A 70,687-nucleotide genomic window follows, 5' to 3' on the forward strand; every position below is an offset into this window, starting at 1 on the left:
ATGTTCAGTTCCTAGTGGTAGCCATCGACTACTTCACCAAGTGGATAGAAGCAAAACCTTTAGCCCAAACAACCGCAAAGCATATCAAAAAATTTATTTGGGAATTTATAATTTGTCGTTTTGGACTTCCACAGAATTTGGTGAGCGATAACGGCACCAACTTTGCTGACAAAAAGCTACAACAGTGGCTAAAAGAACTTCAAATCACCCACACCTTTACCTCAGTGGCACACCCCAAGGAAATGGTGAGGTGGAAAGAGCAAATAAAAGCATCGTCGAAGGCATAAAGAAAAGACTCTTGAAACACAGATCCGGCTGGGTGGACGAGCTTCCGCACGTCCTTTGGGCAAACAGAACGTTGAAGAAGGCCAGTACGGGAGAAACCCCGTTCAGCCTCACTTATGGCACTGAAGCCATGGTCCCGGTTGAAATTGGTCTACCCTCACCAAGGGTCTTGAGTCAGCCAGAAGACAATGATGCGGAAAGACGGTTGGATCTTATGCTAACCGAGGAACGCAGAGACTTAGCCGCAGTGCGTTAAGAGAACTACAAACGACAAATGCAAAAGTACTACAACACGCGGGTAAAACTCTGCAACTTCAAGGAAGGAGACTACATACTGCGTAACAACGAGGCTTCGAACCAAGAACGCCCAGGAAAGTTGGCCCCGATCTGGGAAGGGCCATACGTTATCAAACAGGTTCTGGGAAAGGGCGCATACCGGCTCGAAAGGCTCGATGGCACTCCCATCCCAAGAACATGGAATGGAGCTCAATTACGCAAATGTTATATGTAGATCAATTCCAAAACTTGTAAAGAAAAGGCCAAGAGCCACTTCTAATGGAAATGATTCTCCTTTCATAATGTGTTTACCTTTATCCTTATGAACTCCCCACTGGTGCCGGTATTTACCGCATAAATGAGGAGAAGTAAGTCATTGCGTGTGGAAGGCGGCAAAACCCGCATAAACACAACGTTAAAAATAAGGGAAACCTACACGCAGGTATGATGTAAGTAAAGTTTAGCCATCTTTGTAAGTGCAAGTGACGGTCTTATCCGCACAATCACAAATAAGGAAGCAAAACTTCAAACTATCATCTACCACGTTCAAAGGTTATCCTAAAAAAAAAAAATAAAAAAAAAAAAAATAAAAAAAAAATACTTAGAAATAAGGATAAGGAAAACCTACACGCAGGTCAGGTATGGGTAAAGTTTAGCCATCCTACCAAGTGCAAGTGACGGTTCAACCCGCACAATCACGAAAGAGGAAGCAAAACTTTAACCCACTATCAACCACGTTCAAAGGTTAACTTATCCTAAATACTTAGAAATTTCGAGGAAAAATGAGGAAAACCTACACGCAGGTCAGATGACGGTTAAAATTTAGCCATCCTACCAAGTGCAAGTGACGGTTCTACCCGCACAATCACGAAGGAGGAAGCGAAACTTTAACCCATCATCAACCACGTTCAACAGGTTAACTTATTCTAAAAAACTTGGAAAATTGCTAACTTAAACTAAGTCATGAGCTTATAAAGCAAGGAATCCAAAGAAGGAAATAACAATCTTATCCGCAAAAAGATTTATATTTCAATGATATATTACAAGAATGGCTGGGTTACTACCCGCCTGAAAGAGTAAATCTATACAAGTCTATCTTAGCAATGGAAAGGGATCTTCAGGATCAAGCTTCAGGGCCGCTTCCACTTGGACCCGCTCCGTCAGAAGAACGGGGTGGTTCGAGGAACGCTTTGAGGACAGCTAACCCATCATCAGCAGCAGCTACTTCGTCCACCTTTTCCACCACTGGATGCGGGAAGGCGGCGTATTGGTTCAATGCTTGGTCATAAATGGCTTCGGTATCCACATCGAACAAAGGGAAGTTGGAAGGCGGGACGCCTTTCTCAACAAACCCTAGACCAAGCAGGAAGCCGGCCTTTTCCCCATCCTCATGAGAAGCGTTGAGGGCTGCGGTCATAGCATCATCATAAGAGGTCTCTGAAAAGACCCGACGCACAACCTACAAAGAAAAAATACAAGTATTAAAACCTTTTCTTACAAAAGAAAAGCGAGAAGATAAAGCTAAACATACCTGAGGCAACGCTTCTCGAAGAAGCCATTGGAGGGCAGCTTGAGCTTCGTTATGGGCGCGTTCGGCTTCGCTCTTGTTAAGGTTGGCAAGTAAAACTTCCTTTGCGGCAGCCTCTTCGACGCCCTTAAGCTTCCGCTCGGTGTGGTCAAGCACCCCTCTTTGGTCCAAGATTTCCTGGAGTTTCTTGGCATCTTCCATTGCCAAGGCATCATGAGCGCGTTGGAGAGCCTCTAATTTGGCCTTGAGCTCCTCATTCTCCACACGCAAAGGCTCAGCAATGGCTTCAGCCTTGGCAGCCCTCTCGGTTGCGTTTCGCGCAGTCTCCCTGGCCAGCCGAAGCTGTTCATTCACAGCTTGGGCAGCCTTGGAGCGGGCCTCGAGTCGCGCCTGAACTTCAACCTCGAGGGCCTTGAAGGCCTTCTCCTTGTCGGCGGCAGCTGCCGCCAGCTGTTGGTTCTCCTCCCGGAGAGCACGCGCCTCAGATACGTCCTTGGCGTGAGCTGCTTTCAACTTGTCGTTTTCACGACAAAGCAGCTCGACGCGCGGCTGCATCCGGGCTTGGAGAACCCGAAGCTCATTGGTTAGCCTACCCTCCTGGTAGCTAGCCATGGCTTCCCCCAACGCACCATGAGGAGCAGCGTGGCGAGCCCAGTCCACGCACTCCACAGGGGTACGAAGGGTTGTTCCTCGGCGTATGTTCCATCGCGGAACATACACTTCATTGGAATCCGACACTGCAAAAGAAACAAAGGCAGTAAGGAAAAGATGATAAAAAACATAAGGGAAAAAGAAAGGAACCCTACGCACCTGTAGGGTCAATGACAGGCCGATAGCCGCCAAACCCATCACCTGAACCCAAAGGAAATCCATCCAACAGGTCAGGCAGACGGGAAGGGGGCAAAGATCGGCGGGAAGCCCTGCGCGTACCTGATGGTCCGGCCGTAGGTGCCGGTGGCGCGGGCATGGTGGCAGCCGCCGTGGTCGCCGTTGTGGTCGCCGCCGCGGTCGCCGCCTCCTCAGCAGCAGCAGTAACCGCCGGCTCCGTGAAGGATGCTGTAAAAATCGCACTCACGGCCGGCGGTGACGTCATCTCGGCCGGAACAGTTGGCTCAAAGGAACGAGCAACTGGACCAGCGGATGCAGGCGCGGACGCCTGGGTCGACGCCTCAGGAAGGCTGACCGAGCCTACCATCATTGGCGGGGAGGTACTCCCCTGCGCTTCACCCCGGAATGCGTCAACATCCACGCCTGCACAAAGAAGAAAGTGTTAGATAAATTTAAGAAGTAATAAATCTGCAAAGACATTATGATTGTACTTACGGGTTTTCTTGACCCTGAACGTACGGACGGGCGGGGAGGAACCCGATGGAGCCGGCCTCTTGGTACCGGTCACCGTCGTCTTCGTTGGTTCTCCGGAGGTAACGGTCGTAGCCTCCGGAACAGTGGTCTTCTCACCACCGGGCTTCCCCGCCACCTCTTCACTATCTGACTCCGAGTCAGATAGAACCACCGGACCAGCCGTGGAGGCCTTCTCCTTCCCTTTCCCGCCGGCAGCAGCTTTCTTCTTCCGCACCAATGGAGGAGCATCTGAGGATTCCTCAGAAGAAGACAGGTCAAGAATTCCAACAGCGGGTACAGCATTAAGGGGTTGAGGAAAGAATATCGCCTTACCTGGCCGCCGGTGGCTCAGGATCTCGTGGCCCAGCGGATAGACCTCCACAAACCGATCCGCTGTTTGCTCCAGGATGGGCAACTCGCCCTCGTCCAAAGCACGAGTACCCATCCGCGCGGGACCGTCGGCTTCCCGCGGAAACAGAAGCGACTCCAAATCATTTCCCTCTGAAAGAAAAGAAACAGTTAGAAGACAAACTTGTATCAAAAAAGAAAAACAAGACATACCATAGGGAATAGAGTTCAAACCGTATTCGAGGAGGATGGGAACCAGAGATGCATCTTTCCACACCCGGCTCATCCCTAGCATGACCATCCCGGACTCCGCAAACCGGTAAACCGGAGATTGGATCCGGGATATCTTCGAAAACCATTCCGCCTCCTGGTAGTTGGGGGCGTGAAGGCTCGGTATCGCTTGGCCATTTTTAAACTTCATGGCAAGGGGGATGGCGCGGGCAGAAATGTAGAAGAATTCCTGCTTCCACGCGCGAAGACTGCGCTAGGTGTCGCAAATCTTCAGACCCTTAATACGGGTCGTCAGGGTGTACCACCCTTGGATGCACCTCCAGGTATAGAAGGTCATCAGGCGGTCCACATGGGGCTCGATGCCCAAAATCCGGCACACCCACTCAAAATGGCGAATCTTGGCGATCGCCATGGGGTGCAGCTCGGTCAAATGGACACCGTGCCTCTCAAGGACACGGTAAACAAATTTTGTCAATGGGAATCTAAGATTCCCATAGACAAAAAATGCAGCATAAACCCCGATCTTGCCACTGGGGGCATCGTACACGGTCTGGTGGGATTCAGGAAACTCAGGCTCGAGATGATCGAGCATGAACTTCCTGACAACATACCGGTACTGATCGCCGGGCAGAGCACACTGGCACTCACCAGCAGTACCCCTGTCGTCAGCTATAGCTTCAGCATCACGAGAGGACATTTTTGCAGAAAGAAGAGTGATTTCGGGAAAATGCTTGCCTGAAAAAGGGGAGTATTTGCCGGAAATCACTAAGAAGAAGAAGAAGAGTGAAAAGTGTGAATTGCAAATAACCCTCTCCCCCTTTATATAGTAATCGCAATTAATGCGGTGAATTTAATGCGGAGGAGAGAGAAATCAAAGGTGCAATGAAACTATGACACGTGGCAAAAAGCAAGCTGGCAACAGCTGTTGAAAGGACGTGTGCCAGTAATTTCGCGGCCACGCGCCCGAAAAATCATGCCCACGCGCCTGAAAAAGCGACTGGAATGACCATGTTCTGTCACGTCACCATAACTTCCTGCACGTCCTGACACAGTCAGAAGAAACCGTCACACGACGTTTCAGATGTTTGGACTGTTCTTATCCTCACCAACCTTTCGAATTTCAAAATTCAAAATTCAAAAAGATTCAAAGGTAAGCGGGAAAATACCCCTTACCTTGGCAACCAAGTAACCATAAGACGGATGCGGGTACAGTGTTAAGGCAAAACCTTCCACATACCTAGCACCCGCAGGGAATTGAAGCCAAGAATACCCCGGCAACAAAGTAACTATAAGACGGGTGCGGATACAGTGTTAAGGCAAAACCCTTCACGTACCTAGCACCCGCAGGGAATTAACGCCAGGAGTACCTTGAAAGTAAAGTAACCGTAAGACGAGCGCGGGTACAGTGTTAAGGCAAAACCCTTCACATACCTAGCGCCCGGCAGGGAATTGAAACCAGGAAGGATCTTCTGGGCAATGCTTGTGGAAACGGAAATAACATCCCCGCATAGCGGGAACGTCGAGAAATACATTGTTTGAGGCTCCAGGATGGAATTGGTGGTTTAAACATAATTGATCACTATGTTCAAAACCACTAAAACCTCAAGGAGAATCCACACAAGTGAGACTCAACGCTCCTGACTTGCGAGAAGGTTACATACCTACCCGCATCATACCCAAAGATCAAGCAAAAAAATCGGGAATTTTTGCAAGTGACATTAGGAAACCCGCGGGAAGAATCCCCACGGAGAACCTTAAAACTAGAAACCCTTTTCAAAACCCCTTGCTTAAAGTCCAAAAGTTCACCTCACTTTATTAAACATTCAGGAGAAGAACATTGGACTGGGGGGACTTGAAGAGGTAGGTCCCAGCAGAGACCAGTTGGTCCCGCAAGACTCACCTTGAACAGGGACGTCTGCGCAAAGGCCATCTGCTCCCGCAGGACCCACCATGCTCATAGGATCTTACGCGCAGTACACAAGCTGAACACGCAGGGAAAGCCTCCCAATGGTGAAGTACCCCGCCTGTTCCCGCAGTTGCGGATACAAGCCATCAGGGAAGGCTACCCGCAGACAGCAGGGCTACACGCACAAGACACTAGCTACTTCAGTAGTCACATGAAGGAATGAGCAAGGCGGGAACAATCCCGCCTAAATGAGCCAGTCTGATTCTGAAAGATCTTTTGTACCATACCTACCAAGGTATGGATAGGACAGACGATCTGACCAGAACAGCCCATGAGCCAATCACAGGGTGACAGCTCATCGACAACAGGGCGAGGAGGAGCACCCTCTAGTACTGTTTGTCACTATTAGCCGCTGCCTACTCACCAACCCTTACTGAGGAGCATGCGCGGCCTACAGTTGGTGGAATAGTGTTACTGTTGGCCGTAACCTATTCACCAACCAGCATGGCCTGCGTACAATCCACAGTAAGTGGGACGTGCATAATCTACAGTTGGTGGAATAGTGCAGCCGACTTTGTTACTGTTGGCCGTAACCTACCCACCAACCAGTATGGCCTGTGCATAGTCCACTGTTGGTTGAACAGGAATACTATTCAGCCGGCTGTACCTTCTTGGAAACCTACCTTCGGCTATAAATACTCCAATATCTTGGAATGGTAAGATCATCTGCTATCCAGTTATCTAGCAATCTCTTAATATACACTTATATTCAGAGCAACCTAGTCTGATTCTCACGCCGGAGGGTGGTCACAAGGAGGATCTCCCCCCTTCTCAGTGACGAGCTTACGGTGTTTGTTTTGCAGGTCTCCTGAAGAACAGCCTTCTCAGCTAGACCTCATCCGTGGGAAACATTACTTAACCCCCAGATTATCTATAATCTGTACCGGGTCACTTAGTGTTTCTTCATATATGCATATGTGTATGCATATATATAGGAGGAATTGGCTTATCTATGGATATATATGTGTGTGTGTATTTATGTATGTATTTGTGTGTATATTTATGTATGTATTGTATGGATTTGAATGTATGTAAAGTCACAGTTAACCTTGGAAAGTCAAAATGTGTGTAGTTTGTATTGTATGGATTTGAATGTATATACATCTATGTGTGCACCTTGTGTTTCAATTGGTTAAGGTTTGTAAAGTCAAAGTTTGACTTAGGAAAGTCAAACTATGTAAAATTTTTATTTCATATCAATTTGGTTAATTTTATATAAATAATCAGTTTAGATAGTCAATATTATGATTACTTATATTTAGTAGATTGTAATAAGCAGCTTACATTAAAGGTCAACAGGTCAAAGTTAGTCAACCCTAAAAAGTCAACATTCGGTTGGTTAAAACAGTTGGAGGGAATATATGTTAACAGACAGATGGTCCAAATTGTATTTATTTAAAACCATAGAGTTGCAAATTACAAGGGTAGAACAGTCTTTTCAAAGAAAACCAAACTTTGGGTTCGTGACGTGGTCCCAATTGAAAAAAAGATGCTCACCACAGGGCCTATATCTACAAAAATGGCATCACAGGGTTGAAACCTGTGTTTGGGGTTCCACCACAGTAGAGATGAGCATTTGGTACTTGGTACTGGTACCGAAATCGGTACCGATTTGGTACCGTCGGTACCGAATCGGTACCAAAGTTTTGAGTTTCGGGATCGGTACGGTACGATACCGGTATTTTCCGAATTTTCACCTTCAATACAGGTACCGTCCCGGTACCGGTACCGAACCGAATATTTCGGTACCGGTACCGGTACCAAGATTTGGTGATTTTCAGGATCGGTATTTTCAGTACCGAGCTCATCCCTACACCACAGGGACCATATTTGCAATTAACTCTATCATTTATAATCTTATGGGTACTTGCCCCTAAGCTATGGGGGTTCCAAAGGAGCAACGCCCCTTGGCGGGGTTCCAGAGTAGAGGTGCGCAATTAAACCAGTTAACCGAATCGACCCAAAAACTGAACCGAAACCGAATCGGTTTGAAACCGATTATGTTGAAACCGGTTTGGAACCGATTGAAACCGTAGGTTCGCAACCGGTTTGTAATTTTCTCCACCAAAACTGGTTCCAAACCGGTTGACCGAACCGAAACCAGGCAAAAACCAGTCGAAACCCGAACCGAAACCGAACTGAAACCAATCGTAACATTGTATGAAACCGGTTTCAACCTGAACCGAAACCCATCATAAACCGTTTTTGACTTTTGTTGACCAAACCGAACCGGTTTTAACCCAAACCGGTTTTGAGTTTTAAACCGGTTTGCGCACCTCTATTCCGGAGGCAGCTTCTCTTGTAAGGTTCAAGGGACAAAGCCTGAAATTTTTAATTTTGACATTAATTGCTTTATAGAAGATGCATTGAAATTAAATTTTCGTATACATTTTAATGTCACAAATGAGGAGCGTGTATTGTTGTATTTGAAATTCAAATACTTAAAATTGTTGATAACTGTTATGGCAGTTACAGACCCTAATCCTAATACCATTACTTGATCATACAATTATCATTCTGGTTCAAGATACTATCTCAGACATCATACTCAATTTCTCGCTCTTAATTCTGAGGTTTAACCAATCAATTTATTTGTGAATCACAAATAGTTTTGATCTGAAAGTGTGATTACGACTTTCAAAAATCTAAAATAATCCGTTTTACAGAAAATTCCCCAACATAATTTGCGTTTTACTTGAAGTTATGTTTAGATAATGAGGTATGCATCACGTTATTTGGTTTAAGACATAAATGAGAACAATCCACGTGACCACATATATATCTTTCTCATGTTTATTCTGTTCTCATTGAATATTTATAAATACATTTTCACTATTAAGCAAACGTATGTTTGATATTTCACATACTGCTAGTCACAAAAGTAACCATCGTTATTTTGTTGTGATCTTCTTTTAAGGTTTGATCCCAAACGGGAACCAAGAGATATGGCAATGTAAGAAAGTAAGAAGCAAAGAACATTCGACTTTATGCTCAATTTATTATTTACCATTACTATTACTATTACTATTACTATTTTCAATATTTAATAGATAATTAAAATGAGATACATTTTTTTGAAAAACATATTATATATTTCCTTTGGTTACCATGTGAAGTTGATTAAATCTTGATTATGAAGCATAATGACAATTCACAGTTTGTTGTCATCTATTTACTTCTATTTAATACTTTTTTTTTTCAGATTTGTTTGGATTTTTAAAAGTTACTTTTTTAATTGTTTAGAGGTTATTTTTATTTTTAGAGTTTATATGATAAAATGAAACTTAAGTAAACATAAAGAAAAGCTTAAAAAATATAGAATAATCCTGAACATAAAACTAGAAATTCTAATAAAAGTATAAGTGCATACTCCAATAAATCTCAACAAATCTATAAAAATAAATGCACCATAAAACAATAAATAAATTATTAATTATCATATTAATTATTCAATCTTCTTGATAAATGTCAAAAGATAATTCTATAGATGATTTTACTACTTTTACCCTTTTCATTATATCATAACAGGAACTCTGTTAATGATTTTAATTTCATCAACGAGTATTTTTAGGGTGTTGTTAAACATGCAACCTTTCAAATTATTTTTGCTAAATGTACTTCTTATCTAAACTTATGAACTAATTATCATTTTCCCTCAACATTATAAAAATACATATTAGTCGTCACAACATTTTTTTTAATTATTAATATTTTTATGGTTTATAATAATATCAATATTAGTATTAGTCACAGACAGTATAATATGGCACTGACACTGATAAAAATAATAATAATAATAATAATAATTATTATTATTATAAAGAATTATAAGTGCAAAAAAAAAGAAAAAAAAGAAAAACAAAAATAAATAATGAAAATCAAATTTTATAGCTTTTGATATAATATTTTAAAGCGAGATCATGACAGGTAAGGATCATAGAGGGTGTGTTTAGCCTAACTTGTATTTTATTTAAGAAACATTTTTAGATTTTTTTTTGAACCGCTAATATGTTTTTTTAACTTCATGTATTAAATAAGATTAGAAGTTTAGAACTTAAATCTTTTGGTAGAAAGTTATATATTTTTTGCTAGTGATTGTGTAGATATTTTAGATTCTTGATTGATTGGTAAGATTAAATAAAATATTCCATAATAGGAACATATCTTTTTGAAATTAATATTTTTATTTTGTCCTTACTAAGAAAGTGAAATTTAGATACTTGATTGACGGCATCGACATCCAACTATCATAATGAAATTTAAAAATACTGAATATTAATAATAAAATAAAAATGAAATTAATTAAATTAATAATAATATAAATTTAAATGAAATAAGTTATTGTTAATATTTATTATAATAAAACATACTTAATTACTTTATATTTTACTTTTAGGTTTTAACATTTGTATTCAACATTGACAAAAGTACAAGCCTGGGAGAACATGTGTTTGTGTGTACTTGACCACGCCTATGACATATGTGACCATATTGATCAAATAATAATAATAAAAAAACTAACTAACTAACTCCCTTATGATCACACATATTTATTTTTAAACTCTAATTTTAATTTTTTATACTAATCTTTTTAACCTTTTGCTCAAAATTCAAATTTATTCAGATCTTATATGAATCCAAACTCATTTTAAAATTTTCAAATTTTAATAATTCTAATAAACCGATAAAAACAAATTTTCCTAATTTCTTAATTTCTCCATACTAAAATACATAAGCTATCCTTTTACTTTATGCGATGATAATTTTTACTTTTAAACTTTTGATGTGAAAAATAAAATAGCATTTAAAAAAAGAAAAAAAAAACTAATATGTTATAATTTTAATAATAATATCACATATTCACATACCATATTACTTTTTTTCTATATAGTAATATATTTATATTATATATTGCATGTTGCCGTATATATATATATGTATTCCTTTATCATCCTCTGTTCACTATCTCTCTCTTTGAACTCGGGTTTCAATTAATTTACAGGATCCGTGTTCGTCGTATTGGCTTCATAAACCTGTTCATTAATTCTCGGAGAATCAATTGCATACGTCATCACAGGTGATTCAATTTCAACCCAATTATTCTCAGCTCATCAGTTATTCAATCTTTACCCGAAACCCAAATCTTTTTTCGATACCCAATTGTTTTTTCGTGTTGCAGATCCGATATAGGAGATGGGTTTTTAATTTTATGAAAAAAGATTGGATTTTTATGTAATAATTAGATGAATAGAATTGATGGTTGATCATGTTTTGTTTTGTTTTTAGCTGAATTAGAAGTGGGTTTTGTTTAGAATTATGTTATGTTTTAATCTTTATTGGTAAATTGTTTGATGAGTTGTTGAGAAGAATAAATAAAGAAATTGATTGGGTGCTATGGTGATCAAAGAATATTGGAACTTTACTCTGTTTTATTGTTAAAAAAAGTAAAAAATAAATATGTGACTTGAACCAGTTTCTATTGGGGCCCCTTAAACCAGAATTCATGAAAATTGAACCCAAAAATCAAAATTATGACTATTCATTTGGGCAATTGGAAATTTTGTATTGGAACCAGATTTTGACAAATTATCTTGATTTTTCCACTTATCATGCCACCAAATCTGCACTATTTTTTTTTTCTTTTTTATATTTTTATTTTTGCTTATTTTGACTTTGACTTTTGTTCTTTTGATCATCAAGATCTGTCTTTGAACTGTATTTGTCTCAAAAATCTTTCTTGTTTAGGTAAGTCTTGAAAAAAGTTATGACAATTAATTTGAATCCTTATGTTTAAATTAATATGATTTGCAAAATTTGGTTGTTGGGTACAAAGTGTGCTATGCAATTTTATATTTAAAAAAGAAATAAATTAGTGGGCTAGAGTACATCATTTATGATTATTGTCACGCTAAAACCACCAAAGCCAAGTGTTAAACGCGCCATTTTCTATTTGATACATGTGTTAATCGTGTCGTCTCTAACTTGTCTCTAACCTCTTAAACACGTTAGGACACCAACAGCCAGCCCATTGCATATTTTCTTACATTGCATATTTTCTTACAAGTTTGAACTTTGTGTGACAGGTTGTGTATTAATTTATAAGGGCAAGAAATGAAGTATAAAGATGAAAATAAGTCTGGAAGACAACCTGAAAGAAGTTCAAGGGTGGTGCCCTTAGGAATAATGCTTGTGGTTGTATGCGGGCTCTCATTTTATCTTGGTGGGATCTTTTGTTCTGAAAAGAACAAAATTTCTGCTGACCAGGTTTCTAAGCCAGTTGACCCCATAGATTCTGGCATGATCCAGGTGAAATCGGTTTCTTTTCCCGAATGCAGTGCCGACTTGCAAGATTACACACCCTGCACCGATCCGAAGGTACATACTTTGATGTTGAAATAAATCTTTATCATGTTTTTTTGCTTGATCAAAATAATAATGATTAATTTGATTGTTTGTGTGAATCAGAGATGGATGAAATACGGGCGACACAGGCTTACATTTATGGAACGCCATTGTCCGCCTGTGTTTGATAGGAAGGAGTGTTTGATACCGCCACCCGATGGCTACAAGGAGCCGATCAGATGGCCAAAGAGCAAAGACGAATGTTGGTATAGGTAAAGATTCAATCTTTTGTATCATTTTGTGTTAATCTTGGTTGACCCATTTGATTATTTGACCCGTTTCTCTTCGAGCTAATTTTTTTTTTATTTAACATGTTTTGAGATGAGATGCATCCATATATTGTTTAAAATTACTACTACTAATCAAGTGGTTGTCCTTTTGCCTAATGTTTGTATATTTGACTTTTTAGGAATGTCCCATATGACTGGATCAACAAACAGAAGTCAAACCAGCATTGGCTAAGGAAAGAAGGAGAAAAATTCTACTTTCCGGGTGGCGGTACTATGTTCCCCAATGGCGTAAGCGCGTACGTTGATCTAATGCAAAATCTAATCCCGGGAATGAAAGATGGAACTGTTCGTACTGCCATTGATACCGGTTGTGGTGTAAGTTTACCAAAACTAATCTTAACTAAACTGGTTAAGTTTTAGTATTGTTGGACTCAAATTTTGAAAGATAAAATTTTCCAGGTTGCTAGTTGGGGAGGTGACTTGCTTGATCGTGGCATCCTAACCGTTTCTCTTGCCCCGAGAGATAACCATGAGGCCCAAGTCCAGTTTGCATTAGAACGAGGGATACCCTCAATTCTTGGAATCATATCCACACAACGTCTTCCGTTCCCCTCGAATTCATTCGATATGGCACATTGCTCACGATGCCTAATCCCGTGGGCAGAATTTGGTATTTTTTGTCAAATTTTCACACTAGTGATATTATGTTAGAGATGGCAAAATGGGTAGTTTGGGGGGGGGGGGGGGTAGGATAACGGGTTCAGATCAAAATGCGGTGTTTTAATTACAAAATTAATCTAAGTTTTGTAAAAAGATGATTTTTAAGTTGTATGAGAGACTTCTGGCTCTTGTTTGACTTGTTTGACCCATTTCCCTTTCAGATAACTTTTATGATTTGACACATTTGAGATAAAATAGAGCCCGAATTCACTTGTTTATTATATTCTTGATTGGTTTCTTGAATGATATTTTCAGGTGGAATTTACCTCCTAGAAGTACACAGAATCCTAAGACCTGGAGGCTTTTGGGTCCTCTCGGGCCCACCAATAAACTACGAGAATCGATGGCAAGGTTGGAACACAACAATAGAGGATCAAAAGTCGGACTACGAGAAACTAGAACAACTTTTAACATCAATGTGCTTCAAAATATATAACAAGAAAGGCGATATAGCAGTTTGGCAGAAATCATCAGACAACAACTGTTACAAACAGCTTGATGCACCAGATAACTACCCGACAAAATGTGACGATGGGACTGAGCCTGATTCTGCATGGTACACACCATTGAGACCGTGCGTGGTCGTGCCTAACTTAAACCACAATAAACTGAGCTTGCAAACGGTCCCAAAATGGCCCGAAAGGTTACATGTGGTACCTGACCGAATTGATGATGTTAAAGGTAGCAGTGCTGGGGACTTTAACCGTGATGATAAGAAGTGGAAAAAAAGATCGAATCATTATAAAACGTTGCTGTCGGATATTGGAAGTGACAAGATACGAAATGTGATGGATATGAATACGCGTTATGGAGGCTTTGCCGCTAGTTTGATTGATGATCCACTTTGGGTGATGAATGTTGTTTCGTCTTATGCTCCTAATACGCTTCCTGTGGTGTATGATAGGGGCTTAATCGGAACTTATCACGATTGGTAAGAAATATACGTAGGTTTAATGTTTTATGCATGTTTTCTATACGAATTTAACTCGTTTGATTGTTTATTAGGTGTGAAGCGTTCTCGACTTATCCTCGCACATATGATCTTCTTCACCTAGACGGGCTTTTTACATCGGAAAGCCATAGGTATGTTTTTTTAGCTTGAAAGTAAAAAAAAATGGTATCTTTGAAATCTTGAAACTATAACATATTACATTTGAATTTGATTGTTTATTAGGTGTGAGATGAAGTATGTGTTGCTGGAGATGGACCGGATACTGAGGCCGAACGGGTATGCCTTTATAAGGGAGTCAAGGTATTTTGTGGATGGGATATCAGCAATTGCTAAAGGGTTGAGATGGGACTGTCATGTAGAAGACACTGAAGATGTTAATAATAACAAGGAAAAGATATTGATTTGCCAGAAAAAGCTTTGGTACTCACAGCAAAACTCATAGTAACAACAAAGATAAGAAAAAGGTTATCATTTTTTTAAAGAAACCAGCAGGTAGATAGTTAAACTAAAGAATCATGAAGTTGGTGTTTCATAAAATTATATATATTTATAGGAGTTTTCAAAAAATGGGAGGATTAGTTGGCCATAAATTTAAAAGCAAGCTGGTATAGATATGTTTGTGTTGTAGAAGTATAAGTGGATTTTGATTATTTTGTAACCAGAACCAGGCATGCTATGTTTTTCTTGTCCTATGTTCTTGAAGTTGGTTTTTTGTAAGTCCAAATTCTTATTGTATTTAACTGGATTTGAGCTGATGTTTAATGTTTGTGCTGTTCTTGCAAAACATGTCTTGTTTATCTATGTTTTTTTTTTTCTAACATGGTGTTGGTTAAAGTCGTTTAAATGAGAGTACACAAAGGACCATAAGTCATGATTATATCATGAGTAATTATATTTAGGTGCCTTTGGAGCCTTGTCTTAAGCTCAAAACTTTATTAAACTCCTTTTTTCTTTGTAAGCAAGAGAACCGGTACCCAAAAACTTACAGCAACCTGTCAATACCTTGCTAACCAATATGATCATGTACATTTCAGCTTGCATTGGCCAAATGGCCTTCAAGAAGTTATATAGCCTTCACGAGTTATGATAGGAAGCTAGTGGAAACATGATTTAACCCAAAGGGAATCATATGCTTGTCACTTCGAAACAAGAAAAAAAAAAGAATAAAAAATGCAGTAATGAAGAGGTAGGTCCCAGCAGAGCCCAGTTGGACCCGCAAGACTCACCTTAAACAGGGACGTCTGCGCAGAAACCAACTGGATCCGCAGGACCAACCATGCTCAGAGACGTGATGTCCTTACGCGCAGTACGCAAGCTGGTCCCGCAGGAAATGCCTCCCAATGGTGAAGGACTCCGCCTGTCCCCGCAGCCTCGGATACAAGCCATTAGGGAAGGCCACCCGCGCAGCAAGGCTACACGCACAAGGCACTTAGCTCTCAATCGTTCAGTGTCACCTGAAGGAATGAGCGAAGCCGGGAACAATCCCGCACAAGGGCGGGAGGGGGAATACTCCCGCCCAAATAAGCCAGTCCGTACGATACAGGAAGATCTTCTGTACTGTACCTGACGAGGTATGGGAAAAAGATCTGACTAAAGATACGACAGCTTATAGACAACAGTATGGCGAGCAGCATGCTCCTACACTGTATGTCACTATTAGCCGCTGCCTACTCACCAACTCTTGTCATACCACGTGCGTAGCTGACAGTTGGTGGAAAATGAGTAGTATACAGCAGGCCTGGTCGCTGTCAGCCGCTACCTACCCACCAACTACCAGCAGGGCACGTGCGTAGGCTACTGTTGGTGGAACAGGAACACTGTTGCAGCCGGCCATACCTCCTTGGAAACCTACCTTCGGCTATAAATACCACAAATGGTATGACCATCTCATCTTATCTGGTATTATCATATCTCATATTATATCATCATATTATACCTGATATCTGCTCTAGCAATCTCTTCATATACTTTTATATTTAAAGAGCAATCTAGTCCGATTCTCACGCCGGAGGGTGGTCACAAGGAGGAACCCCCCCCCCCTTCTCAGTGACGAGCTCACGGTCTGTTTTGCAGGTTATCAGAAGAACCATCTTCCAAGGGTCCAACCCCTCGTGGGAAACATCTATCTAACCCCCAGGTTACCAGTAATCTGTCCGGGGTCCGGTTAGTGTTTCTTCAAGTAAGAATAAAAAACGCAGTAAAGCATAGCTATAAAGTAATCTCAATGGTTTGTATATATAACATACAACCAAAAGCTGAAATTAACCTAACTTATTTTTATGTTGAAAGGAAAAATGAACCAAATCAAATTATACGCACCCTCTTAAAAAGTACAAAAGATCTTTGAGCTTGGATGTCAATAGTAAAGAGTTTAGGGTATGTTGGCTAATACCCAAAATAAAATTCTTATATGTTTCTGTAAAATATTGTACAGACAATTAAAATAATCAAAGTATGAGAGAATGTATGTTTTATTTAAAATATCTGATATCTTGATTACTGTTTGGGCTACAAAATAAACTAAAAAACGGCTCATGAAACCTTAATAAATTTAAGGTACATATCTAAAATATATTTAGATCAAAAGGGAACTCTTTTTCCTTCATCATATGTATAATAATTCTGAAAAGTTCGTATTACATGTTATTCATATGCCGTTTCAGAAAAAAAAAATAATAATAATAAAGGAAAGAAACGAAACGAAACCATGTTATTCACATGTGAATGGACTTAATCTCATGATTTTTTTTATCCGTAGACCCAAAAATGTTCTTTTGTGCTCAAGCATTTTATTTTTAATTTTAATATTAAATGAACTTGTTTTTAAGAAATAGAAACCCAAGTATTTTTTGCACCTCTTTATCAACGGGTGGATGCACTTTGCAACCTCACTTTCAAATTTAAGCCTCCTACACCCTTGACTTTTTCAATATGATACAGTTTGAGCATGGCCGTCAATCTGACGCTTAAATTCTGTTTAAATGCATATGAAAATACCATAATTCCACTCCATTTTGCGTCACTATGGTTGATGTTATGAAAAATTTGCACCCATGCCGTTTTTCACTCCAAAATTTAAAGTTAACTAATTTTTTTTTTGACTTCAAAAATATTGTATGATCGAGCCTTGATAGTTAGTTTGACCTCTATGTTGACTTTCATTTTATTACACTTTTTATTTTAAATACCCGTTTGACCTGAGTAACTTTCATCTTGACCCAGAACTGACTTTGATCAATCCAAGAACTATTGACTTCAAGATATATAACTGATTCAATTTGACTTCAACTTATGTTGTTACATAGAACTCTACTTTGACCCGATAACTTAACCAACTTCAAACTTTTGGCTTTAAACTTTTGATATCAGCTTCAAACAAAGGGTTCATATGAGTATATGACAAAAACACCATAACAATCAAGTTCACAATATAATGGTAGGGTTATAACTTAATAACTTATAACATATAACTTGATAACTTTGTGGTGATCTTACCATAGTAAAACTGATTTTGACTTTCACTAAGCTGCATTTGATTGATTAATTCATTCACTAACCAAAACTTGCATTTTGAGTTAACCAACTTGCATTTTGACTATTTAATTGTTTAAACACATTTTATAAAGGAGCTAGTTTTATAAATTGATTAACTAAGTTGTATTTTGACCGATTAACTGATTAACTTACATGTTTAACTTACATTTGATTGATTAACTTATCATTATTTTTTTTCTTTCCTCCACTCACAAACACTTTTAAAATACATCAAAAAATCATAAAGGGTGAACAATATTTCTCGAATAAACAGCAACATTTTCTCGCTCCCCATCTCATAACCACTTGGTAATACTTCATATAGTATAGAGAAACCATTTGGTATCAGTTGCGAATACTCTTAATTAGGGATGAGCTTGGTACCGAAAATACTGATCCCGAAAATCACAAAATCTTGGTACCGGTACCGATGTACCAGTACCGGTATTGAAGGTAAAAATTTAGGAAATACCAGTACCGTACCGCATTGTAAGTACCGGTACTGTAACGATCCCGAAACTCAAAACTTTGGTACCGATTCGGTATCGACTGTACCAAATTGATACCGATTTCGATACCGGTACCGAATTTGCTCATCCCTACTTTTAATTGTTCTATATCACAAACGTTATCAATAAAAGGAAAATTATAAATAAATAATCCCACCTTTTATGGATAGGCCGATAATAATCTCACCTTTAAAAATCACTACCAATGGTCCCACCTTTCAACTATTTTTGTCATAATGGTCCTTTGTTAAAAAATACTTAACGTCGTTAAGTTTTTTTCTAGTTTCAAATCGATGTTTTAGGTCTTTTGATCGGAAGAAGGATACGAGTCGGCCGATGTAAAACTTATCTCGAAACAATGATCCAAACGACGAAACAATGTTTCAATTCGGGTGCTTGAATTTCTAATTAATAAAAATCAAGTCATTTGAATCACCGTTTCAAGATAAGTTTTACATCAGTCGACTCGTATCGTTCTTCCGATCAAAAGCCCTAAAACATCGGTTTGAAACTAGGGAAAAACTTAACGATGTTAAGTATTTTTTAACGGAGAACCACTGAGACAAAAATAATCGAAAGGTGAGAAGTGATTTTTAAAGTTGGGATTATTATCCGCCAATAGACAAAAGATAAGATTATTTATTTCCAATTTTCCAATTATCATTTGAGGGTTTTATAACTTCAAATTTTTCTTCATTTTGTAAGTTGTGAATGGCATCAATATCAATATCATTCCCAGAAACTCAGTGGACACTCCACCACCCAAAACTAAATATTAATCTTCCAGTTGCCAACAAATTACGTAACACTTAATAAAACTTTCAACAACTAATTTTGCTTCATAATTAGTGTCAACTTCATAAGATAACTAAATACAATAATGACCACCGGTCAACTAATATTCATCTTCCTCACCATCACCTCATCTCTTACTTTTACCACCACCTTCTCCCTCCGCCCACTTTCCGGCAACCGTCGGACACTCCCGTCGCAAAAACATCTCCGATCAGACCAATTCACAGTACTGATCAACGGCTACTCGGAATCTCGCATTCCGATCTTACACACAATCACCGGCATCTATTCAAGCTCTCCATCTGTAGCTGCGGTGGTTGTGCTATGGGGAAACACTAAGACACCGGTAAAAACACTAGTGGAGCTTTCACATAACCTCTCGGTTTCGTCTCCCGGAGATGCGCCGATCTCGGTTATCCGACAACCGTCGTCTAGTCTTAACGATCGGTTTCTTCCCCGTCCGTGGATCTCGACACGCGCGGTCATGATCTGCGATGATGATATCGAGATCGATCGGAAATCGATTGAATTCGCGTTTAATATTTGGAGGTATTAAAGAAAATATGATTAGAAAACAGATTCTGTTTTTTAAAGGCCGAGCTCGTTAAAAAACTTGATCGGACTGAGCTTAATTGAACCCGAGCCCGAGCTTCACTTACTGATCTCGAGCCCTCGTGAGCCTAAACGAGGCTGCCATTTATATAATTTTTTAAAATACATATTCAATAATTATTAATTAATATATATAATGCTATGAAAAAATAAATAAAAATAATTAAATAATATATATTATTTTATACATAAAATTATAATAGAAAAAATATATAAAAATAATTATAATTATATAAAAAAATAGTTGATATATAGTAAACGAGGCGAGTCCGAGCTTTGAAAATAGAGCTCGAAACAATCCGAGCTCAAGGTCTGTATAAGTTAAACGAGCCTAGTCGAGCTCGGGCTCGGCTCATTTGCACCCAGTACACACATGTCATTGTGTTATTTTTTTAAAGACGGTTTATTATTAATAAAGCACCCTTAACAAGATGTTAGGCCATGAAATAGAAAAGTTACAAGTACAATAACAGATTCTTATACCACTCGGTCCTAGTAATTAATCTCTTTGAAACGTACACGTACGCATACATGGCTCTGCTATGTACTCGTTTGGGGCATCAGTGCTACATTACGCACATAGTTTATTCCAACTCAGCTTTTTGTCTATGTTGTCTATTGTGCTTGATTAATAATACATTAACAGTGCCTGATTAATAATACATAACACCTCATGGGGTTTTCATTGTTCTACAGGAACAATCCAGAACAACTCGTAGGATTATTCGCTAGATCTCACGAATTTGACCTAACCAATCGCAGATGGATCTACACCGTCCATCCGGATCGTTACTCGATCCTACTTACCAAATTCATGTTAATGAAAACAGAGTATTTGTACCAGTACACCTGCGGAGGTGGTGAATCAATGGCGCAAGCTAGATTGATCGTGGACGAAATGAGGAATTGTGAAGATATATTGATGAATTTTGTAGTGGCGAATACGACGGGTGTGGGGCCGGTTTTGGTCGGAGCTAAACGGGTGAGGGATTGGGGTGACGCGAGGAACGAAGGTGGAAGGGGATTGATGACGACGGAGGAGGTCGCGGTGGGTTTGAGTAGTAGGAAGAAGGATCACAGGAAGAGGAGAGGGGATTGTATAACAGAGTTTCATAGGGTATTAGGAAAGATGCCATTGAGGTATAGTTATGGAAAGATGGTTGACTCCATTGGTGAACAAGGGCTTTGTGAGAAAGGTGGGAAATTGGTGTTTTGTGATCAACAATTTTCAAAATAAAATTAACTATTTTTTTGATATATTTTTGTAAATGTTTTAATTCAATGAATACAACATGTCAACCTATATATAGTTGAGGTCACAATAATAAAGGACATAATGATGGACAATATGTCACTAGGATGCTAAAAAATTGAAATGGTAACAATTGCTCTAACAGTTCTCAAATAGGCTACAACAATTATTATCTACTGAATCAGTTTGTAGACCGAGTTCAATTACAGCACTCGTGTACCATTCTGGGATACTGACGTCTCTTCCAGAAGATGCATGAATCTTTCCATTAGCTGTGTCCTGCAAAATACGAGCTGCGACCTGAAAATATAAAAAAAAGTATCAAACAATAAATGAAGTTGAAACTTTATTTATCCAGAATCCAGAAATGGTAATAAAAGATAATAATGAAGAAATTGAAAATACCTGACCACCATCGACCCCACCATCATAGTTCGGTTTTAAACTAGCTGCTCGTTCAAGGTATGGTCCCCAATGACCCGTGAACAAATCCCTCTTTTTCATCTCAACGCCACCTTGATAATACTAACAAAAAAAGTTCGTTAGAGTCGAGCATGTTGACCCGCTACCCAACCCGCCTGAACTGCCCATCTAATAAAACTTTTACCTCAAGCATATTTCTCAAAAATGGTTCTTCATTGAAATAATCTCTGCGAACAAATACAACGGGTAACTTGTATGCCAAGGCTTCACTAACAGTTCCATATCCATTTTTTCCTAAAATATTATACATTAACTAAAATCTGTCGAATTAAAAAGTATAAAAATTCAATCACTAACCAATCATGCAATCAGATGCTGCCATGACATCAGGGGTATAAGCGTCTTTTTGCAGCTTTATGAAATTAGGAGGAAGCTCCTGTTCAAATGACCCACAAACCTGAAAAGCTATAAATTAGAAGTTTTTCTGATACAATAATACTTTTCGATGGCAAGTTACTTAGCGGGTCAAAATAAGTTCAGGTTGAAATGGGCCTGATCAAGTTGGGTTGTGCTGATCCACATACCACGCAGAGCCAACCGGGAGGCAGATATTCCTCTTTTAACTTCCAACCTGCTGGCTGCAAATTTTCATATTAGATTATTACTTATAAACATAAATACCAAAATCAATCTATAATAATGCACATATTTGACATGAAAATGAATCATTAACTTACTTGTCCACCAAAATTTAGTATAACGAGCTTCACATTCTCACTAATCCCCATTTCACTCCTCACCTACAATAAAGAAAGTGTGCATTATTAAAATACCGGATCAAAGTAATTTTGGAAAAAAACTATTTTTATGTTACAAACCTCCTTGCGTGATTTGTGCAACCTCCTTACAACCAAAGGCACATCAATAACGTCTTTAAAAGCAGGCACTGCATGGGATATTTTTCAAGGAAGTATATTAACAAAAAACTTGAGGATATTAAAGCATGTAAATAAAGAAAAAAATGTAGGACAATTTACTTGGGCAGTATCCAGGTAGTCGAATTAGAAGTTCACAATGTGAATAGTCCTCAGCTATCTGTTTTAATTATCAACAAATTAAATCTATTATTCCCAAAATCAACCCCATGTGAGTTTAAACTTTAAACACACAAATATTAACCTGAAAATATATCTTATTTGTTGTATAACAAAGAAAAAGAAAAGTATATACGAAGTAAAACAGCAAAAACAGTACCTGACTAATTATGGACTTGTGATGATATCCAGCAGCCATAACATATTCTGCATAAATGAAGTCCCAACTGCAATAATGATATTATAAAACAATAACAGATAACATGAGCAATGGTATTGGTAGGTTCATTAAAAGTTACTTTTTGGCCATCAATACACATTACTTGAGATTAGTGAACTTGATTTGTTCCCACTAGTTTCACACATTTGGTTATTACAAAATGGCATTTTAGACATTCACAGTTACCTAAAATTCCCAACACAAACCGACTGTATATCAGCATCAGCTGCTGCACGACATACAACTGCAACAACATCTGTTACCTGTTACACAAAACAATTTCCACATGTGAATCTTAAATGATTCAGAAATTCAAATAAGTATATTAACATGATTTTAGTTACCACTAAGTCTGCCTTGATGGATTTCAGCCACTCAACTTCTGTAGCCAATATAGAAGCACGATGCACAACCGTCTCAAAATACTGTATCAACCAAAGGACATACAAGAAAATGAAAATAATAAAATGAGAAAATTCTAACAACCAAGTTTCTTGACACCTTTTCCAACGAAGCGAGCCGATCCACCGTTAAAGCATCTGCTTGAACAGCATCACAGTCCAACACTAGCTATTACACGACGTAACGAAATCAATAACAATCAAAAGATCGAAATTAAACACTAATAATAAAATTATTTTATATCAAATAGTTTGATAGTAGTTTCAAAAGCCACCTTGCGAAGAACAAGCCGTGGCGATTGTATTTCGGTAGTGAAGACAAAGTCCGGTGCACCGGTGACCACATGAACAATATGGCCAGCAAGAATGAGGTGCCGAACAACCTACACAGATGATGATCTAATCATAATGATCCACAGAAATAGGTAAAAAGACCAAAATACCCCTAACTTCACGACAAACAACCCGAGTAAGTTAGTGAATTGGACGAAATTGGCAACACTCTACAATTGAAAAATAAAATGATGACTAAAACTTATTAATGATTTTAGCAGTTTACTCTAAAAATTAATTGTAAAGTTATGATATATGATTCGATTTTGGGGTGCAAACGAGCTGAGCCGAGCTCGAGCTCGAACTCGGCTCGTTTAACTTACACAGAGCTCGAGCTCAGCTCGTTTACTATATATCAACTATTTTTTATATAATTAGAATTAATTTTATATATTTTTTTCTATTATAATTTTATGTTAATAACATATATTATTTAGTTATTTTTATTAATTTTTTCATAACATGATGTATATTAATTAATAATTATTAAATATATATTTTAAAAAATTATATAAATGACAGGCTCGTTTAGGCTCGCGAGCCGGCTCGAGCTCAATAAGTGAAGCTCGGGTTCGGGCTCTACTTTTAGGCTCGAGCTCGATTAAGCTCGGCTGGATCAAACGAGCGGATCTCGAGTAGGTCGGCTCATTTGCACCCTTAATTCGATTGCATAATAAAAGGGATATGAGTTGACAATGTAAGATCATAAGAAAACAATTAAACCCTAAGCGATTCAGAATATGAAACTGGTGAGTGAACTAATTACCTCAACGACACGTGTGGCATGGCCGAATCCATGGCCGCTAACATAATAGGCGAACACAAGATGGTTTCGGGAAGCTGATCCATCTTCAATCGTCATCAAAGCAATGTGAGTTGAAGGAAGGTATTGATTTGATCTCAGCAAATTATATTATGAGTGTCCGAAGGAGTGTGAGATACAAAACTGATTTGGTGGTTGGTCAAATCTGTTATTTTTTTTTTGTTTGGTGTGAAAAGCGGTTTTCGTACATGTGCTTTGATTAAATACGCGGTTTTAAATCAGTCGTTTTAAATTTGCGGTTTTCGTCAAAAGTTTTGTTTTCACTTGCAATTAACCCGACCCCACTAACCTTGTTAACTCTTATCGTTAAACCCATCAGCGTACCCCTCACGTGAGAGGCAATCTTGTTCTTAATTGGTTGTGTACTCGTTTGTCGTGTTTATCTACCAAATGTGTCATGATTGAAGCTACCATAGATGAACCGTAATCCTCGTATGTTTAGGGTTTGTGGAAGACGAATGAAGAATGATGAAGATGTAAATGGGGTTTGGGAATTAAGATTTGGTTTATTTGGGAAAAAGGACAAAATTTTTTCCTCACGTGAGGGGCATGCTGATGGGTTTAACGACCAGAGTTAGCGGGGCTAGTTTGATAGAATTTAATTGCAAGTGAAAACAAAACTATTTGACGAAAACCACACTTCTCTCTTTTGTTTGTTGTAGGAAGTTATGTACTAAAATTTGGAGATAAACCGGATTCATACTAAAGAGGCTTTAGCTTGCATAAATATTTCAGCTACTAATCGGTTGTGTGCTTTGTGCGACTCAGAGTGGGAAACAACTGACCATGTGTTTATAGGTTGCTATGTGTCTTCGGTTGTGAGGGAGAGTATTACACGTTGGTGTAAAGTTCATCCTGTCTTTGGTTTTTCGTGAGAGATCTTTTAGATCTTGCCAATTCGATAGGTTTGGTGGCTATAGAAAAAGAGGCTTTCTATTTCTGTGGGAAGAAGAAGTTGCTTGCTGGAGAAGTTGGAATGCGAGGAACGGGAGTTTTCGGGGGTAAAGAAGTGAAGATTGAAGAGATCATAGGCGATATAAAGTCGTTAAGATTTCTTTAGTTTAAACATAGATCAAAGAAAAAGTCAATAAAATGGCCATAGCATATCAAAATGTTCTACCTACACAAACGAATAACCGACCCATGACCACGCCTGCTGGTTACTATCGAGTGAAATATCACCTTAAAAACAAATGATGCATTTATAAGACCAATATGAAATACTAGACATCCCTAGCTTGTAAATATTAAAGACTTAATGTGTAACATTCTTTGGAAGATTACGAATGACATTACTCTTCACGCCTATCTTGGATCGCATCACCTCGATCCCTGACCTGTTCATCTGCTTCATCACCTTCATTCTCACCATGTTCTCCTTTGACTGCACTGTTTCAAGCCCATGCTCCTATACCTGCACTCACACATATACATTCACTATTACAACTTCAAACCAAAAACAGAACATAAATTAAAATATAATTCATCTTTGCTTAAAAACAATTAACACAAAAAATGCAGGATACTAAGGTTTACCTAGCAGCTAGCAAGGCAGTAACCGCAATCCTATTTGAAGACGGGCGTGGTCTTTGACGATAATAACGCAAATATTCCCGAGAACCATTTGCTTTTGTAGATATTCCATCATCAGTTAATCTAGTAATAACAAGTTCAGACCCACCAATTCCAAGCTCTATGCTGTCACCGCTGATATCAGCAGTAACGAGCTGCGTCCCATTTCCATCAACATAACTAATATTACAAGAAAAAATTAAGTCAATAATCACAAAATTACATTCATTGAATTGCAAGATAATAAAATGAGAAATTTAATAACATATAGTTTAATCCTTTAATACCTGCTGCTATAATCATAAAATTCATCTAGTTCACCTTCTTCTCCATCATCATCATCATCGCCATAGTGCACTCTGCAATGACCTTTTGCCGCCATGTGTTTCCTAACCGCTTCTAAACTGTGGAAAGGTTGGGAATTGTTGCAATACAAACACATGTAATCGCGTTTCACCTGTAAAAGATCATCACAGTAAAGCTTCAGATTCCAAATTACAAAATGCGATTAATATTTCAATGACATAAAGGTTGTAACTTGTAAGTGTCTTGCCTTAAGTCCAAGATAAGTTAAAAAGGCCACCTGCATCTTTCAAATACTCAACATCAGGTATAAAGAAACCATGACTTTTGCGCATATGAATCATGCAGCTTTCAATAGTTTTATGCTCTTTGTCGCACATAAAACAAGAGGTCGGATCCATCTCATCTTCATCTTCATCAGTATCCACATCAGAGGATGATCCATCCATCTCCATATGATTCAAAGATGACAAGTCAACATCTTGGTCAACCTCTTCCCATTCATCACTTCCATAGTCTTCATGTTGGTAAAGTTTATGTGGAAGTGGCTTTATTATTGCAGTGCTCTCATTTTGATCATTACTATCAGAGGCCAATGTAGTATGAGCCTTAGATTTCAGATGCTGAGCATAAGCATTTGAACTTCTGTATCCTTTGCCACACAGGCCACATGTATACAGCATATATGGCTCGCTTAGCTTACTTGTCTCTTTGGCTAGTGCGGATTGTCGGGCTAAGAAGAGTGCTTCTGTCACTCCTGGAACCCCTACAATCTGATATTTCAACAATCAACATCAATAATTATACGTAGGGGTGGCAAATGTGACTCATTAGGTTGAATGGGTTATAATAAAATATATACAATGGGGAATGGGTCAAACTAAAAAAAAAAACAATTGAAACGGGTCAAAACGGGTTGACATTTTTTTTTTTTAATATTTTAGTGAGGGTTTCTGAAATCTCAACCTATTTTGACCCATTTCAAAAACCACTCATTAAAAAATTCAAAAAAAATAATTAAAAAATCATAACTCGAAATATAAATAAAAAACTAAAAAAGTAAAAAAAAACTATCCGTTTTTCTCGTTCCATAAAAAAAACACTCAAGAAATGTAAACCCGTTTCAATCTTTTTCTTTTTTTAGTTTGACCCATTATATACATTTTATTACAACCCATGTGTCACATTTGTCACCCCTAATTATACATATCAAATGAGAATATCTAGGGCTGTAAACAAACCTAACGTTCGTTTATGTTTGTTCGTTTAACCAATAAACAAACATGAACAAGGAGTTTCGTTCGATTAACTAAATGAACAAACACAAACAAAGGTCATGTTTGTTCAATTGTGTTGTTGAACTTTCGATAAGGTGTTTAATTTACATCCGTTTTGTTTTGTTAATATTTATTTGTTTGTTTACGTTTGTCCATTAAAGGCATGACTTTTCTAATCTCATCATACAGATTTACGCAAAATTATCAATTATAAAACAAAAACATATGCGAATTGATATATATGAATATGAATTTTAAAAGAAAAATGCCAACACAAACTTGGTAGCCGGACCAAACTGTTGACACCAACCATTCATGGTAAACCAAAACAAATAAAGCATTGTTTGTGTTCATTAACCGCTACCTTGCGTTTGAGGTTGTAGCGGTGCCATTCAGACTTGTAATGGATCTTTCGAGTGTTTTCATCGGTGAATTATTTGTTGCAGGCATTGCATCTTAACCGTAACATATTTGAAAGAGAGATAGAATAGAATTGAAGAGGGAAATGATATGAATTGCAAGGTTTATTATAAGCGGAGAACGTCGGCGAAATGATGTGACCTCATCGCGTGCGTATGCGGCGGTTGGTTACTTGGTTGACACGTTTGCTAGGATTACTTCGCGGTTGCCATTCAAGTATGTCACGCTCTTTTAAAACGATCTTTTGAAAAATCACGTGGGATGGTAGACCCGTTACAAAAACTAAGATTTCTTTGTACTAGTAATTTCAGGGTTTGAATAAGAGCCACATATTATTTTTATCAAGCTTTGACTATCAACCACACACGTGATTTATTATTGTTATTACTATAATACAAAGAAGAACTTTGGTGTCGCAAGTGGCCTGGCGGCACCGTATTAGTCGATAAATTTTGATTTTAGTTCAGTTACCACAATAAATGTAATGGAAACCGACAAACGCTAATTTTTTTTGGTATTGTTTTAGTTCCTGTACCATAACAATCTTGAAAAATGCCGACGGAGTTCACCAGACTCGCGGCCTTATTTAAAGCCCATGACCGACAACGCTTGGGTTATACTAATGCGCAAGTTTACTGACCGACCTCCCCCCCCCCCCCAAATTGGTCGTTGGTCCACCTCATTTATTTATTTCGTTTTTTAGTTTTGGTGTCGTTAACGTATGTAATCACAACCGACTGAATTCGTGTCAAGTTACTGCTTCAATGCTTGGGACCACAAGGATTGGGTTTTATCACCGCCCGGGTTTGCTAACCAAATAATATCGTCTTAAATATTTTGTTCTCTTATATGTTAATGTTTGACGAAGTAATAGTTCGGGTTTTAACGCTCAAATTTTACCAATGGTGTCTATATCATAACGAGCGCAATTGATACCGACCGAATTCGTATCGATTCATCATCGTAACGCTTGGATTTTACCGACGTCCATGTTTCAACGTTGGGTGCCAGCTGCCCCGGCACAACGCGCCGGGTAGGAAAACCAGTTTTCAATAAAAAGTAACTATATCTATATGCCGTACACTTTCCATTTTTTCTTTCTATACATTTAACATCACGGTGAATGAATATTTTTCATTTACTCGCATCTTTATTAAAAACAATGCTAATTTTATTAAAGGGGCATTTGCGTATATCCTTTCCCTAATTTTCCTTATTACATATTTCCTTAATGCTAAACATTTAATTACATATTTCTTTTTTCTAAACCATATATATTGCATATCTCCTCCATTTAATTAAAATTAGCTTACTAAATGATCATTTTAGCCTTAATGAACTAATTTACATATATCCTATTTTAATAGTAACAATTACATATATCCCAAATTAAACTCAAACCGAGTCGGTTTTAAGACGGACATATGCAGATTATAACAAGATCAACTAGGACTTGTAGTCTCCATAAAAAATCGTCAGGAAAAGTAGACATACTAGACAAAAAATCGACAGAAAAAATCCGACTTTTGGACGTTACTGCTATCCAACGCCGGAAGAATGGAAGCCGCCGATGTTTGTAAGTTACTGAGCGATGGAACGCGAATGAATGGAAGCCAATGCCGTTGTTTCTGTCAGATGTTTGGTTTTTTCATTAGGGTATTGTGAATTGAAAAGGGTAAAAGGGTAATTGTATATAAGAAGGGCAAATGTGTAAATAAATGTTTAGCTTTGGGAATATATGTAATAATTGAAGTTAGGAAGACGATATATGTAAAAATTCTTTTATTAAAATATTAAAAGTTTTTAAAATTAGGTGACGCGAATAAAATATATGCGATTGCTCGTTATTATTTTCTGATTACCCTTTTTAGTTTAACATAAAAACAAACGATTATTGAAATGAATTGTCATGGTACGTTTGCTAACCAACATAACTAAAGTGGTTGCAAATAACTGAATCAAAATAGCATCAGATATTGAAACGAACTCTTCTTGTTTTTGAGATTCTCTTCGTCAGATTTCTCTTGTAACATCGCTTTATTTATTTACTAAAATAAGTTATTATAGATTATTAAACTTATTTTAAAGTAAATAAATAACCGTTTATAATGAAAGTTACAGGGCAAAAAGAAAATAGAACTTACATACTTAATAATCAAAGATCCTAAACTAGCCAAAACCATAGAGGCATCATACTCTGCATGATTCTACTTCAAACACTGGCCAAGAAAAATCCTAATAATTCCGGTCAGAAGGTCTGACCATTTTCCGGTGACTTCAAATCTAAGGCGAATTAAAAAACTGAATACAACTATTGTACATGTGTATGATATATATTATATATATCATACAAAGATTGTTTATCGCTCCAATATACAGGTATACAAATAATCACATTTATACAACTCATACATCAGTCGGATATATAGTCGCTCGCATATACAGACACTAATTACTTAGTTTTCTGAATTTCTTGCCTTTCTATATAAGCAGATGGAAACCACCCAATCTTTCCATTGCATTCACCTTCAGACCATCCATTAGAAGACACCTATCACACACAAATCCAAATATAATATTATTATTGTTATTCAAGGAATTAGTTATTTATCATAGACGGAAGATAAGATGTCTGTGGGTCAACCCGACCGGCCCTTTCTGATCCTGATCCATATTAAAAATGACCCGTTTTGACCTATTACCTGACGAACTATAATATAATCATCAACATTTAAGCTCAGCTCACCATCTGCTTGAGCATCAAATGGATGAATCACCTAATAACACAAAAGAATTAGAATGAATTAAAACAAATCAACCGAATTTACTATAAACAGTTAGAACTAGTTAAATACTACTCAGCCTTTACCTTTCCAATAAAATAGTCATAATCTTTATTTTCATTGTGTACACTGACTTCGCCAGATGGAACAACAATATCTTTCTTTGTAGCAGTTTGAGATGATTCTTGCATTTGCATTGCCAAAATCATCTAACACCAATAAAAAAATGTTAGCAAAATCTGTTGTAATTTATAAAGCATCCAGTTCGAGCTAACAATGTATAGATTTGGTACATAATGCTGACCTCAGCATGTAACTCCTCTAGAATAGACAAAACATCACGGTGATAAGACCGTTCGGCATCCACCTACAAATATGAACAAACTTTTATACTTTAACCATCTACATACTACTATTTATCGTAAACAAATACAGAACCATCGACAGTCTATTACTATCGTAAGAAGTTTCTGGAAAGTTATTTGTTGCTGCTGTTCCTCTACTGATAACATAGCAGATATTGCTTCTTTCTGAAGTGTGGCCATTGAAGATCTGAGCTCACTTAACCGCGTTTCCATGTTTTTAAGTTTTAACGCGCTCTCAGGAGTCGGATCTTTGACCTTCGTTTGGCGCCTTAATACTTCCATTTGCTAAACAAAAAGTTTATCTCAATTAAACAACACTGACACGCATGCGTACAAATGCACACACACATCAGGAACTAAAGCATACCTGAGTCTCAACTTCTTGGCGGAGTCTACCACAGCTGCGTGCAAGGTGGCGAGCATCTTCCAATGAAGCTGATCTTATTGATGCTTTTAGTGGCTCGGATACCTAAAACAAGGTTAGTAAGCATTTGAATAAAGATCAGAAGCTAAACAAATCAGCTCATTATAACAAGACATGTATAAAGAGCATATAAAGTTATAAAACACTGTCAAACACAAAAACAAAGCTACCTGGTGGTTAAGTGTCTCAAGCATAGTTTCCCTTTTATCTTCAATAGAATTACGTGAAGTGCCGAGTTCTAAAGCAGCTTTTACAATTGGAAAACCAGTGCTTGCATTTTCAGTCCCGTATTTGCAACAATCATCAGCAAACCTTTTATCTAAAACATGCCAAAGTAAACCATCTATATTTCATTTCTAAAAAATTAAAGAGCCAATGAATCCTGAAAAGCATACCTATTTGTTTTTGCTTTTTGCCTATTGAAATAAACCCTTCAACCGCACGAACAATGTCCTTTTGGAAATGCTGAAATGTAAAGAAATACATTGGTTCTTCATTGTTACACCATAAGGAAAGAATAAAACAAGCTAAAACCTTCAAATAGGAACATTAAGCATACCTTAGTTGCCCTTGTAGAATTATAAAGATCTTGAAGTTTCTGATGAGATTGAAGTTCATGTTCATCAAATATTTCAGCATCTTTACCAAGTCGACTTAATACAGCCTGCATACAAGAATAGTTCCACTTATCACAATTTTACATACAGTATGAATTGTTAAGATCGAGTTGCAAACGCACACAAACAAACTACAGAAAAATAAGAACACGAGGATTTATGTGGTTAACCAGAATATATTGTTGTTGCTCACTGCTCTGGTGATGACAAATTACAAGTACAAGATATGTTTAAATAGAGACTAAACTAGGGTTACACGCACGAAAATATAAACGTGCATTAATAAAGAGATATAAGGTCGGCCCAAAACTTCCCATGTCTTCAATCTTCATTATTCCAAATACCCAATAAAACATGCCTTCAAGTAACCGAGACCCAAGCCAGGGGTGCAAATGAGCCGAGCCAAGCCAAGCCGAGCTCGACCTGTTTTGACTTACGAGATCTCAAGCTCGAGCTCGAGCTCGGCTCGTGAGTTGTTTTTTCAACCTCGGATCGACTAGTTTATTATCTATTTATTAATTTATATACGTTTTTAACTATTTTTATATTTTTTGAAAAAAAAAAACCTTTAACAAGCCTTAGCTCAGCTTGAGCTCGTCTAGCACCTTAAACGAGCTAAAGCTCGGCTCAAGCTTGGTTTTGCAATGTAAAATTAATATTAGTCTAAAAGAGAAAAAACTTAAAAATACACGAAGTTTGAGTTCGGGTTCAATAACTAAACGAGCTTTATTTGAGGCTCGAGCTCGGCTTGTTTCGAGCATTTAATCGATCCGAGCTTGGCTCATTTCGAGCTTTTCAATCATCCGAGCTCGAGTAGCCGGCGAGCAACTCGGCACTTTTGCAGTACCCAAGCCTCCAAAAACACAACATGTATGTGTCTATATTGAGAACAGTTATGATGCCAGTAACAAGAACAAGTAGACAATATTTAATTTCACATGGAGTTGACCTAAATTCCAATTGATAGTTCAGTTGTTGACCAAAAGTCAACCAGTCTGTTTCTTCAAATTTTACAAATTAAACAAAAAGTAACTACTTATCAATCACCAATACATAGTGAAACCATCTAGTCTAGGGCAAGCAAGGGTAAATAAATATAAATAAATCGGAAGTGATTAATAATATAAAAAGTTAGGGTTTATTAATATAATATAGACTATACCTGCTGCTGTTTGGCTACTTGTTCTCTGAGTTTGCTGGCTTGCCTTCGTATGGCTTCCATCGAAGGTTTTGATTTGGGAGAATCAATGGAACGGTTAACGCGTAGACAAGTAATTGGAGTGGCGGAAAAAGGTACGAACAGTGACGCGTAAAGTTTATAACTGTTTACGCGCGCCTCTTTATTATTATTATTATTATTATTATTATTACCTCGGCTATAGCTATAGTTTTCGATTTTCCCTTTTTGTTTATTGACATAGGTTGCTGTTTATAGCAAATAATAATCTACAGACGGTTTGTGAGCTACTTAAGACGGGGTTGTTAAAAACTTGAATCGAGTAGAGCTTGGATGAGCTCAAGCCTGGTTGTTTGTTTCTTTGTCAAGCTTGACTTGTTGAGTTCGAGTCGTCTTAAAGGCCTATTATATATTACTTTTTTAATATGTAATTAGTAATCAATATAATTTATGTAATTGTTTACTTGTTATAAAAATATTATATTAAAAGATATAATATATATATTGTTATATGAAAAAAAATTATAATTAAAATATATACAAATAGATAAGTGTAAAATATAAGTAAAATAGTTGATCAATAAAATAAAGGTATATTGGTTTTTAATGGTACCAACTATTGTCTTTTGGTCAGTACTGATTCCAACTAATGAATTGGCTAGTGATGGTCTCAACTTTTAAAGTATTTGTTCCTAATGATCCGCGACTAACAGAATCCTAACGCCATTAGTTTCAGGTCGCCGGGAAAACGTTTTTGACTGGAAAATTCAAATTTATTGCCGGAAAACACCACATGAACACCGCTACCACCGCCAATTGACTCACCGCTAACCAACTACCACCACTTGAGCACCATCAACCGATTTCGACAATGGTTCTAAGGTTTCCAACGACCTCAATAATTGGGGCTTTTATTAGAAAAGGGTTCATAAAGGTCCGATATGAAGCTACCAAGATGTTTGGGACGCAAATGTTGAGTTTTCGGGGAAAAATTGAGTTTTCCGGCCAAAACCGTTTTTCCGGCGACCTGAAACTAACGACGTTAAGATTCTGTTGGTCGCGGACCATTAGGAACAAATAATTTAAAAGTTGGGATCATTAGTAGCCAATTCATTAGTTGGGACCAGCAGGTAATAGTTGGGATCATTAAAACCAATATACCTAAAATAAAAAACGAGCCTAGGCCAAGCTTAAGCTTGATAAATTACTCATAAGTTGAGCTTGAATTTAGACGAGTTTGGGCTTGGTTTAGCTCGTTTACACCTAAGCAAAGGTTCTAGATTTACTTTATTTTTATAAACCTACACGATGAATGATGAAAAGGTTACATTTAATCAAGTTGCTTGAATAATCGAAATTTGCATAAAAGATAAGAAAGCATAAAATATTATACGAATTATTGGAGTGGAGTATACACTTAGATCAAGATTTTTATGGTTTAGAGCACCATGAAACTTCCATGGTTCTTTGTGTGTGTGTTGGTTGGGGGGATCTCTGTTGGCGGTCGGGGTTGCTTTCCAATTGGATCCAAGGGGCAACATCCCTGACATGGGCCTTTCAGAATTACATGGATATATGAAACTTGTATGGAAACAAATAGTGACACGTTATAACTAATCATTAGTTGTAATTGAATATCAATTTCATATAATCGTGGTAAAATGAGGAGCAGCGACAAAATAGGCCTTAGTATGGGTGCTTATTTAATCGAATAACAAATTTTCAAGTTAATCGAATCGAATAATCCGAATAATTTATTTTTTTGCTAGTATTCATATTCGTATTCGTATTCGAATAAAAGTTGAACTATTCGATTCGAATTCGTATTCATATTGTATACCATATTCGAAATTCGATTCAATTCGTATTTGAAACTCGAATTCGAATCGAATACAGACCGATTTCAAATAAATTCGATTTGATTCAAGTTCACCCATGTTAAAATTTTCAAAAACCAAAATTATAGTTGTAAAGAACACAAATATTAGTTTAAAGTTGCTACAATGCCATGCGAATAGTAAGTTCAAAATTAAAATACAAATAGTATGGGATAAAAACAATAATATATGCTATAGCGCCTATAGGGTTTAAATATTTTGTAATGGATATTTATTATTTATGGACTTGACCAAACCAAAAATTATATATATATGTATGTATGTATATGTATATATATGTGTGTGTATGTTATTTTGAATTCGAATTTCGAATCGAATCGAATAATAAATCATAAATTCGTATTCGATTACTATACTCGAATACAAATCGAGTCGAACCGAATTTCGAATGTTTCGAATTCGAATCAAATTATGAACAACACCCCTAGGCCTTAGTCGCAAGTTGCAACTGGGTGATTAGTGGCAACTTAGCTACTACTATTGAGTTGTTTCTAAAGTGATGAAGTTTTCATTTTTGGTTCCCACTTTCATAACTGTCAACCATTGAAAAGTTGCAACTTTTTATTGCGCCTCTTCCCACATATATAAAGGAATCGTATAGTTTGTTTAAGACATGATTTCTAAACTTCGTTTTTCCATAGAAAAGAACTTATCGTGATTTGTAGAAAACCATTATTTGATCATGTCCGATTATTGATTTGGTGCACACATGAAACACTTTAATATGAAAGTGATATCTCACGGTTCAAAACATTGTTCAAGATGAATTTGAAACAAGAAACCTGTATGTTTTTGGGTAATGGGATTTTAATAATCCCAATTTTAACCAATAAGTTGGGATTAATTTTGACTTAGAAAATATTTGTAGACAATCTTGACTTTGAAATCTCATATAATTGAAAGCTAATCCCTTTTTCTTTTTTTGATAATGCGGACTGCTTTTGATGCATGTGACAAAAAAAATCAATACTTTTGCCACATAAGCGGTGCATATAATCAAAAACTAACAGGGTTAACTTTCAGCTAGTATGAGATTACTGGAGAAAAACATGTTCAAAGTTAGGATTGTGTCTAAACATTTTCTAAGCTGAGATTAATCCCGACCATCATGTCAAGTTTGAATTATTAAAATCTAATTTCCCAATTTTTTTAATGTGTGATTTAACTTTTATATCATATATATAATGTCATGGTAATTTACATGATAATAATAAGTTCGTGTATTCAGTTAACCTGTGGTGGTCAACACCGAGGCAAATTCCTTCCGGAATATCTCTTCAGGAACGTCACTTCATCCATTATGTAATCGCATTTTCTTTTTCTTGTTTATTTATGTACACATAACATAACATTCTACAATATTTTCATAATATATGATTGTTTATTGGATTACATCGAAACAGAAGGCAAGCGGGCAACACGCTGCGCCGCTACCCCTTTTGAATTGCAAAACCCAATCTTTTAAAAACTATATTTGCTGATCTTGGAGTCATAACATTACTATGCATGACCCGCTGAACACGGTTAAGTAGCTCCACAGCTTCAGGCGCGAGGAAACCAAAAGTGTCAAAAGCAAAAGGAATAAATACATGTTGGTTGTTAAGACACGTCTTTTCATGTTTTGCCACCTTACCTGAAGCAGCTTTTAATGCGGCTTGACCAACCGCGAAACCACTACTCCCTAAGCCCACCAAAGGAGAAATCCCTGTTAAATCCACACACACGTGTTTCCCTCCTATCCATCCAAACACCAAAATGTCAGCCGGTCGAAGAGATGATCTTCCCTCCGACGGGTCAGTCAGGAAATTCACAGGTGCTTCTTTCTTAACAGAAATTCCAGCTCGCCTGAATATATCAAAGAGCACATCCCTAACCAGATCGTGTCGGTACTTGAACCCGGGAGCTCTTTACAGTGCACCGCGTGCTCCCCATATGAGTCTAAACACGCTTTACGACAAACAGGACATATCTCATCAACCGAAAATAGAGGAATCATAAGACGATACTTAAGGGTACTTCGATACTCCACTGGAGACATATGCTGGCCTAACCCATCTATAGGGACAGCAAGAAGAAAATCTTGAGCATGTGGTGCTTGTAGACACTCAAAAATGGCTTTTTGTCTGGTTGTCATGTTAAAGTGTGACTCCATGTCGTGAACAATTTTACTAAAAAGAGTGTTCGCCAATGCATGCTGGGCTTTAGAGGGGGCGGTCTCTTTGTTAGAGAAACTGCTAAAATTGAAGCTTGGAATCATATCACGAAGACAAGCCAGAGCACAAGAATAATCAGAATCCATCCCACATATACCACTGTCTCGCAAAATGTGATCTTGAAGCACCCGATTGGGCTCTCGAGGCCACAAACGCATAAGAGGAAGCCTCTACTGCCGAATACAACCCCAAACCCCCATTCTTAATGGTTAAGGAAGCAAGTCGCCATTGGAGGTCTCCAAAGAAAGGACCTCCACAAACTACAATGTCCTCGATCGCCTCAGCAATCCCTTGTCAAAAAACACCGCTGCCTCCATCATGTGTACAGGTTGGCATGTTCTCAAACCGAAGAAAAGTTTAGCAATACTCATACATGATCGAAGCAAAAGTAACTCACTCTGCGGGTCACCAAGTTTTGGGAGAAGACGCATCAAATCAACAGCATTAGTAGCTCTCTTCTTTGCCAAACCCTTAATAAACCCGGTGTCTTTACTAACAGCTCCCCCAAGAAGCTTCACCCCTAATAATGGTCTCCCGATGTCAGCAGGGAATAAACCGTCACGAGACTTCGTACCATCACAAGAAGGCCAAAATAGCTCAGTTTTCTTAATATTCAGTTCAAGACCCAAAGTTGGACCCGTCACTTTAATGATATCCAGCACTTTAGCCACCTTCATTGAATCTCCAATGACTGTCCCATCATCAAGATACCAGGCATGAAGAAGAAGCTTACAATTGTCTCGAATCTGATGCACAAGGGGGTGTAAAACCAAGGAAAAAAGGAGTGGTCCCAATGGGTCTCCTTGTTGAACCCCTGTGGTGGACCAAATATTATCATCCCCAAGATATAGTCTTGATGGCTGCCCATATAAAAATTCCACCCACAAGGAAATAGAAGGGCATCTGATCCTTACCTCATGAAGTAAAGCTGATCTATCCACCATATTAAATGCATTAGAAAAATCAACTGTAAGCATTGCAAGAGACCCATCAATGTGGCGCTCACTCAATACCCTGTTGGCGCTATGTAATATGGCCTCCGTACCACCCGACACACCAACCCCAAACTGGAAATCATTAAGGTATTTGGTCATTTCTTTGCCAACCACTTTCATAGCTACCTTAGAAACCAAACGCCTCCATATAGTACCCACTGCAATAGGTCGGATCCCGTTGTCGGGTTTTAAAAGCGGTGTAAGAGGAGCAGACGCGACAAACTCTGCCAAAGTAGACGGACATCTTCCTCCTAACCATAAATTAACCACTGCAGTGATAGCACATATGAGGTCAGTGGCAATAGCCGACCCTTCTCCACAAAGAGCATCCAAAATATGTTGCACTCTCAAACCGTCCCTCCCACACGAAGTTCCTTTGGGAAACAATTTAATGCAACCAAGGACACTATCAACCTCTGCCACAAGAGGAGGCTCGGAATAAGTCATGTTCGGCATAGCCGGCGGCTTCTTGTACGGGTGTTTAGCTTCTAAAGCCTTTATGGTATCAGAATTGTAAGGTGCAACACTAGATGAGCATAACACCTTTACTGCAGCAGTAAAGTGACCATCCGCAACTTTTCGAAGACACTGTTTAACGTTATTGTTGACAAGATCCCCCTCCTTTTGAATATCCATGTCACCTTGGCCTAAGGACCTCAAACCAGAACCATTTAACAGATTTTTAATTAACATGGTAATACCGTCAACTTTCCCCCATGTGGCTAAAGAACTCATTATTGAATGATGTTGCATGGCTTTCCTATTCCCGGACCTGCTTTCGTGCCTATTTTTGGGTCTGAACACCTGTAAAGTGCAACGAGGAAGAAGTAACAACCTAACCCACGCATCAACAGAATCTGGTTGAGCAACCACTTTATAGAGTGTTGTTTTCAAAGCTTGCGAAAAGGCCATCCGACAACTATGAGGGATACTCTTGACGGTAACGATAGGTGCCTTAAGTACACGATCAAGGAGGGAGACATCCAACACGAAGGACTCATGAACAGTTGTCTTGGGGCCCTTGATAAAAGGTTTCGAAATCCCAATAATGTGAGTATCCGAGTTAATTGCATGATCATTAAACTTCACAATGCCATCAGGGTGATGACAAGCACGTTTCAAGCTCTGAAGGTTCATGCAATCCCCACACAACCATTGATCCAACACCTTCAATGTTTCATCCACTTTCAAAAACAAGCCATGGTCTGTAGAGATCACCTCCCGCAACACACTTTTACGTTCTTCTTTAGTAAGGTGCACACTCTTGAGATGAGAGATCAAACGAGAAATCCCCTTATTTCCCGCTCCACCATTCGAACAACAATGAAACGCACGGAACGGACACGGCCATGAGCCGTTAAAAGTAGAGGAATGAGTTGTCATAAAATATGACAAAACGATACTAAAACTTAAAAAGACATTTCATCGAACACTTGGCGCGCAGTTATAAAGAAAACCCCGTTTCTTATTGAAAATTTTAAAATGAAAAAGAAATAAAAAATGCTCAAAATCGCTCGATGTTCGATCGAAAAATACTCGATTTGATTTTGGCTCGTTTCGTTTTTTTGCTCGGTTCGAATTTCAACCGTTCAGTTCGATTGTAAACAACCCAAGCAACGAGCAAGCCTTCGCTCGGTTCGACCCGGCTCGTGAACAGCTCTAGTTACGGGTTGGCAGGCCAAAGGTTACTCCAAAAACCAATCAAGATAAACACGAAAATAAGACAACATATATTAAAAATGTAACAATTAACTTAGCAAAGTAAAAATAAAGTAAGAGCCTAAGAGGCCACAATGGCTTTGTACAATTATTTGAGTGTGTTTTCGATTATCTCTACATTTATGATACAATTAATGCTGGTTTAATTTGCAAGATCAACATACTTTTCAGTTTTCACCATTCCATTCACAAGATCATTGATCAACTCTTACTTCCGTTATCGTCTTTCTTATTGGGAGCACGAGGCCTTTGGAAAGAGCCCCTAAAAATACCCACAGATTATTAGATCTTTACGTGTAACAAAAGGAGCCAAAGTAATCAGTTTTGACATAATAATAAGGAATATTAAATATCAATTCAAACAATTGATTAACATGTCAGTTTTATTTTAAGTCAAATAACTTGGTTACTCGCATAATTTTTCTTTATTTTTGCAACCCAACTAAAGGTACACATACCATCCCCCCCTAACATAAACGAAGAAAAAGAAAATTACTGTTTGTGTCTCTGTGGTTTTAAGGCGGAGACACAATAAGTCCTCAAAAATTTTTTTGAACTGATTGAGTCCCTATAGTTTCAAAAATGAACCATTTGAGTCCCTGCCGTTACTTAACTTTCAGGGTAAACTTTCATTTTACTGAAATCACAGCGACTCAAATTGTTCGTTTCTGAAACCACATGGACTCAAATGGTTCATTTTTGAAACCACAGGGACTCAACCAGTTCAAAAAAAAATTCGGGGACTCATTGTGCCTCCGCCCTAAAACCACTGGGATGCAAACAGTAATTTTCTCAAGAAAATATATAAAATCAAGGATACACATACATCAATTTGGGTTCATTTTGAGTTCAAACCGAACTAAAATCGAACTGTCGGTACCGGGTTTTATGTAGGAGTTTGATTTCTCATGGGTCAATTTTGGTTTTATATTTAATCTTAACATGTTTTGAGTATGACCACAGAAATAGCTCAAAATAATAAAATTTTAGCCCTAAACTTTTAGACTAATTTTTCGTTAAACACCTATTAATTAATTTTGACATAAAACTTTTGGCCCAGAAAAATGAATTTGTGTTATAAATCCAATAAAAAACATTCAAGCAAGTTTGGTGCAGTCCCATTCGTTTGAGAACAGGATATAACCGAACCTGAGAAAGGCAAAACAAGTCGTTAGTTATATAGGTTTTGTCGGTTAATTCGGTTTTGACTCGATTAATCAACTTTTTTCTCACCCCTATCAGAAAGTTTGTTATTTTGATTGTTATTTAGATACAAACAATCAAATGTAACACAACCTTTTATGCTCTTGAGTCTTCACCAATTAAGTAATGATAAAATGAGAATAAAAATAAACTAAAAGCTGCATATATGTAGCATGTACACACTAATAATGCACTATACCTGCATGACTGAGGAATCGTCCACGAATTAACTGATGATCTAACCATGGTAGTTTGATTACCGAGCAACTGCGTGTATTTTCGCCAATCTTGGAGCATGATTCTTATATCATGAACCTTATTTTCCAACCCAACACAACAATTTGCATGCATGGTGCACACCTTGTTGAAATCTCTACTTGGCTCACAAAATCCACCAAAGAAAGCCGTATCAAGAAATCGGATTTGTAGCCCGTTGTCATGAATGAAAGGATCAAACTTGATCCTGTTGAACACATCTTGGTCATGTAAACCTGGATAAGTTAACCGCGAATCGAACCAAAATTTGTAAAATTTGATCGTCTTATTATTTGACTTTACATACGTGTAACCACCATTTGGCAAATTATTTAGGTCAATCGGGTTCCCTCTAAAGTAATCGCAAGCAATTTGGAAATCACCATCCTTATGAAAATGCGGAAATGGATCCCTAAACCACATTATGTCTGCGTCCTTTAATATCAAAATAAAAGTGTTGCGCTTATTTCAGAACCAATATTATGTTGAGAACCATGTAAATAGAATAGTACATATAAATATTGGATGAAAGAGAAAGTAGTACCGTAAAGATGAAGTTATACCCTAAATCAAGAACAGTACGTAGGAAATCAATTCTTTGCCACATCATTTTCAAATAATCAGGTGCCATAAAATAGGCCTCTTCAGAAAAGTCGACTCCGTGGGTACTAAGATTGTAACAATGAGGATGTAATGCCAAGCAACGAATGTATGCCTTATGGTCCAAAGCTACAACAACTAAGTGCTTCAGAAATCTTCGGGTGTCATTCCCGATTTTAAAGCTTTCAAGAAGAAGATCAAACATGGAGTTTGGTTCCGCCCAAGCATCATTTATAGTAGTTATTATAATCGTCTTGTTATCTGTTGCGGCATCTTTTAATATGCTCTTTAGTTCATTAACTTTCTTCTCCGCACAAAAAGAATCCAAAACAAAGTTAATATGTGTATATGTACTTCACTCATGGTATTCCCGGCTCTAGCCCCAGCCAAATAAACCATTAACTTTGGGCCTCCAGGTTTTTAGGGTCACATTTTTTTATAATTACTCCTTAGATTATGCCCAAATTTATAGGGCTATTCATGTTCCATCAATTATTGTATATGTGTAGTTTCCATAATAGAATTCTCCATTCCAATGTTACCATTTTTCTAGTTGACCATTCAAACTTGATTGTGTTTTGGAGTTAATTCGGTCTTCTGTTTTTCGTAATCCAAGTAATTCAATGGTTAATGAACATGAAATGCACATAGTTTGGGTGCTTGTTTGCTTGCTTTATTTTCTTTCCTTTTCTTTTTTTTTTGCTTGTTTGTGTGGTATTTGTGTAGAATATGATTTTGTTTGTTGATTAAAGTGTAGTTGATTTGAAAAGTTGATATAGATTTTTTTTATGGTTTTTGATGATCTTTTGTGTGTTATTTCTTCTATTTCAAAAGCTTAATGATTTTCTTGTTGGATTTTTGATGGGTTTTTCTTTACAAATATTATAGTATTATTTAAAGAAAACATATGACAAATGTCCCAAAAGACCATTGATTACTCCAATGGCTAATCTCGTGGGTTCTTGTTTGTAAGGACTACTGATGCTAATCACTAAGGTTTAATTTCATTAGAGAGTTTGCGAGGTGACATATGAATTCTTTTATATAAATTAGAAGTTAGAACAATTTGCATTTTCTTAATTGCTTACACCTTAATAGAAGAAGGCCTCGATTTTAAATCTCGCCTTAGGCCTCCGGAAACATTGAGCCGACCCCCGTATTAATATCAATGTTTTTATAACCAGATCAAAGTACTAAATAATATTTAGAGAAAGAAAAATAGCATACAGATACATAAGTTGAAATTCGGTCTGATGTATAAATCGTTAAAAAATGATGCTTAGGCACAAACATAAACTATAGGACACATTGCCCCGTTCTAGAACATGGATAAATATTATAAACAGTAAAGTCTTATAACTAGATGTAATAAACATGCTAATGAGCCAGTGATAGGGTAGTAAAGGAGAGATTTGGTGTTCTATATGATACAAGTTTGATTTTTGCTCCCATCACTTAGTTTCCACGACACTGGGAACTACTGGGAGGTTAGGCGAGCAAGTGACGTTAACTAGTTGGATCCTTGAACTGAATAGTTTTTATCTCACCACATAGTCGTGCCTTAGAATGAGTGTTCAGGGGCGTTGACCTTAAATGAGGGTTTCCCTGGATTGAAACCCGATGTGGGGGAATTAGTCAATAGTTCATGTATAAAATTCATTGGCCGTTATAAATATGTAATAAACATATATTAAATTGAATATGCCCCCCCCCCCCCCCCCCTTAACGTATTGTCCTCTTGTTGACACGTCGTTTTTGTTAATTAATATGATTATAGTAAGATTAGAGTGATATTTTAATGAGACTGTGACATTTTAAGAAAAGGTAAACTCGTGTTTGACACTACTTGTACATTTGAGTCGTATATTCATTTATATTTTTCTCTTTCAAGATATATATTGTCTTCTAGAATTGTATCATTTTTGACAAAAAAATAAAAATCTATATAATGACTTTAGTTTTGCCACTAGGAACATGAAGAAATTAGCCACATGACTTTTATCACATTTCAAAGTGTAAACACCTCGACTGAATTGATATAATATTTGGTGTTAGAATTTTATCTTCTTATTTTACTAGTAAGTTTATATTAAGTTACTAGTTTACATTATAAACAGCAACATTAAACGATAAACACCACATCAAATGATAAAACAGTTTCATATCTTCTTAGTAAACTAGTTATACATATAGACAAATTAAAATATTGTGACGTTATCTGGCAGGAAACCAGTCCGATCAGTAAACCGGTGAGACAACAGAGTTTTCGAACCGGATCAATTATGGAAATTTTGTTTATTAATCTATTAAAATGCCATATGTTTGTTAGAGTTTCATCCATTACTTTTAGATTTAACATTTTGAATTTGTAAACTAAGGTCATGGGTATATAGTATACTCTAAACACAACATAAATTAAAATGATATGACACCTTGAATATGGATTAAACAATTTCTCATTTGTGTTATACTCGTTAAAGGGGGTTATGGATTATGTTTTTCACGGGTTAAAAGACAAAGAATAATATTTTAAATTAACAATTAACAGGGGTGAGATGGAGTTAAAAGAATTAAACCATTTTCTTTGGGTGAGATGAAGTGAAATAGAGAAAAATAAGTGATATAATAGTTTTGGATAATCTGGATTAAAATGACTTGATGAAACTAAAAAATAAAAAAACCTAATGGCTTTATAACTTGGTATAGAAACGCAAAATACTTACTGAATTAGGCTGGTGTTTTGTGGCGGAAAACGGGTTATAGTAGACCGGAAATCGTACCAAGGGAGAGGAGTGATACAAAAGCAAGCATGAAAGTGCCACCATAGCAAAGATGATCTTAACCACTTTAGGAGTTTGAAGTAGGAATTTGAAGTGGTTGGAAAGGAGATAGTGGTGGTTGTTGAACTCCGGTGGCGGCGATAGTGGTGGAGATTTCTGATGTTGTTGACCGATGGCAGCCATAAGGTGGCAAGTGGTTTGGAGTGGGATGTCTTGGACTCCTGGTTTTTTTTATGTATATGGCAGCTAGCACCCTTGGATGGATACTTGGATTAAGTCTACAAACTTTTGTTAGAATTTAGAAAATAATTAGTCAACTAAATAACGCAAGCTTGATGATAGGGATGTGTTGATTTTTATAATTCAAGTTATGGCACTATAAATACAATCTACACACTAAAATGTTGTATATCAATAACAAGTTTGAAATTGTATTTATTATGAAAAATAGAGAAAATAAAAAATACAAAAAAATTATAAAGAGTAAAGTGTCATTTTCGTCCTTGTGGTTTGGTAAATAATGCGAATTTAGTCCAAAAAGTTGATCTTTGTATATGGACCATCCACGTTTTCCAATTCTTGTCAATTACATCCAAATCACTAACCCCGTTAAATTCAATTGTTAAGTCAGTGGTATACATGTCTTTTCACTATTTCTTTATTATATGATTACAATGACAAAATCGTCCCTGAAGTTGGGTCACATTTGCGAATTTCATCCAAAAATATTTTTTTATCGCAATTAGATACTCGATGTTTTCCAACCGTTGCCAATTTCGTCTAATTTGTTAATTAGATTTAAATTCAACGTTAACTTAGGGTTGTTACTGTCCTTTTACATGTTTATTATTATAGCATAAATAGTTGTCAACCGAAAAAGAGCAGTTCAAAATAAATGGAGACGAGAGCGATTTAGGGTTCACTGATTTCGTTAGGGATCAAAGACTCAAAATTAGTATAAACCGTTAACATCCCGTCAGTTCTATTAAAAATTAATTTAATATATAAAATATATAATATATATATGGGGAGATTTTAAATGAGAACCCCTTTAAGTTTTAAGAACTCGAAAGAACTCAGTGTAACGATTTTTTTTTTTGAATTTTTTTTACACATGCGTAATATATGTAAGTTACATACACGTAAAAAAATTACGGAATTTTTTACACATCGAGCCGACATTTTACACATGTGTAACGGACTTAAAAGTTAGTGTAACCACGTACGTCTTTATTCTCTTTCCTTTGACTTTTTTGCCGGATTTAATTTTAAAAACATATTTCAATTCACCTAATTAAATGTGTGGTCTGGAATGAATGAATACAGTTATTTATTTAGAGAGAGAGAGAGATAATAAGAGTCCTCCGAGAGAGACGATGGCGGGAGCCATCTACTTGAATGTGCGGTTGCCATTACACCATAGTCATACTCAACCACATCAGGTATATTGCTTTCTATCTTCATCTTCATATATAATAATTTATTATTATTAATTTCCACTGAAAAAATTTGCAGAGGTTTTGTAATCGTATTCGATGTTCAAACACAAAAGATACGCCCCAAGTCTTGAAATTTGTTGTCAGTGGAGCTACAGAGATCCTAAGGCTCTTCTCTTCCTTCAACAACAACCAGTAAGCACTCCTATTTTGGTTTCTAAGAGGTTGTAGGTAGTTCGAATATCTTTAATTTATTTTATATATAATTATATATGAACAAATATATAAATATATAGACAACACATATAAAATATAAGTATATAAAATTTTAAACCCTTTTAAATTGTTCCTAGTTAGTCAATTTTATAGTTTCATTAGTTCGACTCAAGTTTTCAGAATAACGAAGTTTGTTTACACTTCAAGCTTATTTCTCCTAAAAATATACGACCTATTACACGTTTATCTAAAAACTACTAACTCGTTTATAAAATATATTATGTACAGTCTTCAAACTTGTTCTTATTGAAAATTTTAAAGTGAAAAAGAAATAAATAATGCTCGAAATCGCTCGATATTCGATCGAAAAATGCTTGATTCATTTTTGCTCGTTTCGTTATTCACTCGGTTCGAATTTCAGCCGTTCGGTGCGGTTGTAAATGAGCCAAGCAACGAGCAAGCCTTCCTTGGTTTGGTTCGACTCGTGAATAGCCCTAGTTGTAGGGGTTGATTTTTTGAAGGCTTAATCTTGATAAAGTTTAAAGGATTAGTGTTTGAGGTTGAGTTGGCGATTTAAGTTTATTTAATTGTTTAAAGTCTATTTTTTATTAGGATAAGTTTAAATGTGTTGTTGGTTTAGGTTTCTAGTCTTGTATAAATAGATTGATAGGGTATTGTAATGTCTTGGTTCAAGTTTATGTTTGAGTTAATAATATTGAAAGAGTCGTGTGGAGTTACCACAAAAATACCGTGTTCCTTGGGTCGCTCGATCCAATTTTCCAACAGTTTTCTCATTGTTGCAGGTTATATGAAGTGCTACCTGATGAGAAATATGAAACATCTTTTACTTGTATAGATGATATTATGATTGTATTGAAGGAAGATTATGACAATGCTTATTTTGTTACCGGTAGGTAACCTTGTTGCATTTGTTTATAGTTCATATGTTATGATTGAATTGCGGCTTATTATGAGTTTTTGTAATTACATAATGTTGAACTTTGGCGTTTCTTTGTTGATCGTAGGAAATTTTACATCTGGAATTTATGCAGAAGATTGTGTATTTGAAGATCCGACCATTAGATTCAGTGGTAAAAGAACTTAAATCTGTTTTTCTTAAATTATTTCACAATCTTGATATTGTGGACTTGTAGGTAGAGAATTGTACTCTCGCAACTTGAAATTGCTTGTACCGTTCTTTGACGATCCATCTATCTCATTGAAAAACATTACAAAGGTCTTGTTTTTTGTTTAAATTGTATTTCATTTATTAAAGATTATGTTTTTTTTTGGTGTTTGATGAAATCTTGTTTTCATTGATGTGGTGGAACGCAGGTTCCGAATGGTGAAACAGAGTCTGTGAAGGCTTCATGGAGATTAAGGTTTGTATTCCATTTTAAGATTAACATTATTCAACACAATTTGAAGTTCATTTAGGATAACTGGAAGTCGAATGTGCAGGACGTATCTTAAACTACCTTGGAGGCCTCTTATTTGTATCGATGGGAATACGGTCTATGATTTGGACAAGCGGTTTAGAGTAAGTCAAACTGAATAAATAATATTATTATTATTTGCATTGAATGCTTCATAAGTTGATATAAGTAACCTTTTCACATGACAGATTGTTAAACATGTAGAAAGTTGGCGTGTTTCTCCTCTTGAAGCAATCGGTCAGATATTCACCGCGAGCTATACTTAATTTGGTAAATGATACGTGTTATATACGCCTTGTTTTACATCACTATGTATATATGTTTCAAACATCAAAAGATATTTTTGAAAGTTTAATATACAGTCTGCCATTATATCAGTCAAAAAACAAGCATCAAGCCCACAATCAAAACTTTGTTCAGTTTTGCAAGAATCTTATCAAAAAAGCTTCAAGCTTTTGCTAACAAAATTGAAAATTTTAGGTTTTCTAACAAAATTCTAAGCTAATAGACCACTTCAAGCATACTGATTTAAGATCGAATCAATACCCTATAAATTCCGGTGCAAGATCGAGCAACTGTTGTAAAGTACTAGGAGCAAACTTCCTAGCAAACAGATAACATATCAAAGATGGTTCATCATTATAAACACATTCACGTCCTTCACGAAGTTTAGTCATGAACACATCTGTAATATCATTTGCCCCAAACGTTGCAGGGTGGGCCCCACCTCGTGACCAGTCAACCCAAGTCAAACTCCTGTTTGCTATCAGATTTGGTGCCCTGATCGTTAACAGAGTCTGGAAATAGTGTTCATCGACATAACAAGGGGGCCTGCAGAACTCCAAAAACTTTGTGTAATATGTCATGTCAGATATTACAATCAATGCGAGTTTTCGGTTGACTTGAAACCATTGGGAACCTTTTCTCCATTGTGAGACATTGACTTCGGGTAACATGTTTGGGTCATACCGACCACGTCCATGTGGTCCCGGGTCATCAAATGAACCCATGAAACTGTATTTGGATCGAGTTATGTAATCATAAATTATAGTGAAATTGTAAAGGGGAATGCATGATTCGGATACAAGAACAAAATATTCATTTGAGATATCGAGAAGCGCGTTCGCTAATAATCTTCTTTCCGCATCACATATGCTCATTTGACCCCATTCAGCTATCTGCAAAATCATACAAAATTTTAATAAACTTGACTTATAAACATATTGTGTTTTGTTATTAGTGAAATGCCTAAAATGCCCTTTAGTGTACACTAATTCTTCGTATGAGTGTATTATACCTTACTTGGGATCTGTCTGTTGTAAAAAACAGACGTGGATGGAAAATGGGGTTCATACGAAGGAAGCGAATGAACGTATATTGAAAAAAGATGTTTATGCCCCTTGAAAAACCTTTCCCATAAAGGAGACAACTGTAACGGGCCAATAGTCAAGAACATAAACGCAATCTTTGGGACTCTTTCAAACGGATATCTTTTCACTTGTGGCATAAACGAAGCTCTCCAAAACAACTCTTTGTCACTCATTGTATGGACAAGATTCAAACGAGGCATGATCCATCGGTCAAGACTGCCGGTTGGTTGTTCTTGGGCACATGGTTGTAAAATGGGGATCGATGAAGCTACCGTTGTAATGACACTGGTTTTACGGATCATGTAGATACTAAACAAAGAAATGGTAATGCATAAAAGAAGAAATAAAGCAAGCAGTTGAAGAAGCCTTTGTGGTAAAGCCTTAGATTGGTTTGGTCTAGTGGTAACTGTAATGGTAGTTGGAGGATCTTTGGCTTCCTTCATTGGTATTTATTTGGTAACAATAATTATCAAGAATTCATCTTCATGACATTAAAAAGATGAGATTTTGATTTGTGGGTATGGTGTTTTATGAATCTTAAGTGATTTTTGAACCTTCTTGTATCCCGAAATATCATAATAATTGATACAAAAATCAAGATTTTGATCAATTTAATAAAAAGATCATAAACCCATTTGCAAAATGACAATAATATTGGATTCTACAAAAAAAAAAAAAAAGTAAAGATTTTTATCATGATATAATGATTATGAAAAAGATTAAAATTTCAAATAATCAAAGCAACTGAAGGATCTAAAGATAATAAAAAGGGTGAATAGTGAAGAAGAACATAGCATACCAAGAAATTGGTGGGAAAAAGAGACCTTGGAACAATAATAGTAATAGTAGAATGTAAATATAAATATGCCAACTGATTAAGAAAAGGACTTTGTGCTTGCTGGTGTCTGATTTACATTGCATTCTCGAATTTAAAATAAAAGACAAAAAATGATAAGATTGGATAAGAGAAGAAAGGAAAATAAATTATATACTTAAAAAACATTCTCGAGTTAAAAGAAAAGAAAGTGTTAATTACATTCTTGAGTTAGATAGGAAGGAAAAGATATGAAAAAAAAATTATAACTTTACAATTATACCCTCATTCTTGAGTTAAATAGGAAGAAAAAGATGGGTAAATTAGTAATATATAAACTTTTCCTTCAATCCGGCTATATTTGACAGGAAAGTTTTGGAGGGAAAAAAAAACTTAATTTTTCGTTCCATTCTCTTTCTTTTCTTTTAACAAAAAAACTCAAGAATGAAACAAGAAAAATTTTCTTATTTTTTCTTTTCCAAACCCTTAAATAAAAAACTCAAGAATGCAGTGTTAGTGATTTGTACGACACAATGTATGAAATGATTGAACAGATATATGGAATGGAATGCGAGTTTACAACACCGCTCATGATGTGTGCGTGTGAGAGGGGTTTTAGGACGTGGAACGCCACCGCAGTTTTTTTAATTTTTTTTCCGTATGCTAAGGGAAATATTTTGTGTTTCGTGTGACTCAGGTTTGATTTATGCACTCATCATTTAGTTTAGGTGGCATCGGGAGATGGTGGGAGACTAGTCGAGTATGTAGCGTTCACTAGTTGAATCCTTAAACTGAATGAGTTTATCTTATCGCATCGTCGTGCCTTCGCGTGAATGCTCGCGGCGTCGGCCTCATGTGAGGGTTTTTACCGGATCGAGTACGAGTATACCCTGATGTGATGAATTTAGTCAGTTGCATATTTGGAGGATTCATTTTGCTCATTCAAGAAAAAAAATTATTATAACTTTTTTCAATTATAAATTATTAAAAATGCTTGGATAGAAACTCAAGATATTGATTAGACTTAAAACTAAGTTCTAAGTTATCAGGCCAGGCCCAAAGAAGGGTCCAGGAGGTTGACGGACCGAGGCTATTTTTTCAAGAGGCCTGTAATCATTAAAAAAGTTATATATTTTTTTATATAATTTTGTTTGAAAACATAAAAATACAAAATGACTCATTGATATAATAAAAAGAGTGCTAGTCTATGGAATTATAAAGGTCAAGTCATGGGTTGATTCACATTGGTTGTGTTTTTATTTTTATAGAAAGAACTTTCTTTTTATATTTTATATGGGTTATTTTAGTGACTATTATTATTATTATTATTATTCCCATTGGTTGCGTTTTTATTTTTATTGAAAAAACTTTCATTTTATGTTTTATATGGTTAATTTTAGTGAATTATTATTATCATTTGATCCTTTGTGTTTTATATGGGTTATTATTTTATACGTATTATTCTTATTATTATTATTATTTTCTTTGGTTCGTATTGGGATTTAGAAATGCAACTAAATTGGTAAAGTTGTCAATTTGTTTATCACATAATTAAAAACGTGATTTCAAAGTCTCTTTTTATGTTCGTCTCGAGCCCCAATACTTTAAGAAATTCTCGAAGACGACCTTGGGTCTTATAAGACTATGTGTAGTCGAATAATGCCTCATGCTACATCACTAAGCGGGAGCGTTAAACTTCAAAATGTGTAGGGCGCAAAGAGGCTTGCGCATCAGGGGTTTAACATGCGCATCAGACTCTTTTCTAACCAATCTAACCATCCAACTCTTTTTATAAATTATATATATATATATATATATGTTTTTGGTTAAATCATTACGCGTTTTTGCAGAAAGTTGATGAAAGCTTCATACCTGCATGGCTACATGAGAGTTGCCTTTTAAATTTTTAGTTAATCTAATGCACATAGTCAAAGATTAAGTAAATATAAGACTAACTTCTTTTAAGAGTATCTGAAGTTCATTACTACAAGGACATACGCCCATTACATATGTTACGGTAGTACATTTTAATTCGTATAAAATGCCATATCTTAAAATTTGTAATAGAACAAAATATTTGTCCGAATAAGAATAAAAATGAAACTTAAAGAAAAACGTTACATCATTTAATTACAAACAGGTGTGTTATGTGAAAAAACAATGATCCCTTACACTTTGATGTTTGGTTTCCTATTCTTAGTTACTAAAGCCAGTCAAGGGAACACAGGTACAAGGATAGTATATTAAAGTTATAAGGCCTAAACCGACCATTATGTTTCCACGATCTTTAGAACACAGGTACAAGGATAATATACTAAAGTTAAAGGCTTAAAGTGACCATTGTGTTTCCATGATCTTTAGAGTTAATTGTCATTTTAATGCCGTGGTTTGTTCAATTACGCAATCTTAATACCGTTTTTGAATTTATTGCGAATGGCTACTTCACTTTTCTAAAACTTGCCATTTGAGTACTTTTTTCTAACCCCGTCTATTATGTCCGTTAAGTCAGGGATAAATTGATAATTTCGTTTATTTTATTTATTTTATCTTTTGAGCTAAGTGTCATTTTCATACCCGTGATTTGTTCACATACGCAACTTTAGTACTTTTTTTGAATTTATTGCAAATGGATGCTTGGACTAGTTTTGGATACATAGGCAAACCAAAAGTGACATTATATGTTACAATTAAATGTCATGAAAATACATTATAGAAGATGAAAACAACCATGAAATGCATAACATGATTTTTAGCATTTTGTTCTTAATTGTCAGTTTTCTTCCGGTGGCTTCAATACATGAGTTCATCTTAGCCATTTTTATGCATTTTCTTCATGTGACAGGAAGTGGTATTTTAGAGCCACTGGTTTTAGCAAAAATAATTATTTTTATAATACCTAGCCTTAAACATAAGAGTTAGGAGATAAATGTATTAACCTCTGTGTTAATTATACGAATAAAATTCTAACCACACATGAATAAACATATATGATTACTTTTGTAGAGTTTATTGTTTTTATTGTTTTTGATTAATAGCATGAGTGAGTTAGTAGAAGCATTCCAAAATATATCCGTTACCATCGCTGATATGGAAATTGTAAACCCTACATGTGAAAATGGAGGAAACACATATGAACCAATAGTGTTTCGAGCTCAAGCACCACAAAACCAAAACCAAGGAAAAGAAGACACTTGAATTAGCAAAGAGAAAGGAAAGGAAAAAGAGGAAAGGAAACTGTTATTGCAAAAACACAACCACAACCAGAACCAGAACCACAATCCCTCAGCCATAGAGCCACTAATACTTATTTGGTCCATGTTCATATTAGGATTTATGTTTTTTTTATCAACCAAGCCCTTACAAGAATGATAGTTCCCTTGCTTATCATCAAGCTCTGTATTTGGTGTCTCTTTTAAAGTTCATTATTAAAAGCCTCACAAGAATGGCAGTTTCCCAGCACTTGGAGTATCTTTTAAGAGTATTTTAACATTCCTCACCAATTGATAATTACAACACAACTCTTTTTTAAATTTACCAATCACATCTTTAGCCAATATTATTAAACTTTGATTAAGATTCATTATAAACCAAGATGATACTATGAAAGTTTAGCCAATACTAAGCATCATGTTATACATCAAAATAATAGATACAAACGAGATCAAATCAGAACAATCTAACCAATTTAAATGACTAATCTTTTGATGTTAATGACTTCTTTCAAAAGCTTTGTCACCTTGATTTTCAAAGAGTGGATGGATGGGATAATTCCTTTATTAGTTATGGTGAAAGAAGGTGGACGAAGTGTGTTATGTGTTCTTCATGGTGTGTTTAAGTCCATTGAATGTGTTGGATGAGAATTCAATTTATAGGCTGAGTTGGGCTCTCAATACAGCCTATGTTGAGTTGGGCACGGCGTGTTGATCACTTTACTTATTGTATTAAATGCCCGTTGTCAGATGGTACAGCAGGAGAGAGAACACGACTGTGATGACTTCTTGCACGGCCCTGGTTTGCCTGAAAGTATCCTTTTTTTTGTTTTTTCTCTTGTACTATCATCATGGGCATGTTGAGAGTCAAAATGGTCTATGTTGAACTTCAGAATCTTCTATTTTGTCTTTTCCTCTTATACTTTCAACATGAGGTGTGTTAGTGTTAACATGGGTCATGTTGTGACTTCTAAATTTTGTATTTTCTTTGTAAGCTTGTAACATGGCCATGCCCTGGTTCGACATGGGGGTGTGTTGAGTTGGTTTTCACAGTTTTTCTCTATTTTTCTTCGTATATCAGCTTGCTTTATTCTTTAGGGCTATATTTATCTAGAGATAGAAATTATAAACATAATTAGTGATTATTTATTCTAATATAATTATTGATATTATACCTAATTGGAAATATTTTAGTGTTGAAAATGTATAAATTTATATACATCAATTTAATTTGACTCATGTAAGTTTTTTATGAGGCCTGTTATGTTCGCCTCATAAAAAAATTATTTATTTGACATAAAAGTAAATTAATTCATAGGTTTAATCTTATAAGCTACAACCTTCTAACATATTTTTTTTGGGTAAATTGGATTTTTATAATCCCCATTTAATATCATTTGCCGATAATAATACTAATTGAGAATTTTTCTGCTTGTTGTCCAAACTTTTAAAAAATTTACTCTCATTGGATCATCTTAAAAGAAAAAAAAAAACTTAATGGCAATAACTTTTATCTGATTTCAAACTGATGTTTAGGGCTTTTGATCGAAAGGAAGATAAGAATCGCTTGATGCAAAATTTATCTCAAAACAGTGCTCCAAACGACTTAATTTTTGTTAACCGGAAGTTCAAACAACCAAATTGAAGCACGTTTCATCGTTTGGAGCATCATTTCGAGGTAAGTTTTACATCAATCAACTTGTATTCCACTTTCGACCAAAAGCTCTAAGAAATCAGTTTGAAATTCGGATAAAATTACTTAACGTTGTTTAGCTTTTTTTTAACTGAGGTTCAATAAGAGTAAACTTTTAAAAGTTCGGACCACCAACGGGAATATTCTTAGTTGATATTATTATTGGTCAGTGACATTAAGTTGATATTATTTAAGTCCAATTTACCTATTTTTTTAATTAAGTACATAACGAATTACCTATAAAAATAACTAGAGCTTCCTATCTCATTGATAAACAGGATAGCTTTGATTCATAATTTGGTACGTTGACAATGATTCATACAAGTTATACTACATGTCTATCTTGTTTTGTTAAAGTGTTTTATATATAAAGCAAAAGAATTCATTACACATGGGATATTGGTTTGGCCCAAGTGACACCATTTGACCATTATAAAACGAAAGGGACCATTTATGTGATTAAATCTATTTTGATTACAAGGATCAATTTTGTAACTTACTTGGGTGATAATTAACTGTCGTTTCAATTAGTCAAGGATATTTCCTTCGATGATCCTTCTTAAAGTTGAAAGTAAACCTTAAGTGAAATATTATTGTTTGTTTTATGTGTGAGTAAGAGGAGACAGGATATGCTTTTCCACTATGTTATCACTATCACACGCATCCTTTAATCGTATTCTTAAACTTAAATATGTATCCACCACATAACAAAAACCCTCAACCGTTTAATAAGAACCATCATTATGTGTATACTTTGATACTGCTAGACTGCGAACATGTATCACTGCATTAATTATATAGCATACAATTTTAATTAATGCATATGAAATAAACATGCTACATAGAAAAGAAACTAGTGAACTAAGCTAGGAGTTAGATTTGAGTATGCAACATCAACAAGTTTTATTGGAAAACAGTCTTTCAGTTACTTACAAGATTAGTTACTATATGCCATATCCTCCATTACATTGTGCATTTCAAGAACTCCAATAATATAATAATTACATTTTCCCGTCCAGATGTTGATAGCTCAATCAATTCCATTCTACTCTGATTGGTGGACTAAGGGGTCAAATAGAGATAAAAGGTTAATTGTAAGGGAGGATGTACTTTTCACTTTAATTAGAAAGAATCATATATTCGCAAACCGCATAATCTAGAATGCATGCATGTTCTTAGATTGTGGAGATGTCTATATGAAAATGAAGGAACAATGGCACAAGTGCTACATGGACCCAATTATCAAGAGTGTGAGTCATGCTGTCAATCTAGTCGTTAATGGTTTCATCACTTTCTTCTTAAAGTGCCAACTACATACTCGATGGCTCCACCTCTAAGCCATGCATTTTGCCCATTGCATGACCCGAACTAATTAATATAAAGATGACTAAATGAAAGGGGCACGGTTTGATTTCTCTAATCAATTCACTTATGAAAGGTACACGATTTTCCGAGTAAAAAAACTATCATTTTCTATATTCAACCTTAAGCAAACTTCAACATATCGATTACATGATAGCTTTAAAGATACATAAAACGGAATGAATCTTAAGTTTGGGTTTATATCACATACGGGTAAATGGAGCTCAGTTATACTTAAAAGTATAGTCCAAAAAATCAAGTAGGGTATAATCAAGTGGGACATGATTATACCCATTATACTTAAAAAGCATAGTCCAAACTATCAAGCGAAAATTTAATTGAGCTCAATTATTCTATCATTTCTCAAACTAATAAACTTTTTTATTTTATCGATCACATTGGAGTTTCTATCTTTATCTTTACCTTTATAACTTAACTAACAAACACGTACATTTATACATAAATTTTGTTAATCTCTTATTGTTCGACGCCCATTTTTTTTGACGGGACAAACAAAGTACACTTATCTTTACAATTTCTTTAAAGCGTTCAAATCAAATACGATAACTCATTTTTTTTTAAACTAAAGGAGTTGCATTTGAAGGGAGATAGCATGATTAGGGAAGAGACCGGCTTATTTTGTCGTTTGGAGATTATGTTTGTATTTTGTCTACAAAACATACGAACAGCTTAATAAAAATAAATTCATTACCGTTACAAAGTTCATATAAAGTACTTTTTTGAAAATAAAAGAGTATACAGTTTGCTAGTGACGTATACAAACAGTAACTCTACATACTTCGACATTTATTCATAGGATGTTGATGTTAATTATTATTATTATTATTATTATTATTATTATTTATGTATTCCACTTCAAACTTTATCATACACATAGCCATCTTCTTCTAACTTCTTGTTGTTAATTAGGGTATATGTGGGCTTCAACCCGTTAGGGTTTTAGCCAGTTAAGAGGAGGCGCAGAGATAGGTTCGGCCACCCTAATCACACTGTTCTAGTTGGGCTTAACTTGTTGATTAAGTTACCAAGGGTTTAAACCTAATTGTATTAATTCCCTATATATAGATCTCATGAACTTGTACTTTTTATCACTCAATAATATAAACTCTAGTTGTCGTCCGTGGATGTAGGTCATACCTAGATCGAAGCACGTTAAATCTCTCGTGTTTGGTTACTTGTTTTCGTTTGTTTGTGTGATTCTAGCTAGTCCTAACAGATGTTGAAAAGAAAATAGTAAAAGAATTTTTTAAATATATCTTGTAAATAATTATTTGGGAAAAGGAAGAAGGAAGAATAGTGGCTAAAGTCCACACGAGTAAACAAAATCTTAAGTGAAAGTGCATCATGTGCTAAATGAATGGTGTTGGTGGATGCATTCTCATGTACAGGCATGCATGCATTTTCCCTTTTCATGCACTTATTCAAAGCCCCAATTTGTGGAGCATGCATGTGGGTCATGCACACGGTGACATGCACACACGCATATGAATATGATTACGATGTTTCTGACTTGTATCACTAAGAAACATAACCAATCTCAATGTATCATTCGTATAAGCTGATCAGCAATACTGTAGCATATATATTACTATGATTGTTCAAATCAAATTTTAATCACAGCCTTACCACTATGTGGTTTCCTCCTTGGGAGGTCCAGTTGGGGTAATGAAGAGGTAGGTCCCAGCAGGGCTCAGTTGGTCCCGCATGACTCACCTTGAACAGGGATGCCTGCGCAAAGACCATCTACTCCCGCAGGACCCACCATGCTCAGAGAAGCCTACGCGCAGTATGCAAGCTGCATACGCAGGGAAAAGCCTCCCAATGGTAAAGTAACCCGCCTGTTCCCGCAGTTGCGGATACAAGCCATCAGGGAAGGCTACCCGCACAGCATAGCTACACGCATAAGGCTTAACACTTACAAATATTCAGTGTCACCTGAAAGAATGAGCAAAGGCGGGAGGGGGAAAACTCCCGCCAAAATGGGCCAGTCCGTATGATGAAGGATCTTTTGCGTGATACCTGACGAGGTAAAGACAAAAGATCTGACCAAGAATGCGACAGCTCACTGACAGCAGCGTGGCAGACAGCACGCCACAGCACTGTGACCAATAGCCGCCGCCTGCCCACCAACTCCTGCCAGACCACGTGCCTAGCCTGCAGTTGGTAGAAGACGAAGAGTGCACGGCACGCCTGCTCTGTGTCAGCCGCTACCTATCCACCACTCACAGGTAGGGCACGTGCATAGGTTACAGTTGGTAGCGTGTTGGGCCGGCTAAACCCCTTGGAAACCCACCTTCGGCTATAAAAGACAGCAAATGGTATTATCATTTCATCATCTACTATCTCGTATAACTTACTTGATAACTGCTCTAATAGTATTCATATACTTTTATATTCAAAGAGCAATATAGACTGATTCTCACGCCGGAGGGTGGTCACAAGGAGGAACCCCCCCCTTCTCAGTGACGAGCTTACGGTGTCTGTTTTGCAGGTTCCCTGAAGTACAACTTACTCTGCTGGACCTAACCTTCGTGGGAAACATTACTTAGCCCCCAGATTACCTATAATCTGCCCGGGGTCACTTAGTGTTTCTTCAGGTAAGAAGAGGTTGGCAAATATAATGACCTTTTGAGGACATCACTACCACCAAGTTAACGACTTAACGCCGTTAAAAAAAACACAACTTTACCACAATATTCTCGAAAAAATAATGAAATTGTTCGTTTCCTTTAGACACAAATAATAATTTGCAGTTATTATTAACATAACTATTTTCTAATTGGCTCGTGTTCTCATAGAGGAGAGTTTCACAAAGAGTGCTGGAGATGGAATCTCCGGTGCTTTAATAACCACCCAACCAACACACCTAGATGTTTATTATTCCATCCAACTTGTTCTTAATTATACAAATTAATAATTTTGTTTCCTTCCTTTTCCTTTACTGTATTACTGTAACGTTATTATTATTATTATTATTATTATTATTATTATTATTATTATTATTATTATTATGTTGCCATTGTTACTAAGATTATTTTCTATAAACGATAGATCTAACTTGGTTAAGTTCAAGTTCCAATCTTTTATCTTGGTTTATAAACCCGATTTATCCAGATCAAAAAATCATAAATGAGTCGAGTCTAAATGAACAAGCCTATATTGTAAAACGTACCTCGAATAGGTTTAGATCTCAAACGTTTTTCTTGTTTTCTTGAAACATGTAGGACTCGCTCTTGAGATTTTCTTAGATTCAAGGAGTGTGTGTTTTGAGTGTGTGTGGGTGATTAGATGAATATAGAAAGTGGCTAGGATTTAAGGTATATTTATACCTTAAGCACATGAGCCTTAGGCTCATTTGCACTCTAAGTCCATAATTAACTCCAGGTCAATCTTCTATTTAAGCCTACCACTCTATTATATTATTTTATTTAATTGTCAACACATAATAACGCCTAATAAATAATAAAATTTCTTTATTTATTACTTTCAAAACCCAGATGTAGAGGTGCACAAATCGGTTTTTTTTAAAAAAACCGGTTCGGTTAATAACCGGACCGGTTTTTCTTGGCCTGGAAAAAAACCGGTTTTTAAATAACCGGACCGGTTTATTAACCGGTTTTTTTGGTGCAAAACTCGGACCGGTCTAACCGGTTAGGACCGGTTTAGAAACCGGTTAGAACCGGTTAATAACCGGTTTTTTTAATTAACCGGTTTTTTTTTTAAAATAACCGGTTAATAACCGGTTTTTTTCATAATAACCGGTTTTAAAATTAACCGGTTTTTTTCCATAACCGGTTCAGTAACCGGTTTTTTCTCTAGAACTTGTAACCGATATACGAACCGGCGGTTACTAAACCGGTCAAACCGGTTTTTAAATAACCGGTTTTTGTAAAAACCGGTTTTCGGTTTAAACCGTTGAACCGGTTCACCAACCGGTTTTTTTGCCCATCTCTACCCAGATGTTACAATAATAATAGGATGTAATCCATATCAATTCTATTATATAAGACATTACGAACTAGACTGTGATGTAATCTAAATTGAGTCGTCAAAATCACTATTTAATAAAGTGATATTGTATGCTAGTGTAATTTCTTAGTTGAAGCCTGAATGTTATTAGATGTCATTAATTTTGTGTGACGAAGACTTAATTTGAGCCACCGAGTTGAAGTAATGTTCATTGTTGTATGCCGTAAAGTAAATTTATGTCGTTAGAGTACGAGATGTTGAGGAAAGTTGCCTTAGACTATTCCTATTGGTTTGGTTGGTTGGCCAACAAATAAACAAAGAAAATGAAAATTCAATTTCTAACGAACCACCCCCAATCAAGGTTGGTCCACCAACCCTACGTTGGGTATGTTTATATTATTTGCTTTTAACTTTTTTTTATATATAGCATGAAACTATTGGTCTGATATATATATTTTTTTAACTATAACTTTTATTTAAATATTATACATTATCTGATTACAAAAATTATATATATTACAAACATTTATAAAAAAGAAAATCCTCTTTTTGTAGTGGATAATATGAACATGTTCAATATCTATTTCCAATTAATTTTACAATTAAGATGAATAATTAAGATTAATAATTTATCATTTTTGATATAAAATAATTATTCTTAATATTTGTAATAACATTAATAGAAATATAATAACCATAAACCATATTAATTTAGTTAAAAGTTGGTTTGGGTTGGATTGCTAATGAGAGTGAAAAATTGAGTTTGGTTGGGTTTTGTACGTGAAGGAAAGAGAAATTAGTTTTTTAATGAAAAGTTGGGTTGAATTGGGTTGGGTTGTAAATAGGAGTAGTCTTATGACCTACTATTTGATGGTGAGATTCGAAGACATGGTTAAATTTTATAAATAATACTTTGTATTGAAAAGTAGATCCTTTAATTTAAGAAGTGACTACAATTTTCATGTTGAATAAAGGTTTGGAATTGTTGATGAACCAACCTAATCACTGTTTGTTATATTTTAAAGGCGTGGTTAGTTTTCCCAAAATTTTATGGTGACATAAACTGTGATAAAATAGATTGTATAATGGAGTCATGACTTAAAAGGATTGTTGCAATCACATGGAAGTTTCCATAGAAATATAAATTCGTATGACTCATGTTGAATCAGAATTTGAAGCCAAAGTGGCGTATACGTGTGTGTTAACCAATAGAAGAGTAGCTAATAATAAGATTTTCCTAAGCATGTAGCATGAAGTCTAATAAAAGTTGACAACAACAGCCACAAGAATGTATCATGACCCAAGTTGTTAGACAGGCTACATAGTGAAAGTTGAAGTAGAGTTTGAAGAATGTACACTAGTTGAAAAGTTGTTAAATTGTTTTAAAAGGGACTATAATAGAGATTTAGTCTCTGGTTGAAATGAGAAAACTTCATGCTTGACTTTAATTTAATTAATAAATGGTTTCGTATAGAGTCACAAGTTATTAAACTACTCATTTAGTGGTCGATAGTGTCGATCATGCGATGTGTGACTCATGAAAATAAAACCAAGAATTTCTTGTCGCTTGTTAATACTTTAGTTATTAAAAATCAATGGTGTGTTAAAGTATGAAGAATAATTAGTTTTGCATATGAAATAAAATATTTGTGGATTTGGTGTTAATTCAAAATATATTGTAGTAGATATCAATCTTATTAATAAATAGTGTATGATCGATGTGAAGTTGAACTCACTTCCGTTTTAAGTTGAAATTGTAGTATAAGAATAGTTTGTTGGAATTGTTGTACTTAGTTATATATGTATATTTAGAATGACAAACCATGCATGAGTAACTAAAAATGTTAAATCGAATAAGAGAAATCTTGTGCAAGTGTTGAAAGTAAAGATTATGTGGTTGAATAAACTATATATATCCTTAATTGGATTGATAATATATGTTGATGGTGGAAAGTTGTAAAGGGGTGCATTGATAAGTCTTGAAGAGACGAAGAGTCAAAGATATAATGAGGTTGACTAGTAGTTTTAATAGTTCCATAACCGTTATTTTTGTATTACCTACAATGGTTGTGGAAACGAAAGAATTCCTTCCTTTAATGATCTCGTGTAACATCCGTTCGTGATAAAAATCATATAGGAATGATCAAGAGAAAACTCTTTCTTAGAGAGAAAACTTAAAAAATTCTAAAGAATTATTTTTAATTAAAAATAAAAAAAAATTCAATTTTTTTTCTTTCACTTTTCTTATATTTTTTTTACTCTTCACCGGAAAAAAAAGTAATAAAAAAGCCGTGGGTGCGATGATGATGCTGCTGCTAGCAGGGTGACTATGGCTCTGATGGTGATGGAAGCGGCTACATTAGTGGTGATGGTGAGTAGGGGTGTTCTTCGGGTTTGTTTTTCGGGTTTTTCGGGTCGGGTTCTTCGGGTTTCAAAGTTTTAAATCTTAACCCAAAACCCAACCCAAATCTCTCATAGGGTTTTCGGGTTCGCGTAATTCGGGTTCGGGTTTTTTCGGGTTGGGTTAACCGGGTTTCGGGTATCCAAGAAAATGAAACAGAAAACAAAAATTTTTTTAAAAACTTCAATGCTAAAATTAAAACAACATATTATTTTTTCCTCGTAATGCATACAACAAATAATAAACCAACATAACTTTAAAGTCATAAAACAATTCAAAAGAATAGTAAAACCAAGTAACTAACTCGAACCTTAATCGTCTTCAATCAGATGTGATTTGCTTGTTCGATTACGGTTGCTATTAGTAATAAATGGAGAATACGAATTAACAATAAACAATCGATCCATAATAGTTGGAATGACAACAGTCGATAAGACTCAGATGCGGATAACTTTAGTGACTAAGACTAAGCCAATTATACCTAAAAATATATTTAATTTCAAAACTAAAAGTTTATTCGGGTTTTTCGGGTTGACCCAAAACTTATAAATCAAACCCGATAACCAACCCGAATTACTTCGGTTTGGGTTCGGGTTGTTCTTTTCTCGGGTTAGGGTTTTTCGGGTCGGGTTTGTTCGTGTTCGGATACGGGATTTTTCGGATTGGATTTTGGGTTTCGGGTAAAAGTGACAGCTATAATGGTGAGAGAGTGAACAATTTTGATTATTCGGGTTTTTCGGGTTGACCCAAAACTTATAAATCAAACCCGATAACCAACCCGAATTACTTCGGTTTGGGTTTGGGTTGTTCTTTTCTCGGGTTAGGGTTTTTCGGGTCGGGTTTGTTCGGGTTCGGATACGGGATTTTTCGGATTGGATTTTGGGTTTCGGGTAAAAGTGACAGCCGTAATGGTGAGAGAGTGAACAATTTTGATTTCTTTGGTTTGATTCTTTCAGGATTTAGAAGAAATGTTGAATTTGAAAGAATTTATTGGACTATCATTTATTTTCAAATTATTCTCCAATCGTGTCATAGCTAAACGCGAGGTCAATATTTTTGTCACACATATTTTCGTTTGAAAATCGTTAATTGAAATTATGGTTGGGTGTTGCTAAACATACTCATATTTTTCTTATTTTTACTAAACATACCCCTCTCCTTAAGTTTTATATTAATATGATTCAAACCTTTGTTGTTTATTTTTTGTCATTTTGTTATTTTATATTATTGTAATTTTTAAAATACAGTTTCTTATTTGAATAAACTTTTTTTATTATTTAAAATACTTGTTTTATTTTTTTAAAGAGTGGTTTTTCAAGTAGTTTTTTAGATATAGTTTGCAATTTTTAAAACAAATTTCATATTATTTGTCAATTAAAATAAAAAGAAATAATATATTTACGTAATAAACTACACAATTTATGAATTAAGAATAAAATATTTATTGTTATGAAAGTTCATGAAAGGGGGTATGACAAGTAAGGGAGGGGGTGGGTGGCGGGTACATTACTAGAATAAACGATTGCTCAACAACTTAGTCTTTTATAGAGTTAAAAGGCCAAGTGGTTATGTCAGTTAGGGCGGAGGGGGTGTGTGACGGATACCCACCACGGGTATGGCTGGTTCTCGGTGAACACCGCCACCAACACCCATTTTTTCGCCGATGGGTAGTTGCCTAGGGTACTATTCCCCGAATAAGCACAAATGAATATCTCTGTTCGACGACTATATTCCCTCCCCCTTTTTTAATAAATTCCAAATTAATATGCCACATATTCCTCTTTTAAATCTCATTCATTCCAATTTAAATACATTCTCTATAATCAAAAAACACAAACAAAATAGATAAACTTTCTACTCAATTTTCCCAATTTCTACCCAATTTTTACACACACCATACATAATAGATCCGAACAATTTAGAGGTAGAGGAGCTAGTAGAGGGACCGGTAGAGGTGTTGATAAAGGTGTCGGTTCTATTTCGTTAGGAGCCAGTTCTAGTTAACAATCATAAGGCTACAAACCAGTGTTTTATAGCCAACCACCAATGTTCGTAAGACCTCCTACTCTAATTTCACCAGGGCGGTACTACCCCACGGAGGATAAAATGGTGCTCAACCCGTTTTTAATGAGAAGCCCGGCTTATAGCCCCCCTCAAGATACCGAAGACTGACTGCTTCCATTGTAAGACCAAAACGAGGATGATGAGGTAGTTCCGGAAACACAAGTCTACTATCAACTTCAATTTGAAAAATATAATTTATGTGATGATGATGAGGATAATGATGAAATGGAAGTTCAAGAAACGTAAGAGAAGCAATCTAACCAACCAAAAAAATTCCAAGGCCAGATGGCGTATGTACCTGGACAACCGATCAAGAGGTGACATTGGCGAAAACATGGATTCATATTCCGGAAGACAAAAAGGTAGGAAGCCAACAAAAGCATGATAGTTTTTGAAATAGAATCCTTGAGCATTACAAACAACTCGTAGGCGGAAGCGAACGGATCATTCATTAACTCAAGTCTAGTAAACTCCAATGCATACCAAGATTACATTTTTTAACGGATTATATCAGCGGTAAAATCTTTTTTTTTAATCTATTATACTATTTTAAGTTTATTTGTTTTTTACTACTGTATTAATCTTTATTTTTTTTAACTATATAAAATTGTGCGAGAAACAAAGAAAGAGTGGAATTTAATGATCATCAAGTGATGAAAATTGCTACGAAGGAATTCCAAAAAAAACATAAGGATGATTTTAAACATGTCGAAGCATGGGAGGTTATGAGAAAGCCTGATAAATGGCTTCAAGTCCCACTGATGGGCGAATTATCTGATACTCACTCCGACAAAAGAAGATGGTCATTAGAAGCCTACAACTATACACCGAGTTCACCCAAATATGCTTTCACTTCTCATATGTCGAACCTCTACATAGTTAAAAAACAAAGTTAAAAGTCGAGTCATCAAGCAAAAGGATTTTCGTTGACACCCTTAACTCACACACATCATTGAGGAGCGAACAACACAAAGAGAACAATCTTTGCACTTAATAGAGGAGCAACGGACGGTGGTGGCGGACCAACGAGTGGCGGTGGAGTCACAACAACAATTTGACCATGACATGAAGACGTATAAGGAGCCACATGAAGGTTTGACTGATAAACTATTGGAATTAATTCTTAAGCGTAACATGAGATAGCGGAAAATGTATGGTTTGCCTAGTGATTTTTCGATTTGTTTTTTTTAATGTTTGTTTGTTTTTTTATTTCGAATTATGTAATTTTTAATTTAATGAAAGTTTTTATTTATTAAAAATTAAAATTCTTTAGGTTAGTGATGTGCTTAAAGTAGTTTAATATTATTAACTAAAATTACGCTAATCTAGACACTAAGTAATAAATTCTAGACTCTTAAACTTAACTAAACTACTAACCGGCAAGTGAACCGATCGACTCTAGTACAGCTAAGTAAGTCCGGATATCGAACCCACGAGACTCTTTTAATTACGTTAACTAGCTAAATTAGACTCAACTACAAACACGACTATTTATTTATTATTATTTCTTAAAAAGGGGGTTTTACTAAAAACTAAAATTAAACTAATTCTAAAACTAATTAAGAAAACTAAAGACAACTAAACTTATAATTTAAACTTAATTCAGATGATGATGAACAACCACCTAGACTAGAATTCACTAAATTTCAGTTATCAATTAGCCGGGAGACTATGTAGTTATGGAACTGAGATCGTAAAATAAACGCTCAAGAGAAAACCCGAACATGACCCCTGACCCTTCTCAAGAGAAACCTGTGGATTTCTAATAAGTTTTAATGCACACCAGTATTAAAAATTAAGTTTCCTTACAGTCACCTAATTAATTACAAACTAGTTCCTTTATACGAAATCCTACCTTACAGCGCGGAAATCAAAGACAGTCTAATATATTCAATTGACTTGTTAGACAAAGTTAACCAATCAAACCTAGACGGACTCCTTACGAATAACTAAATCTAGTAATCCTGATCAACAAAGACCTACCAATAACCTAGCACCTTACAGCTATTTAGGTTAGCAGCACACTTAGATTTATTTAATTAATAATTATTATTCCTATGATCTTAGTGCACATCAATCATAAAATAATCAAAAACATAAAGTAATTGACCTAATAGCAACCTATCATAATGACAAACAATAATTAAGGCAACTATGGAATAATAATCATTAATCAAACAATCATAAATATCTATATGCATCAATTTAATAAAAGTAAACCTTTTACTAGTTCATAAAACCATAAGGATAAATAAATCCCAAGTCAAAATCAAACATCAAAATAGGTTCATCATAAGCCTAGACAGTCTCTAATGTTTAGCCTAGCATCTTAAAATCAAACAAAACAATAATAAACGAAATCATGGCGAAAATAAATAAGAACGGAAGAATAAAGGCGATAAAACTCGGAGTCTTCGTCCTTGATCGATAAGCACGCCACCGTATGATTCCGAGCCTTCAAAACCTCCAACAGATCACTTCTAGAGCTCCCAAATTCGTCCTGGCCGACTGGGGTATTCAGGTTATGTTTAAGGTTGAGTTTAGAGGGCTTTAAATAGGAAAATACAGGCCCAAAACCCAAAATACGTCAAAAGAAGCTTCTGGAACACCCCGGCCGCGCCGCGCGGCGGGCTTGGGACCCTCGGTCGCGCGACGCTCCGATAGGGGGAAGGGGGGTGGCCGGCCTAGCCGGTTCGGTCTGGTTCATTTCCTGATGCTCTGGTTCGCCGGTTTAGTTCGTTTTTGATCGTTTTTCGCCCTCTTTAACCACGAACAAGTCCCGAGACCTACATTATTCAATTATGTTAGTAGTATACAAATCCTAATAAAAACCGAACATAAACAAATAAAATATTAAATAAAATATACGAAGGATATATATATATATATTTAGCATTATATCAGGTAGTTCAGGTATGTGCCGTTAGCCTTTAGAGATAGTTCATGATAAAAATAAGGTGACAGTATAGGGCATAGAGTAGTTTTGGTACCTTTAGGGTTGCACCTCTTGCACTCTTAAGCAAGCAATTACAACATATTTCCATCTTTTTCCCTTTAGATATACAATTGATCGTTATAAGTTACTGTCAAATAATAATAATAATAATAATAATAATAATAATAACTATGAGTTAATCAATCTCTTAAGAAAGTAAATTGAATACAAAACAAAATATACAAATAAAAAAAACAGATCCAACCCTGCTATCTTTACCCCTATCCCTCTCTACGTCAAAGGAGTTAATATTGTGGCAATGTACAAGATGTGTATACATACACTACCCTAGATCAAGATAGAGGTCCCCTCCCCAAATCAACATAAATAAAATACCCTAATTGGTTGCTAGCTAGCTAGAAGTAGTTCCACCACAATTCTTCTCACTTTTCTACAATTGGATGGCCAACTTTTTGGTTGAGTCTAATGTCAAAAATCTGTTGTAGTTAAAAGAAACTTGTGCCTTCATGGTAAGAACCAAAAAGAAACTAGCGTTGTAGTGCGAAAGATCGCCCAATGGTCATGGAAAGATGTTTGGCTTCTGCTTTCCACGACTTTCCTATGTCTTCTGATACTCGCCTTGCATCCATAGATGAACCAAATAAGCCACGTCTAGTGAACCCTACTGCATATAGCCCATATTCGCCTTTCCAACCTTGAGGAAATGTTTCTTGAGGCATCTCATCTTTTTCCGAGAACATTTGGTTCTCCTATAGACAAATATAGTTAGTTTTAGATTGGTTGGAAATAAAATAGGAATGGGATAAAGAGAATGAACATGATATAGTACCTTTAGCCAAGAGGGAGTATTACTTCGGTATCCTGTTGCTAAAATGATTGCGTCAAACTTCTCTACTCTTCCATTCACAAATTGTACACTATGATTTCCAACACTTTGAATGCTTGGATGTATCTAAACAAGTGAAAAGTCAAATTAATTACACGGGCAATATTTCAATTCTTTCATATAAGCTCGTCTTGTATATTCAAATCATTGCTAGAAAAAAGTTGTTACTATTTGAGTATTTGGGTTCTTTTAGACCACCTATGCTACAATCTATGAGTAGACTATGACATACAAAATTCTTTAAATATTTGGATCTACACATGTTTATAAAACTTATTTCACTCAATATAATCTTTGATATCTTGAAATTTATAGAGATTCATCTTTCACATATAATTATAGTAAAAAGGAAAGGTAAAGTAAACACAAAATTTTAAGGTATACATATGATGGACCTTCAGTTATATAATTGAAATTGCATTTAATTTAGTGATTCCACATTAGAAATAAGTGAAAGTCCAAAGTAGAAGAAAAGCAAAAAGCTAGAAATGTGAACATGTTTAAGGAAATGTAAAGAACCAAAAGTAGCACAAAAGCCTATGTGGATTCATATAGTAGCTTGGTTTACCTTGATGTCTCCACTTTTAATCTTGGCTAGGGTTCCCACATCCAAAACCGGTGTTTTTCCCGTCTTGTTTTTTAGTTCAAGGGGTCCTACTTTGGGACGGTCGAGCCCAAAACCAGCTGTGTTTCCAAAAATCAGCCACGACATAATCAATAGAAAGCGATCAACGAGTCTTATGGGTAGCCACTTGAGCAACCACATGGACAACCCGAAAGTCGATCTTCCAAACATCTCCCGTGGTAGGACATGGACCTAATTTCCAACATATCATTGTCAGTTATAATTTTTGTTTAATTTGAAAAAAAAAATGATGAAGATAAATAAAGTGTGATTTTTTTCTTTTTCTTTTTTTTAAGTGTGAGAGCCCTTTTTGATCTTGTGTAGTAGCTTCACTATCATTGAGGGGCAAGGACACTATATGCTAAAGGGACCTTTACAGTAAAGAAACACGCATGTTACTATAATTAATTTTCTTTATTTTACCTTTATTTTGTTTTTCCCAAATTGTTTATGGTTTTTTTTATGAATATAGTACACTCTTATGCTATTTGCTCGCATGCTAGTGAGTTCCAAGAAAGTGGGGTTTTTACTTAACTTTTCACTCATTACAAAATCTTTGGTATTATCTTGTATAGCTAGTGTATGTGTGTGCTGTGTGTTGTTTAAGAGCATTTTGTATAATAAAGATCAAGGTAGGTATAAGATGTCATTTTCGACAAAAACAAAGCAGGTTCGGTTTTACTAATTATTTTAGATTTCATGATTTCCGGATTTGTTAAGGTATAATGTTTGCATTAATGCACAAAAAGTTGGTATAAAGTTGTAAACATGCAATCTACAGAAATTTGACCAAATCCATCCTAACTGTATTTCCAACCTTGATCATTAGCTTCAACTTAAATTACTTAATACTTTATTGGTAGTAACAATTTTAGATTAATTAAATAGTTTAAAGTGATAACCATTAACAGTTAGGTTTTTTATCTTAATAATTCAAATTAAACTAATCATAGCCATAGAAAAGTTACTCCAAGTTAAAACTATCAGTCTATCATTAGTTTATAAATTGCCTACCAATGATAATAACAATGATTATAATTTAACTATTATTATTGTTGTTGTTGTTATATAATCTGATAATAATATTAATAACAATAAAAGTATAGAAGAAAAAAAACTTACAGAATCTCTAACAATAAGAGAAGGATGAGCATTATGATTACATAGATCCAAACACACTTCCATCCCAGAATTGCCACAACCTACGACCAACACTTTCTTGCCTCTAAACTCATTCCCATTCTTATACTCCGAGGTATGCTTCACCTCACCCTTAAAATCCTTAATCCCTTTAATCTCCGGCACGACCGCCTCCGCATTCTCTCCGGTTGCCACCACCAACCACCTACAAAC

General features: G+C 35.9%; 8 protein-coding genes, 1 long non-coding RNA gene and 1 pseudogene across 10 annotated transcripts in view; 3 read left to right on the forward strand and 7 right to left on the reverse strand.

Moving 5' to 3' along the window:
* The first annotated feature begins 10,930 nt into the window (after window positions 1–10,930).
* On the forward strand, window positions 10,931–14,863 carry LOC143598739 (putative methyltransferase PMT21). Its single transcript, XM_077076882.1, has 8 exons — window positions 10,931–11,052; window positions 12,059–12,350; window positions 12,441–12,589; window positions 12,787–12,982; window positions 13,067–13,277; window positions 13,583–14,258; window positions 14,333–14,410; window positions 14,502–14,863. Exons 2-8 carry the CDS (start codon window positions 12,087–12,089, stop codon window positions 14,719–14,721), a joined length of 1,794 nt encoding a protein of 597 aa, XP_076932997.1. The 5' UTR covers window positions 10,931–11,052; window positions 12,059–12,086; the 3' UTR covers window positions 14,722–14,863.
* A 4,329-nt stretch (window positions 14,864–19,192) lies between these two features.
* On the forward strand, window positions 19,193–20,966 carry LOC143598740 (glycosyltransferase family protein 64 C3-like). The gene is made up of 2 exons (XM_077076883.1): window positions 19,193–19,666; window positions 20,426–20,966. Exons 1-2 carry the CDS (start codon window positions 19,203–19,205, stop codon window positions 20,964–20,966), a joined length of 1,005 nt encoding a protein of 334 aa, XP_076932998.1. The 5' UTR covers window positions 19,193–19,202.
* Window positions 20,967–21,119: 153 nt separating this feature from the next.
* On the reverse strand, window positions 21,120–23,149 carry LOC143598748 (L-arabinokinase-like; the record flags this gene model as incomplete). The annotated part of the gene is made up of 11 exons (XM_077076889.1): window positions 21,120–21,281; window positions 21,387–21,506; window positions 21,589–21,698; window positions 21,762–21,861; window positions 21,989–22,042; window positions 22,142–22,204; window positions 22,283–22,350; window positions 22,442–22,499; window positions 22,659–22,725; window positions 22,905–22,981; window positions 23,063–23,149. Coding segments are annotated over 11 exons (966 nt in total), but the record flags the coding sequence as incomplete, so codon positions are not given.
* An 89-nt stretch (window positions 23,150–23,238) lies between these two features.
* On the reverse strand, window positions 23,239–24,315 carry LOC143598741 (uncharacterized). The gene is made up of 3 exons (XR_013147165.1): window positions 24,219–24,315; window positions 23,395–23,502; window positions 23,239–23,288 (listed from the first exon to the last, which is right to left on the reverse strand). It is a non-coding gene; the product is annotated as an uncharacterized LOC143598741 (long non-coding RNA).
* Window positions 24,316–25,530: 1,215 nt separating this feature from the next.
* Window positions 25,531–27,896, reverse strand: LOC143598747 (cytoplasmic 60S subunit biogenesis factor REI1 homolog 2-like; annotated as a pseudogene). The gene is made up of 5 exons (XR_013147166.1): window positions 27,792–27,896; window positions 26,401–26,923; window positions 26,135–26,304; window positions 25,812–26,027; window positions 25,531–25,689 (listed from the first exon to the last, which is right to left on the reverse strand). The product of XR_013147166.1 is annotated as a cytoplasmic 60S subunit biogenesis factor REI1 homolog 2-like (transcript).
* A 2,382-nt stretch (window positions 27,897–30,278) lies between these two features.
* Window positions 30,279–33,258, reverse strand: LOC143598746 (SH3 domain-containing protein 1-like). Its single transcript, XM_077076887.1, has 10 exons — window positions 33,199–33,258; window positions 31,979–32,083; window positions 31,815–31,884; window positions 31,590–31,738; window positions 31,363–31,464; window positions 31,086–31,280; window positions 30,935–30,997; window positions 30,717–30,839; window positions 30,550–30,624; window positions 30,279–30,398 (listed from the first exon to the last, which is right to left on the reverse strand). The coding sequence occupies exons 1-10, from the start codon at window positions 33,256–33,258 to the stop codon at window positions 30,300–30,302; spliced, it is 1,041 nt and encodes a 346-aa protein (XP_076933002.1). The 3' UTR covers window positions 30,279–30,299.
* A 6,981-nt stretch (window positions 33,259–40,239) lies between these two features.
* Window positions 40,240–45,246, reverse strand: LOC143598742 (uncharacterized protein At4g15970-like). Its single transcript, XM_077076884.1, has 4 exons — window positions 44,807–45,246; window positions 42,041–42,396; window positions 41,441–41,931; window positions 40,240–40,300 (listed from the first exon to the last, which is right to left on the reverse strand). The coding sequence occupies exons 1-4, from the start codon at window positions 45,057–45,059 to the stop codon at window positions 40,240–40,242; spliced, it is 1,161 nt and encodes a 386-aa protein (XP_076932999.1). The 5' UTR covers window positions 45,060–45,246.
* Window positions 45,247–46,252: 1,006 nt separating this feature from the next.
* Window positions 46,253–48,230, forward strand: LOC143598738 (uncharacterized). The gene is made up of 8 exons (XM_077076881.1): window positions 46,253–46,318; window positions 46,380–46,507; window positions 47,332–47,438; window positions 47,554–47,619; window positions 47,683–47,765; window positions 47,864–47,910; window positions 47,990–48,068; window positions 48,153–48,230. Exons 1-8 carry the CDS (start codon window positions 46,253–46,255, stop codon window positions 48,228–48,230), a joined length of 654 nt encoding a protein of 217 aa, XP_076932996.1.
* Window positions 48,231–48,478: 248 nt separating this feature from the next.
* LOC143598744 (glycosyltransferase BC10-like) lies at window positions 48,479–49,792 on the reverse strand. Its single transcript, XM_077076885.1, has 2 exons — window positions 49,262–49,792; window positions 48,479–49,142 (listed from the first exon to the last, which is right to left on the reverse strand). Exons 1-2 carry the CDS (start codon window positions 49,775–49,777, stop codon window positions 48,504–48,506), a joined length of 1,155 nt encoding a protein of 384 aa, XP_076933000.1. The 5' UTR covers window positions 49,778–49,792; the 3' UTR covers window positions 48,479–48,503.
* An 18,486-nt stretch (window positions 49,793–68,278) lies between these two features.
* Window positions 68,279–70,687, reverse strand: part of LOC143598745 (indole-3-pyruvate monooxygenase YUCCA6-like) — a 3,048-nt gene continuing 639 nt past the window's right edge. The window contains exons 1-4 of the mRNA XM_077076886.1: window positions 70,457–70,687; window positions 69,278–69,526; window positions 68,653–68,775; window positions 68,279–68,572 (exon numbers count right to left, since the gene is read on the reverse strand). The exon at window positions 70,457–70,687 is cut by the window's right edge and continues 639 nt beyond it. Of these exons, the coding sequence (XP_076933001.1) occupies window positions 68,351–68,572; window positions 68,653–68,775; window positions 69,278–69,526; window positions 70,457–70,687 (825 nt within the window). The 3' untranslated portion in view covers window positions 68,279–68,350. The remainder of the gene's footprint in view (window positions 68,573–68,652; window positions 68,776–69,277; window positions 69,527–70,456) is intronic.

The sequence above is a fragment of the Bidens hawaiensis genome, unplaced genomic scaffold, assembly GCF_021521415.1.
Source record: "Bidens hawaiensis isolate Kalapana, Puna unplaced genomic scaffold, B.hawaiensis_p1.1 tig00050778_1, whole genome shotgun sequence".
In the NCBI taxonomy this organism is placed as follows: Eukaryota; Viridiplantae; Streptophyta; class Magnoliopsida; order Asterales; family Asteraceae; genus Bidens; species Bidens hawaiensis.

What these genes read in the sequence shown, in the direction of transcription:
- LOC143598739 (XM_077076882.1), top strand. Translation starts at nt 12,087, where the DNA reads ATGAAGTATAAAGATGAAAATAAGTCTGGAAGACAACCTGAAAGAAGT. An exon ending in CCATTGATACCGGTTGTGGT is followed by an intron (nt 12,983 to 13,066) that starts GTAAGTTTACCA and finishes AAAATTTTCCAG; the next exon opens with GTTGCTAGTTGGGGAGGTGA. An exon ending in ATCGGAACTTATCACGATTG is followed by an intron (nt 14,259 to 14,332) that starts GTAAGAAATATA and finishes ATTGTTTATTAG; the next exon opens with GTGTGAAGCGTTCTCGACTT.
- LOC143598740 (XM_077076883.1), top strand. Translation starts at nt 19,203, where the DNA reads ATGACCACCGGTCAACTAATATTCATCTTCCTCACCATCACCTCATCT. An exon ending in TTCGCGTTTAATATTTGGAG is followed by an intron (nt 19,667 to 20,425) that starts GTATTAAAGAAA and finishes ATTGTTCTACAG; the next exon opens with GAACAATCCAGAACAACTCG.
- LOC143598746 (XM_077076887.1), bottom strand. Translation starts at nt 33,258, where the DNA reads ATGGAAGCCATACGAAGGCAAGCCAGCAAACTCAGAGAACAAGTAGCC. An exon ending in CAAAAAGCAAAAACAAATAG is followed by an intron (nt 31,739 to 31,814) that starts GTATGCTTTTCA and finishes GGCATGTTTTAG; the next exon opens with ATAAAAGGTTTGCTGATGAT. An exon ending in TAGAGGAGTTACATGCTGAG is followed by an intron (nt 30,840 to 30,934) that starts GTCAGCATTATG and finishes TATTGGTGTTAG; the next exon opens with ATGATTTTGGCAATGCAAAT.
- LOC143598742 (XM_077076884.1), bottom strand. Translation starts at nt 45,059, where the DNA reads ATGGCTGCCATCGGTCAACAACATCAGAAATCTCCACCACTATCGCCG. An exon ending in TAATTCAGTAAGTATTTTGC is followed by an intron (nt 42,397 to 44,806) that starts GTTTCTATACCA and finishes CGGAGAAGAAAG; the next exon opens with TTAATGAACTAAAGAGCATA. An exon ending in GGTATAACTTCATCTTTACG is followed by an intron (nt 41,932 to 42,040) that starts GTACTACTTTCT and finishes TTGATATTAAAG; the next exon opens with GACGCAGACATAATGTGGTT.
- LOC143598738 (XM_077076881.1), top strand. Translation starts at nt 46,253, where the DNA reads ATGGCGGGAGCCATCTACTTGAATGTGCGGTTGCCATTACACCATAGT. An exon ending in GTCATACTCAACCACATCAG is followed by an intron (nt 46,319 to 46,379) that starts GTATATTGCTTT and finishes AATTTCCACTGA; the next exon opens with AAAAATTTGCAGAGGTTTTG. An exon ending in ATTTGGACAAGCGGTTTAGA is followed by an intron (nt 48,069 to 48,152) that starts GTAAGTCAAACT and finishes TTCACATGACAG; the next exon opens with ATTGTTAAACATGTAGAAAG.
- LOC143598744 (XM_077076885.1), bottom strand. Translation starts at nt 49,777, where the DNA reads ATGAAGGAAGCCAAAGATCCTCCAACTACCATTACAGTTACCACTAGA. An exon ending in ACAGACAGATCCCAAGTAAG is followed by an intron (nt 49,143 to 49,261) that starts GTATAATACACT and finishes ATGATTTTGCAG; the next exon opens with ATAGCTGAATGGGGTCAAAT.